The sequence below is a fragment of the Sorex fumeus genome, unplaced genomic scaffold (genome assembly GCF_029834395.1).
Source record: "Sorex fumeus unplaced genomic scaffold, SorFum_2.1 ptg000047l, whole genome shotgun sequence".
Taxonomy (NCBI): domain Eukaryota; kingdom Metazoa; phylum Chordata; class Mammalia; order Eulipotyphla; family Soricidae; genus Sorex; species Sorex fumeus.
In genome coordinates this window covers 44,771,746-44,824,934 of record NW_026606104.1, presented here as the reverse complement: position 1 = coordinate 44,824,934, position 53,189 = coordinate 44,771,746, and the positions used below count along the sequence as shown (strand labels likewise).

General features: G+C 44.4%; 1 protein-coding gene and 1 non-coding gene across 3 annotated transcripts; both read right to left on the bottom strand.

Moving 5' to 3' along the window:
* Window positions 1-21,488: 21,488 nt before the first annotated feature.
* On the bottom strand, window positions 21,489-50,180 carry YTHDF2 (YTH N6-methyladenosine RNA binding protein F2). Of its 2 annotated transcripts, XM_056123221.1 has the most exons (5): window positions 49,130-50,180; window positions 48,608-48,632; window positions 47,831-47,910; window positions 41,943-43,541; window positions 21,489-22,374 (listed from the first exon to the last, which is right to left on the bottom strand). In XM_056123221.1, the coding sequence occupies exons 1-5, from the start codon at window positions 49,154-49,156 to the stop codon at window positions 22,351-22,353; spliced, it is 1,755 nt and encodes a 584-aa protein (XP_055979196.1). In that variant the 5' UTR covers window positions 49,157-50,180; the 3' UTR covers window positions 21,489-22,350. The 2 variants fall into 2 exon arrangements, with proteins under 2 accessions (XP_055979196.1, XP_055979197.1); XM_056123222.1 differs by lacking the exon at window positions 48,608-48,632 and having other exon boundaries at window positions 49,130-49,364.
* A 1,115-nt stretch (window positions 50,181-51,295) lies between these two features.
* Window positions 51,296-51,402, bottom strand: LOC130032293 (U6 spliceosomal RNA). Its single transcript, XR_008793829.1, has one exon. It is a non-coding gene; the product is annotated as a U6 spliceosomal RNA (small nuclear RNA).
* Between the last annotated feature and the right edge of the window lie 1,787 nt (window positions 51,403-53,189).

Sequence of the window (53,189 nt, the reverse complement as noted above, 5' to 3'; positions counted from 1 at the left end):
CTGAGTCTCTGGGATCATGGCTATTAAGCAGTTCAATCAGGAACCAGACAGGCCTTGCCTCCAATTATATAGCTGAGTCAGAGGTGGCTTGTGGGTGTGTCTCCCACATACCTAACTTTCGGCCGTTTACTTTCTTGGTAAACTTTGCCCCAAGTTTTTGGGGTCTGGCCAAAGGCACAGCAGCAATTTTGGGGTATCTGGAAGTCTGAAGGCGCCATTAGGCTGCTGATGCACTCGCCTCACAGGTACAGATTGACCTTCTGGTGCCACCATACCCCCTCATAATATAGAATTGTATATGATGTAATCCTATAGATAATTCTATGCATAACATCGACTTTAGCAGAGCCAGAGCCATAGCACAGTGGGTAAGGTGTTTGCCTTGCATGCAGCTGACCTATGTTTGATCCCCAGCATCCTATATGGCCCCCTGAGCACCACCAGAAGTAATTCTTGAGTGCAGAGCCAGGAGTAACTCCTGAGCATTGTCGGGTGTGACCCAAAAAAGCCAAATAAATAAATAGAATTTAGCGTTTTGAATTTCTTTCTGAAATACTGTTTGTTTTTCTCATCCTGATTTCATTATAAAGAAAAGGGGCAAATGAAGTCTGACATGAATATGAAGGGCAGGATTCATGGAAGGGGGAACCCCTTTGCCAGGCAAGTGGCCCTGTGTCCAGTGAGTGGCTCGCGCGTCTTCCTAAAGCCCCGGGTTTCTGTTGTCCATCTGGAAACTCCTGCCAGGAAGGACCTAACTGAGGCTGCAAAGTGGGGCTGCAGCGCAGCTGTCCGGCCAAAGCGTCACTTCATTATCTTTGTGCTTCAAGCCTAATCCAAAAGAGCCTGGAGACCCTCAGAGGCTTGGTGGCTTGAGCCTGATCAGAGACACACTTTGCCAGGATCCACCTCATGTGGGGGAATAGCGAGGGCCAGTCCCGGGGAAGGAAGGTTCAGAGGTCACAGTTCGGTGGCAGCCAGGCTCAATTCTAATGAAGCCAGGCAAGGAGAATGATCTGAGGCCCTAGTGAAAGAGAAATGAAGACAAAACCTTCAGGGAGACAAGAGAACTTGCATTCTCAATCTCAGGGGGAGTCAGTGGGTGGGTGTTTGGAAGCTTAAGTTGGAAATTTGATTTTACTCCACTCACATGGTATTAAAACTCAACAAGCTGGCAGAGTCAGGAGTAAACCCTGAGTGCTGCCAGTGTGCTAGCACCCACCCCACCCCCCAAACAAAAAAATAGGAAACACACACACACACACACACACACACACACACACACACACACACTCAAGAGCTACTGTAACTTGAGTGCTTCCCCTCAGATCCTGCTCTGGAGAGACTTCCCCCATCCCTAGAAACCCCACCCGTACTAGCCAGGCCTGAGTGATTGGGGAAACACAGGTACTGGAAAGACTCTGGAGGGCTCTGCAAAAAACGAAAAGGTGATCAGGCTGGCCCAGCACCTCTTGTCTGAACCCATCCATCCTCATTTTAGTGGGCACATGCAGGGTCTTGTACTAATGAAGTGACTGCATTAGACACTTTAAAACCCATAGGTTGAAATCCTCCTTCCTGGATTCCTCTTCTCTGGTTCAAGTTCTGCAGCTTCCTTCGTATTCTATGAGCTTCTTAACAACCTCCCAGTGCTTTTCCTTTCCAGCTTGGGCAACCAAGAATTGGTTTCTGTTGCCTACGATCAATAACCATGACTGACGGCCTGCTCCCTCCTTGCCTGCGTTGGGTGATTCTGTACACACAGGTGCCCTGTGGGCAGAGAATCCCAGCAGAGATGCAATTTATCTTTCAACTCTGGACCCTGAATCCTTTACCCCTCCCCCCATCTTTGAGCCACTTCCCATGGCAGAGAAACAAGCCACTCACAATCACAACAGCCTGAGGGAATGAAGAGCCAGAGGCCCGGCAGTGAGGCCCCAAAATAGAACACTCATGTTATACTTAATAATTACCGCCCTGCCTATGACATCTGCAATTATATATTAATCCCGAGCTTTTTTTTTCTCCCCTTTGTTTTGTTTTGCATTGTAAACAGAAGGCAAATAATCTCCAGTGCCACTTTCTGATGACTCCTGCCTCCATTAAGGGAGGCTTAAGTGCTTTGTTTAGATTCTCTGTTACCAAGCCACCAAGAGGGAAAAAGTGGCCTTTCCGGGCGGCAGTCTCCTCTCCAAGCTTCATGCCGGCCCTGTCCACTTGATTAGAAGAAATTGCTTCCTTTGCTAAATTCCTCTGGTGCAACTTTTCTCAGCTGTAATTTCCATACATTAGCATGCACTCGAGGGGGCCCAGTAACGTCTCCATTGGAGACTTTGTTGTTACTGTGTTTGTCATATCGAATACTCTCTGTAGCTTGCCGGGCTCTCCGAGAGGGGCGGAGGAATCAAACTCGGGTCGTCCATGTTGGCCGCTTGTAAGGCGAACGCCCTACCGCTGTGCTATCGCTCCAGCCCACAACTCCCAAGTGTGCTTTACCTACACCCAGGAGTTCACCATCCAGATCACGACAGAACATTTCTGGGGGCAGAGAGATGGTACAGAGGGTAGGATGCCTGATCCTGTCACCACATGGTCCTTTGAGGCCTGCCAGGAGATATCCCGAGCACAGAGCCAGGAGCAGCCACTGAGCACCGCTGGGCTCAAAAAACAAAAACAAAAATCTAACTTCGGGGCTGGAGCAATAGCACAGCTGGTAGGGCGTTTGCTTTGCACACGGCTGACCCGGGTTCGATTCCCAGCATCCCATATGGTCCCCTGAGCACTACCAGGGGTGATTCCTGAGTGCAGAGCCAGGAATAACCCCTATGCATCGCTGGGTGTGACCCAAAAAGCAAAAAAAAAACAAAAAACTAACTTTGATTTTGAAGTCAAATGGGGAAAAAAACAGCATGAGATGGAACCTGAGAGATGGACAACAGCCTCGCCATGGAGGGTCTTAAAATCCAGGGTTAAAACACTTTCATTTAAGGGAAATTATGAGTATTTAAAGAATTGTTAGGGGGCTGGAGTGATAGTACAACGGGTAGGGCATTTGCTGCCTTGCACGCGGCCAAACTGAGTTTGATTCCCAGCATCCCATCTCGTCCCCTGAAGACCGCCAGAAGTAGTAAGTAATTAAGTGGAGAGCCAGGAGTAATCCCTGAGCCTTGCCAAGTGTGACCGCCCTCCCCCCCAAAAAATTGTGAGAAGTGGCATATCTAATTTGCATTTTTGGCCACATACAGGTGTTGAGCACTTACTCCTGGCTCCTGTGCTCAGGAGTCACCTCTGGTGGTGCTCAGGGGACACATGCAGTGTCGGGGACTGAACTGGGTGGGGTTGAATTCAATATGCAAGGGACAGTATTGAAACCCTTGTTTCATCTCTCTATCCCCTAATTTTCATTAAGAATGTTTATTTATTTTTATTTTGTCAGGAGGAGGGGGATACTGAGGGGTATTCGGGAGGCTCAGGGGTGGGACCATATGGGATGCTGGGGATTGAACCTGGGTTGGCTGCGTGCAAGGCAAACTCCCTAACCACTATACTACCGTTCAAACCTCCCTTACTTGCATTTTTAAAGCCATTCTGGGTACTGAGGAGCAACATGGACCGAAGCAGGGACTGTGGGAGGTGGTGGAAGTGGCATGGAGGAAAAACAGAGGGAAGATGCAGGCACTATTACATAGGCCAAAGGATCAGAATCTCAGATCAAGGGTGGCTTAGACTCTGGCTAAGGCAGCAGGCGGGGTCATACTGCCACTCACCACAACAGGGACATTGGAAGGGGAACAGATTCTGTGAAAACTACGAGGAGTTTTTATACACGTTGAGACAAAGATGCCTAAGGAGCATCCAAATGAAAAGGTCAAGCAGGCCGCTAGATGTGTGGGCTGGGCCTTGAAGAGCTCTGAGGATGGCATCCAGACGGTAATTTAAACCATGGGGAAGAATGAGATTATCTAGGGAGAGGATTGATGGAAAGATGTTAGAGCTCGTAAACGGACCTAGAGAGCAGTAAGGGAACCCTGGCAAAGGAAACTAAGGAGAGGAGAGAGGCTGATGGCGAACTGGAGAGTCAGCTCACACAGGCAAGAAGGAGAATGTTTAAGAAAGAAGCAAGCTGCTCAATTAAGTTTTCAAAAAAGAAAATCTTTCCAGGGATGGTGAGGTAGCTTATGGGGCTGGAGTGCATGCTTTACATGCAGGAGGCAGGGTTTAATCCCCAACACCATGTGATTCCCTGAATAAAGCCAGGAGTGACTCCTGAGCACAAAGCCAGGACTAGTCACTGAGCACTGTTGGGTATGGCCCCAAAATGAACAAAACTAAATCTTTCCAGTAGATTTATTAATATGGACGTGATGGCTGACATTATTTGCTCTAAGAATATTAGTGTTGATAATTATTTTTTTTATGTAGGATTATTGCTATTTATTCAGCCACTGATTAGCTGATTGAATTGGGCATGAACTCCACCTTATTTTTTTTTCATTTTTTATAATTTTATTTATTGAATCAGCGTGAGAGCAGTTACAAAGCTTTTGGGTTTGAGTCTCGGCCATATAATGAAACACCCATACCTTCACCAGTGCCCATTCTCCACCCCCAAAAGCCCCAGTATACCCCTATCCCACCCCCTCCTACCTGTGGGGCAGATGATTTCCATAGCGGTAGGGCGTTTGCCTTGCATGCAGCCAGCCCAGCCAAGCCGAGTTCGATTCCTCCACCCCTCTCGGAGAGCCCAGCAAGCTACCGAGAGTATCTCACCGGTCCAGCAAAGCCTGGCAAGCTACCCGTGATGTATTCAATATGCCAAACATAGTAACAACAAGTCTCAAAATGGAGACGTTACTAGGTCTGCTCGAGCAATATTCTGACACCAGACCCACCTTTATTATTTGGGATTTTACCCCAACACTCAGATCTGCTGAAAAGGCAACAGTAGACAATTTGTTTTCTATTGCTGGTTATGAATAACATATGATGTTGCGTGGCTGCAGTAGTGGCTGCGCGATTTTGGAATTCCGAAATTTTAACAATTAAATCTGGAGAGATTTCTGCCAAAACCTGCTGGGTTCCGAGATTTGTTCCTGAGTCTCTTGGATCATGGCCATTAAGCAGCTTGATCAGGAGCCAGAAAGGCCATTTGTGGGCAGCGACTCGGGGTTTCGTTGGGATGGGGAGGAAATGGCCGGCTTTACCCCCACCCCGTGAGGCCCCGCATGTCTTGTCACAGAGGGCCCAAAACTGACTGTCCAATGGCCTCTGGAGGATAGCGGCCACCAAGCCGCTAGGGGGAGCAGGCGGAGGGACAGCACCCTTTCCCTCCTGGGGTGGCCCGGCGACAGTAACCTACTGCAGGGACTGGACGCATCTCTGCCAAAAGCCACTGGGTTTCAAGATTTGTTTCTGAGTCTCTGGGATCATGGCCATTAAGCAGTTCGATCAGGAACCGGAGAGGCCATGCCTCCAATTATATAGCTGAGTCGGAGGTGGTTTGTGGGTGTGTCTCCCACATTCCTAACTTTTGGCCATTTACTTTCTTGGAAGATATTGCCCCAAGTTTTTGGCATCTGGCCAAAGCCACAGCAGCTATTTTGGGATATCTGGAAGTATGAAGGCGTCATGAGACTGCTGATGCACTCGCCTCACAGGTACAGATTGACCTGCTGGCGGCACCATACCCCCATAGTGTTGATAATTATTGTGACAACTCTGAGACTAGGAATCGGATTCAAGAATCCCCTAATGAGTCTTTAGATTACAGGGACCTTACAGATTATTGCAATTTTCCCTCTGGGAATCAGGATTTCTTGTCTTTTATGGAAAGAAAAGATATTCCTGAAGAGTTTCTAATGCAGAAAAAAATCTTAGATGATACACTCGAAGCATCAACAAGGACATATGATTTATCAAAAAAACCAACAAGAGTTACATGGTTTATTTATTCACTTGATGTGTTTATTGAGCTCTATATTTTCTTAATTTTTATTTATTTAGTTCTTTGGTCACATCCAGACATCAAACCCAAGTTTCTTACATACAAAGTGTATTCATTAGGTCGGTAAATTCTCTTCACAGACTGAGCCTCCACTATTTAATAGACACATAAATATCAACACAATGGATTATTTTTTTTGTTTTTGACTTTGTTTTTGAATATCAGCCAGTACTGCTGGGAACGACTTCTAGCTCTGTGCTCAGTAGTCACTCAGGCAGTGCTTGGACAACCACGTGGTGTCAGAGATTGAATACAGGCCTCTCACGTATGCATTCAGCCCAGGGAGCTATCTTTCTAGCTCCTCCATTGGGTTAATTTTGAGTTCCTATTGTGTGCATTGTGTTAGTCAATTTCATAAATTTGTTGTCCTTTTACCAAAAATGTAAACTCTCAAAAAGCAAAAAGCCTTCTTTTGATTCTTTGATCTCCCATCAAACTTCAATAATTCACCTTTGCAATTCAACGTTCTTTCAGTTTCCCAAAAGTCCATTCCATCTACTCTGAATGTTCACGACTGGATAAATTCTTCCAATTTTACTATTATTTTTCGTTTTTATTTATTTTTGGGTTTGGGATTACAGTTGGTAGTATTCGGGGCTTCCTCCTGGCTCTGTGCTCAGGTATTACTCCTAGTAGGACTCCTAGTAGGACAATTTGCAGTGCTAGGGATCCAAATTGGGTCAGCCACCTGCTAGGGAAGCACCTTAATCCCTAGACTATGTTTTTGAATATCAGCCAGTACTGCTGGGAACGACTTCTAGCTCTGTGTGGGTGTGTCTCCCACATTCCCACATTCCTAATGGCCAAAAGTTTCCTCCCTTTTTTAAATTTTTTTTTTTTTTTGCTTTTTGGGTCACACCCAGCGATGCACAGGGGTTATTCCTGGCTCATGCACTCAGGAATTACTCCTGGTGGTGCTCGGGGGACCATATGGGATGCTGGGAATCAAACCCCGGTCGGCTGCGTGCAAGGCAAATGCCATACACGCTGTGCTATCACTCCAGCCCCTTAAAATTTTTTTTAATATTTGGCCATATCTGACAGAGCTCAGAATTTATTCCTGCTCTGTGCTCAGGAAACACTCCTAGTGGTTTCAGGAATTAAATCAGATCACAGCAGGTAGGGCATTTGCTCTGCACATAGCCGACCCGGGTTTGATTCCTCCGTCCCTCTCGAAGAGCCTGGCAAGCTACAGAGAGTATCCCGCCCACACAGCAGAGCCTGCAAGCTCCCCGTGGTGTGTTCGATATGCCAAGAACAGTAACAACAAGTCTTACAATGGAGACGTTACTGGTGCCCCACTCGAGCAAATTGATTAACAATAGAAGGACAGTGCTACAATGTAGTGCTACAGTCACATGCAAGACAAGCTCCTAAACCCCCATATTATCTCTCCAACCTCTCTTTATCCTTTTAGTTTTTTTGGGGGGGAGTCGGGTGGGGTGGTGGCAGCACACCTGGTGGTGCTCAGGGTTTACTCCTGGCTCTCTGCTCAGGGATCTCTCCTGTGAGGCTCGAAAAACCATATGGAATGCTGGGGACTGCACCCAAGCGGGTTCCTCCACTTTTGTTTGGTTTTGGTTTTGGACCACATCCAGCAGCGCTCAGGGCTTTCTCTTGACTCTACTCATTCTGGCGCGGCTTGGGGAACCATATGGGATTCTGAGGATAGAACCTAGATTGGCCATGTGCAAGGCAAGCACCCTATCCACTATACTATTTTCCTGATCTTGGGGACCTCCACTTTTATAAGTTAAATATTTTGACTTTGTTTTGGGGCCACACTTGGTGGTGCTCAGAGATCACTCTTGGCAGTGTTTGGGGACTACATGAGGTGCCAGGGATTGAACCTGAATCTGTAGGGAGCCCCCTTTTATTTTCAAACACTGGGATCAAATCCATGGTGTCACACATGCAATGCACCCAATTTTCTCTTATTTAAGGCCCAATTCAGAGGTAACTTCTCCCAATATACCACAAACAGATTGATTCCTTTCTTCTCAGGGCTCATAAGGCCTGAGATTAGCACTGTCCTTCTATAGAGCTTTTTTTTCCCTCTTGGCTATGCACAGGGGTTACTCCTGGCTCATGCAATCAAGAATTACTCCTGGTGGTGCTCGGGGGACCACATGGGATGCTGGGAATCAAACCCAGGTCTGCTGCGTGCAAGGCAAATGCCCTACCCGCTGTGCTTTCGCTCCAGCCCCAATAGAGAGCTTTGATTTCTGAGTGGGGCTTCTCACTCTGTTCCCAACTATGCCTAGTACAGTGCTTTGTCAAAGATCATCTACTCCTCTCCTGGTCTAGGGGCCGGAGCAATAGTACAGCGGGTAGGGCGTTTGCCTTGCACGTGGCCAACCTGGGTTCGAGCCCCGGCATTCCATATGGTTCCCCAAGCACCGCCAGAAGTAATTCCTGAGTGCAGAGCCAGGAGTAACCGCTGTGCATTGCCGGGTGTGACCCGAAAAGCATAAAAGAATGACTGTCCAGATTCTAATGCTCAAACAGAGCTGAAAGTGCTCCTCTAGTGCCACCTCCTGGTTAAAGGGCATAACAGCTCCCAAAAGACCTTTCCTAGTGCTGCAGCACACACCTGGCCATGCTCAGAACTTGCTGGCTCTGCTCAGGGAATAGTTCAGGCGTGCTCAAGGCATAGGCAATGCTGGGGAGTAGAACTGGCATCACCTGCATACAAGGTAAACTCCTTAACTCCTGTAAATTCTTATTTCTTCATTCTTTTTGTTATCGGGCTCTGATTATACTGGTAACCAAGACAGACTCAGTTCCTGACTCAGTTTAGAATCAAGTGCAGAAGGCCATCTTCATAATGGGAATATGATATGTGCTGTAATCCATATTTTACTCCTGGACTCAGGATACTGGGGATTGTACCCAGGCTTGACGCGTGCAAGGCAAACAATCTACCCACTGTACTATCTCTCCGGTCCCTAATACATATTATTTTGAGGTGAAAGGGGACTGTTTTGCCTGTCCCTGCGGTTGCTGTACTCAGAGGATGAGGTTAGGAAGGGCCTCTGCATTCCTGAATCCCACACTTCCTGATACTTTTGACAGTTTGATTTAAACAAAAACTACTATAGATGGTGCCACTTTTCAGTAAGTCTCTCAGTGTCTATTTTTTTAAATTATTTTTTAATGGAATCACCATGATCTTGATCCTCTTACATTCTAATCATGTTAGAGCTAGAGAAGCCCATCATTTCTTCGTTCAATAAATACTAATTGTATGTTCAGATGCCAGAGAAAGTTTGTTTTGCCTTTCTTTTTTTTTTGGATTTGGGACCACACTAGGCAGTGCTCAGGGCTTACTCCTTGCTCTGTGCAAAAGGATGACTCCTGATAGTACTTATACCTCAACCCTCATATCTCCATATAGTTTGAGTGTTAAGAATATAATAGTTAAAAAAAAAAGAAAAAAAAGAATATAGTAGTAACCTTTCCCCAAAAAACATGATCTACAAACTGATGACAAACATAAAACTGATGACATTTATGTTCTTTGAATAGATAGAAAACAAAGCAGATACAAAACATTTAAATATTTTATTTTAATAAGTGATCCATTAGATAATTTGAAATTCAAAAAGGTGCAGTGAACAGTCTCCCACTAGTCACCTAATGCCTTCCATGGAGGCAAGCAGTGCCATCCACTTCTTCTGTATTCATCCAGAAAACATGCACATATACATGATCTATTTTCTTTCCCTCATTGGACACATATCATTATATACTACACATTCTGTACTGCACTTTCTTCACATTGATTCTAAGAAATGAATTTATATCAAAACATCTTTTACAGTTATCTGATATCCCATTGTGTAATTAATTCATGCTTTAAAATAACAATAACATTGTAATAATAATAATTGTGATAATGATGTAAACAGAAAAGAATAGGGAGCTGACTGGTAAAAATAACCAGGAAGGTTTGATTTTAGATAAGGTGGTCAGGAAAGAAAGCTTACTCTCAGGAAATGACATGTGATGTTGGGACTTAACTTTGGATGTAAAATTGGCAATATTGGGGATGGTTAACCATACATGCTCAGGCTTTATTCCTCAGTCTGTGCAAAGGGATGTCTCTTGGTAACGCTCAGGAAAACATTTGTGATCCTGGGGTTAGAATGGAGGTTGGCTACGTACAACCTTAACCCCTGTGCTATCTCTCCGGCCCCCAGCATTTAACTTTTAGCCCTTTTTCCTCACTACCAAAATGACCAAGCTTGATCATGAGTTCAAAAAGTGTGGTGTGTGACGCATGCATTTGGTGGCCGAGAACCACCTTACCAAGCCCACTGATGGTGGCAAACGGAGAACGAAGGAACAGGAGCCACAGGCTGGTTGGTAGTCAGAAACTGTTTATTTCTCTTATTTTTTTTTCTCTTACAGCATAGTTATATAAAAATTATGAAGGGTGAGGGTACACATAGATGGGATTAAACATTATCATTTCAATAAACAGATGTAAAGCCTTTCCTTCAGAGAAGTTCTCTTAGATTAACTCAAGGACAAAATCTCATCAGGGGTTAGTACCCTAGATTACTAGGAAATCCACTCAAGGGTGGGATTCCATCTAAAGGGTGTATAGCTTTCTCCTTTCCTTAGCTAGTAATTCACTTAAACAATCCTCTTAAATATTAATATTTCTATTCATTTTGTATGAACACAGCAAGAGATATACTAAGCTTAAAGAGTATCTCCTCCTGGGGACATCTTGCTATATATCCCAGACTACAGTTCTTGGGCCAGGTTAGTCTTTCCTAATCTCAGTAGGGTCCTTATTCAGCTTATGGTGCTTATCTTGTCTGTTTTCAATGCCAGCGTAGCTTACAGCTTGCCCTGGGTCCATCCTTGTCGCCCACTGGGACCCTCCTTTTGGGGTGTTAGGAAATAAAGGCAACTGAGGTTTGAGTCAAGTAAATATGATGGATGCCCAGGGGTAAATATTATTTGGAGTCAATTAACTCCCACGTTACAAAAGCATAGCATCAACTGTCTTCCTGTGTATATACAAAAAGGACATTGCTAAACCTCGCAAAGGATATAGCGGAAAGAGAAAGCAATATAGGATCATTACTGCCTGATGGAATTGGCTGTGCCTTAGGAGCACTGTTGCTGGGAGTAACTCAATAAACCTAAGCTCCCCTGTGGCAGGACCAAGGGAAAAACCGATGTTATTCAATACTTGATGACTTTCTTGCTATAGGTCATGGAGTTCCTGAGTGACAGATTTTAGGCTACATCCAATATTTCTGACTCCTGGGTTAGTGTCTAATAGAAAAACAGACAATCGTAAAACAGGGATTGAAATTTAAGAATAGAAACCATATTTTCAAAATTCTTGGCTGTGATTCAGAGAGAAAGGCCCAGGTTGGTTCTTGAGAGCAACTACTATGCTCTAAGCTGGGAGTAGCCTCTTGAGCACCACTGAATGAGGATCCCCAAAATAATTCTGGGTTGGGGTATGGTTCAGTGGTAGAAGTCATGTCTTATTAGGTGAGAGGCCTGGATTCAATCCCTAGCACCAAACACTTGTTGAGTGGTAATTACTGATACAGTCAAGGCTTTAAATTTTTTGTGGTAGCTTTTTTATTAGCTTTATAAATTTTCTTTCTTGTTTGGGCTGGAGCGATAGTAAGCAGGTAGGGCGTTTACCTTGCACACGGCCTACCTGGATTCGATTCCTCCGCCCCTCTCAGAGAGCCCGGCAAGCTACTGAGAGTATCCTGCCCGCATGGCAGAGCCTGGCAAGCTCCCAATGACGTATTCGATATGCTACTGTTTTTAGTAGCAACAAGTCTCAAAATGAAGACGTTACTGGTGTCCACTCGAGCAAATCGATGAACAACGGGAGGACAGTGCTGCAGTGCAGTGCTTTCTTGTTTCGCTTTTTTGATTCTCTACCTCAGAGCAGGAGACAGATACAGGATACCTGGTCTACCTAGCTCCTAGGGGAACAGGTAGTGTGAGAGAAATACCAAATGTAAATTGACCAAATTGGGTCATCAGGGGAAACCTGAAGGAAGAAGGGAGCCTTGCAGCCCACTGAAGGGTGAAAGATGCAGTTCTCAAGATGCTCACAGGAACCTGGCAGGTTTGATAAACAGTAGGGATGCAAGGTAGGTGGAGCAGATTTGAAGACTGGAGATGTGAGCAGGGACAACAGGAGGGAATAGGAAATAGATGGCTCTGAGACCGGAACCCTGAAACAGTGAGTGCTGAGAGATGATTTGTTCTGATATATGTATTCACAGGATCCCTTGTGCCTGTGGAGCTGACAAACTGCAGAAGCAACACTGAAAGCAGAAACCAGCTGGGAGATTGTTGCTGTCATTCTGCAGAGGACAGTGGCGTGGCTAATAGATATGGTAATGATCAGCCAATAAAATGTGATGATTAATATAATAAAAAGTAGTGGGAAAGAAACAAACACAAAAAAGTAGTGGGAAAGGGTGGCCCATAATTTGGCCTGGGAAACAGCAAAGAGTAATTTTTTATTAAATGATATAAGGTTTGGGTTTGAGGTGTTGGTGAGACGTCCAAGGGATGGGCTGAGTTGACAACTGAATATGCAGTTTAGGAGACAATTTGGGGCTACATTTGGAAGTTGACACATGAGTGGTGTTAAAAGACACAGAACTTAATAAAAGTTTGTTAGTATAGAGGGTCAAAGATAAGCTCTTGGTCACTTTGGCAGCAGGGGACAAAAAGTAAAGAAGGAAGTAGTCAAAAAGACTAAGCAGAAGTAACCAGTGAAATGGGCAGAAAATCTAGAGGTAGGCTGCATTAGAATTAAGAAAGCATACGAAGAAGGAAACAGCAGCATTGCCATACACTGTTTCTTGATAAGATGTGGTCCAAAAATTAACAAGAGGTCATTAGGGATACAAACAAGACCAGTTCCGTTGGAATGAAGAGAACAAAACCTACTTGGCCTGGCCAGAGTGATAGGACAGCAGATAGAGTGTTTGCCTTGCACAAAGTTGACCTGGATCCAATCCCCCAAGCCCCATCAGGGCCTTGAATGTGACCCCTCAAAATAAAAACAAAAACCTAATTGGGATGGTTTGGAGAGAATAGAATAAGAAATAAAGGGACTGGAGCAATAGCACAGCGGGTAGGGCATTTGCCTTGCACGCAGCCGACCCGAGTTCGATTCCCAGCATCCCATATGATCCCCTGAGCACCGCCAGGAGTAATTGCTGAGTGCAGAGCTAGGAGTAACCCCTGTGCATTGCCAGTTGTGACCCAAAAAAGAAAAAAAAAAAAGGCTCTGGGTAATAACTTTTCTAAGGTTTTTTTTTTCACCTAATCAATTTTTCTGAGGTTTTGCTGTCAAGAGGAATAGAGATATGAGTGGTAGCTGGTGGAATAAATGGGAGAAACAGCAACATATCTGTATGCCAATGGGAGAAACTGCAGTTAGAACAGAGACAGGACCATGATGACAATGACAGTTGGAAATGATCACTCTGAACAGGAACTGAGTGCTGAAAGGAGGTAAAGTCATATACATGATGACCTTTCAGTGCCTGTATTGAGGACACAGAGAGAGAGAGAGAGAGAGAGAGAGAATCTGCCATAAAAACAGACTAGAGTGTGACTCGGGAGGTGGTGAGATGGGGACATCCATGATGGGATATTACACTGATGAGGGGTTGGATGCTGAAACCCAATAACTGAAACACAATCATAAACAACTTTGTAACTTATTTAAAAAAAGAAACAGGGGCAAAGAAATTGAAGAAAACAAGGTAGCTGGTATGGATTTTTTTTTTTTTTGCTTTTTGGGTCACACCCGGCGATGCTCAGGGGTTACTCCTGGCTCATGCACTCAGGAATTGCTCCTGGCAGTGCTCGGGGGACCATATGGGATGCTGGGAATCGAACCTGTGTTGGCCATGTTGGCTGCGTGCAAGGCAAACACCTTACTCGCTGTGCTATCACTCCAGCCCCTGGTATGGAATTTAAGCTGGAAAAAAAGACATGAAACATGGTGAGGTAACAAGGAAAGTTTTTTTTTTTTCTGAATAGAAGATGCCTTCTTTTCAAAGCCTTTTGTAACTTGCTTTATTTCTCTCCTCTCTTCCACTCATTCTTTCTGAGTACTATTCTCTAATACTCAGCACCACCTGACAGCCTTGTCCATCCACAACTAAAGGTCACTAAAGAAAGGCAAGGGACTTTAGCATTGTTGTCACTCCAGCACCAAAAACTGCCCAGCACTAGACCACCCCCACACTATTTTGTCTGCCCAATCCTGACCAGTTTATCTTCAATCATGTACCCATTACTTTAGCTTCAAAATGCCTTGACAGTGGGACCAGAGTGATAGTACAGGAGGCAGGACATTTGCCTTGCATGCGGCTGATCCGATCCCTAGCATCTGACCTGATTCCCCCAAGCATTGCCAGAAATACTTTCTGAGTACAGAGCCAGGAGTAACTTCTGAGCATAATCAAGTGTGACTACAAAACAAATCAACAAAATTCTTCAACAGTATGGCATACATTAAAGAATGGAGTGCCAGGACTGGAAAGGTAGTATATAGCAGGTAAGGCACTTGCTTGCATGCAGTAGACCTGGGTTGGATCCCCAGCAGCCCATATGGTCCCTTGAGCGCCATCAAGGTGATTTCTGAGTGCAGAGTCAAGAGTAAGATTTGAGCAACGCCGGGTGTGGCCGAGAAACAAAACAAAAAAAAAGAGTGGTGGGTTGAAGCAATAGTACAGCAGGTAGGGCGTGTCTTGCAAGCGTCTGACCTGGGTTCAATCCCCGGCATCCCAGATGGTCCTCCAAGCACCACCAGGAGTAACTCCTGAGTGTAGAGCCAGGAGTACCCCTGAGCATCGCTGGGTGTGACCCTCCCCCCAAAAAAAGAGTGGATTACCTTAATCCTTCCCAAATTGAGAGGCCTTGGGAAAGCAGGAATCTGTGTCTTGATATTTGAGATTAAAATAGGCTACAATGCCCCCCCTTTTTTGTTCTTCATTTTAGGGTTTTTTTGGGGGGGGCAGGAATTATACCTAGTGGTTCTCAGGACATAATTTCACCTCAGTGCTTGGAAAACTTTGCATTACCAGGAATCAAACGCAGAGTTCCCACGTGTAAAGCACATGCACATGCTCTAGTCCTTTAATCTATCCCTCTAGCCTGCCAAGTTGCTTTTGATGAAACATGGGTCCTTGAATTTTGTTCACCTCTGGTCATCCTCATTAGGTTATTATAGAATATAAATAGAATATAAAGTTCCTTCCTTAGTTGAACACAATTAATTCATGGAACCACAACTAAAGGGATAGAGGGAATCTGCAGAGTTTGGTATTCCATATATTTAAAATAAAAATTTTATGTGTATATGTGTGTGTGCATATATAGAGGAACACACATGATTCCTATAGATTTTATGTATAGATTATAAAGCAGTTTTTCTTAAAGCATTAGAAGGGTATATATAACAAAATATTTTACCAAGGTGTAGATATGTTGTTACTCTATACTATATATGAAAGTAAACTGTTTTTTTTTTTTTTTTTTTGCTTTTTGGGTCACACCCGGCGATGCTCAGGGGTTACTCCTGGCTCATGCACTCAGGAATTGCTCCCAGCGGTGCTTGGGGGACCATTGGGGATGCTGGGAATCGAACCTGTGTTGGCCATGTTGGCTGCGTGCAAGGCAAACGCTCTACCCGCTGTGCTATCGCTCCAGCCCTAAACTAGTTTCTTTTCTTTTGGCTTCTTGAGCCACACCCGTGATGTCCAGGGGTTACTCCTGGCTCTGTACTCAGGAATTACTCCAGGTGGTGACTGGGGGACCATATGGGAGGTTGGGGACCAATCCCCAGTCAGATGCATGCAAAGCAAATACCCTACCTGCTGTAGCTAGACTATCACTATCACTCTGGCCCCTATGTTTCTTTTAATTACGAATGCGCTACCAGTTTAAATGAATTTAAATCCCTACAAAAATGTTAGGAGCCAGAGCGACAGTATAGCAGGTAGGGCGTTTGCCTTGCACGCGACCAACCCGGGTTAATTTCCAGGATCCTATATGGTCCCCCAAGTACCGCCAGGAATAATTCCTGAGTGCAGAGCCAGGAGGAACCCCTGAGCAACACCTGGTGTGACCCAAAAAAAGAAAAAAAAATTCATAATGTGGCCTTAGAGGACTTTGTTCTTTCCAGTGAGGAAATATGTGTAGAGTTGCCATGTTCAACTCATAGTTCATTAATGAAGGAGCAGAATGCACGGGATGGAGAGCCAATAGAAGTACATAAAGAAGTAACAGAATCATGTTTTTCACTCTAATAAGGAAAAGCTAGGAAAGTAAATCCAATCTACAAAAGGCAATACTCTTGGCGATGCCTCTCTTCTCTCAAAGTACCATATTTATCTCCCAATCTCTGAACTGAATCTTATTTCTTTTTTTCCCTTTGGGTTCATCAAATAGACTGCATCACTAAATACAGCAGCAAAATTGGTAGTTTTCTCAAAGAAATTTTCCCTGAAATGGCATTTTTTTTAACATGAACACTCTCTGGCCTGTAGATGGGGCCAGAGTAATAGCTTTCTAACCTTTAGTCAGCCATGTATTTGAGCATTAAAACACAAAAAGTTATGTACGACATTATCTCTGTACTGTATCAGAGCAGTGGTAAATCCAATGAGCCACCTACGGTACCTATGAAAGTCAGGGGTTTGGCAAAAGAGGTGGACTTTGCGCAGGTGCAATGGCAAAAGTCGGCACCATCTTGAACCTATAGTTCCTAACGGTTAAATAGCTACTCATTTAGGGTCACGGTCCTCACGATGTTCATCGATTTGCTCGAGCGGGCCCAGTAACGTCTCCATCGTGAGACTTGTTACTGTGTTTTGGCATATCAAGTACCTCACGGGTAGCTTCCAGAAAAGCATTTTTAAAAAAAGGGGGGGTGAAGAGCGGCCTCGAGAGCTTTAAAGGCCTGTAGTTGGCGGTGTCGGATGAACAGAATTTAATTAGGAAGGGCAGATCTCTGGCCTGTGAGCCAAGGTGCTGAGCCAAGCACGCGGTAACGGCCCCGCGCACGCGCACTTCAGTGGCCCGGCAGCGCGGAACCGGAATCTGGGCGTTACGGGGAGATCCTTCAACGCGGTTCCCCGGCCTTCCAACTAGCCCAGGAAACCTGATCACAGAGCCCGCAAGGCTAATGGGACCGACTTCAATTCGCACAACCTGTTGTGAGATTCCAGAGCCTAGTCAGCATTCCACCTACAAGCCCTACCAGCTGTTACTGCAGTTCCAAAGAAAGGGCTCCACGGGCAAGGAATTTCACCAGTTGCCCAAAAGCCACTTGTTAACAGTCTTAAAACGTGGCATTAGGGGCTAGAGCGGTAGTGCAGCGGGTAGGGCCCTGGCCTCGCTCACAGCCGATCAGGGTTCGATTTCAGGTATCCATATGGTCCCCCGAGCCCCAACAGGAGCACTGCAGAGTGGCCCACAAAAATATGTAAGTAAAAATTTAAAAAGACACATTCATTTTCAGAAGAGGGTTTGGCAGGTAACACATTTCAAAAAATTTTTCCAAATAGTTCAGTATTTTGGTGTTGTATTAGCTCCACTATGAAAAACATCACATCCTAATATATGACTATTTTCTCACAACAAGTTCTGATCCCCTAGAATAGTTTAGTTCGTGGGAGAGGGGGATATCCAGAATTTACAGAAACATTTTGAACTTCTACTTAAGGCTCAAGGTAGTCATTATGGAAGAGCACAACCCTACTCACACTTACTGGGTCTCATAGGTAAAACAGGATGCCAAGTCAAAGTCCTCTCCACTAACTTTAGAAGATTGCTGTATAGCGCAATGATAGTTATTATGTTCGATTAGGCTGAACAATTCCCCACATTGCTAATTTTTAAAAAATCTCCTGCAATAACTTGTTGCAATTTAAAGCATCAATTCATTTTTGAAAATTCAAGGAATGGTTTCTAAGCATTCTTTGATAAAAGGAACATTCAGTTGTCCCTTAGAAAGATGGATCTGGAGCAGCGAAAATAAAAGACCAGGGGCTAGAGATAACACAGCGGGTGGGACACCTACTTTGCACAGGGACAACCTGGGTTTGATCCCAACACCCCACATAGTCCACCAAGTCGAGCAGGAGTGATCTCTGAGCACCAGCACCAGGATTAAGTTCTGAGAACCACCAGGTTTGGCCTAGAAAGCAAAGAGAAAATACACGACTGGCCCGGAACATTTTATAAAATCCAGAAGTGCACCAAAACCAAAAACACTTAAAGGGGTGGCGTGATGATAAATACAAAGGCTAGGGTGCTTGCCTTGCACATGCTGACACAAGTTCAATCCCGGAATCCCAAGCGATCTCCTGAGCAGGAGTGATCCCTGAACAGAGAGCCAGAAGCAAGCCCTGAGCACCACCAGGTATGTCCCCCCCCACACACACAAAAAAAAAAACCCACCACATTGAAGGCTTGTCAAAGAGACACAGGAGTCAACTAAATGAAGGTCTGAAAGATCAAATCTAGAACAAATAAAACAGGCCCACAGAACAAAATATCCAAGTCCAAGACAATATAAGCAAAGTAGAAGAGTTCCCTGGTACAGATTTCTTGGTAACTGTAAAGAAATATACATGGTATTTAACATTAATTGGGGGTTAGCAATACAGCAGCTGCCTTGTATGTGTAAAGGCCTAGGTTTTATTTGAAGCATCATCTTTATATATAGCCACTATACTAATTGAGAAGTTACAATGCAAGAATTAAGTTTTGAAGTGTATCCCTCCATGAGTTAATAATTATGAAGGAGAGAAAAAAAAAATTGAGGCCAGAGCAATAGTACAGTGGTTAAGAGCACCTGTCTTACATGCAGCTGACCTGGGTTCAATTCCCACACCATTGTCTCCCAAGGCCCAGGAGTAATCCCTGAGCCTGAGTCAGGAACAAATCGTAACCACCACACCACCAGACATAGCCCAAAACAAATCATAGAAAGACTGAAGAAATGACAGATAAAAAGACAACTAAATGGAAATGCAATGTGGGATCCCCAAACTGGATGCTGAACAATAAAATAAACGGCTTTCATTATGCGACTGGCAGAACCTATATTAAGGTTCACTTTTAAGTACTATGGTGATGTAAAAGTTAACACTGGGAGGGAAGCTAAGTTACATGAGAACCTCCATGTTTTTAATCAGTCTAATATTACTCCAGGGACTGAGGTGGTAACTCTGAAGACTGAGTGCACACCTTGCTTGTGGAGACCAAGTTTCATACCTGGCACCACATGGTCCCCTCTGAAAACCACCAGGTGTGGCACTGATGGCCCCAAAACCCCTGGTTCTAAACCAATCAAGTACCACCTGGTATGTAGCGCATCTCAAAATTGCCCCAGCCCCTCACTCCCCCAGACCAACTTAACACTGCTGGGAAGAAACTGCACCACCCCCAAACACTTCAAAATAACTTTTTCTTCCAAAAGAGGCAACATGTTGAGGAATTAATATATTGTGCTTACAGGTGGAGGGAAGGAGACACGGTGGCGGGTGTGGTGTCAGTGCATTGTACACAAGAAACCCTATCATTAGCAGCATTTCACATCAAGGTGCTACAAATGAAATGTAAAGAAAACTGTGCATATAAAGCTGTATTTGGAATATTGAACGTGAATATAATTTTTCTAGTACACAGTAAATTTATTTATATATAGGAAGTATGTCTAAACATTTTTAATACAAATTCAGAATCCTGACCCAGGGCACTCCAAGTATTTTTGCATGTGTTCCCCCAATTTTTTTCTGTATTTCTGTAACATTCTATCAGTATTTTCTCTGATGTGAAAAGGCTGGAAAGCACTGGCTCAAATGACTGAAAGTGCTAACATTTCAAATTGCAAAGAAGTTACCCGTTTTGGTTCGTTTGGGGTTGTTCTGTTTTTTGGCCACATCAGCAGTGTTCAGGGGGTGCTCCTAGCTTTGCTCTCAGCAATCACTCCTTGAGTTTCAGAGCCAATATAAGGTGCCAAGGATTGTCTGCCACAAAGGGATACCCTACACACTTCACTATCACTCTGGCTCCCCCCAAAACTTACCTTTTTGAGGGAAAGAATGAGGTAGGCCTCATCCTGTAGGGAGAGGTTATGTCTATGCAGTGCTAGGAATCCAACTGAGGTTAGCAGTATGCAAGGCAAGCACCTTAATCCTGGTATGATCTCCCAGGCCAACCCCAAAAGCATCTTGAATAAATAATCTCATCCAACTTCAATATAAGACAGAAAAATAACTAAATAAAATATTGCTTTTGAATCTGTTATTCAGGTGAGGCATTTTAAGGACAGAGATAAAATGGGTAGGACAGGTAGGATAAATTTAAAGTGTGAAAACTTCTATAAAGTTTGAAAGACCACGTTTGAGCACAGGCACCACATATCTCAGCACCTCCAGGAATGAGTGCAGACCAAAAACCAGGGGTGTGTCTGGGGTGGAGGGGGGCAGAGAAGAGGAGGGGGATGGGGGATAAATACTGCCTTTTGGTAGTGACATGTTTATTTTAGTCCAGAGGAAGTCCTTTACAAGTTATGGAAGTTGGAGCTAAAACTGAAAAAGTTGCATTTTCTAATTGGGAACTAATCAAACTGATTAAACAAAAACTCTCCAATTTGGGGGGAATGTATTTCACAGAGTTTGACAAACAGGAACTTAGGCAGGTAGTTAGGTATATATTGTACTAGTGTGTCTTGGACAAGTTCTCAACTGAAAGCATTTTTTATGCTAATTACTAACCAAAACTTTTTTGGCACCCTTGGACTTAATACAGGGGACTCATAAAGGAAACTGTAGAACAAGGAGTTATTTGGGGGCCAAGTGATAGAACAGTGGGTACGGCGCTTCCTTTTCATGTGGCTGACCCAACACTCAAATGATCCCCTAAGTCCCATTAGGAGTGATCCCTAAGCACCAATGGGTATGATGGCCCCTCCCTGCAGCAAAAAATTTTATTTGGGGGACAGTCAGCTTACATCCTTAATAAGGGACTCTACCAACTTTGCACAAAAATTGTCATGTCATGAGCTGGTAGGATACTACAAAGGGGTAAAGGGACTTGCTCTGGATACATCCAACACTGCAGAGTCCGGGGCACTGAGTCAGGAATGATCCTTGAACACCACATGGTATGCCAAAACCCACCCCATCACTTGCAGAATTTGTTTATATAGGTTTCTATATAGTTATGTTTGTTGAATGACTTAACCAAAGGCTATTTGGGGGAAACTGAGAAATACATCATTATGAATACTAGCCCTCCTAGCTTTCTTTGCAGAGGTTGGTCATGGCTATCTGGCCCCATTCAAAAGCAAACAAATTATTTTGTCTTAGTAATCTTTCTAAAAACAGTTGTCATCAAACCTCTTTAATAAAATATAGCAGATTCAGGTAATACTAAAAAATGGTACTAGAAATGATGCTCAACAGTATCTCACGTTTATTGAGAAGTGATTAATGGTAAAAAGAAAGGCAATGCCCTTTCCTCATTGGCTGAACAAGAAACTGAAGAAACATTCACTACACATTTTACAATATTTTCTCTTCCAAAATGCATTTCTGTAAACAAGTTTTTACCACTGTTCTTAGCTTTGAATCAAATTAATCCTGACTTAATCAGTATAATGTACAAGAACAGAACATTTCTTAGGACTCCTAGTACTTTACTTTGAGTAACAAAGGGTCATAGAAAATGAACCACCCTCAAAGACACACCTTGGGTAACACTGTCAAAATTCTCCAAGACAAAAATTCTTCATAAAAATGTTCTTCCAGTTCGGAAGGGAAAAACCAAATTGCCACTTTCTGGGGTGGAGGCCCAAAACCTTTGAAACTCAAGTGTTCTCCAAGTGCAACTGTCAAAATGGGGGAGGAAAGGGTTTAAAAATTAGAGAAAACTGTATGCACTTACGGACTTTAAAATCCGAAACATAGTAAAAAGACAAAAAAAAAAACAAAAACAAAAACAAAAAAAAAAACCAAACAAACAAAAAAACCCAAAGCATTATGCTCTGAAATCACAACCAAAGCCAAAATAAAAGGGACATTTTTCATCTAAACTACCTAGAGGGTTTTTTTTAGTTTTTTTCTTTTTCTCTTTTTTTTCATTTTCCAGTTAAGTCCTATGTCTTTGTGAAATCCCAATACTTAAACTGCAAGTCTGCAATTGTCTCTGAAGTCAATGAAATTATGAAAAAAGTCCTAATTCTCTTGAAGGTCATTTTTTTTCCTCTTAGGATACGCAGATGCAACCGTTGCTGCAGTCTGTGAAGAACTGCTTTATTTCCCACGACCTTGACGTTCCTAGAAGTTTAAAAACAAAAAATGATTAGTTATCTGAACACGCTTAAGAATTAAACTTCAGAGTTTAATAATTTTAAATAAAATTAAATTAAATTATTGGTGCTATATAGACTATTCTTCACAGTAAAAACAGATCTTTATTTCCATAGCACAGCGGGTAGGGCGTTCGCCTTACAAGCGGCTAACATGGCCGACCCGAGTTCGATTTCTCCGCCCCTCTCGGAGAGCCCGGCAAGCTACTGAGAGTATTCAATATGCCAGACACAGTAACAACAAAGTCTCCAATGGAGACGTTACTGGGCCCGCTTGAGCAAATCGACGATCAGCGGGAGGGCCTTTATCTTATCTTTATCTTTATTTCCATTTTAAACCAAAGTACTAAGTATCACGTTATTTTCCTTTTGACTTTTTTACACACACACACACACACACACACGCAGTGGGGTGCAGGGGAAGGGCTGAAGCCATCGTACAGCAGGTAGGGTGCTGCCTATGCTCGATCCCTGGCACCTCATATGGCCACCCGAATCTGCCAGGAGTGATTCCTGAGTGCAGAGCTAGGAATAACCCCTCAGCATCACTGGGTATGGCCCAAGGGGGGGGGGGGGGGGGGAGTGCATTAAGTATAGGGGGAGGGGGCTGGAGCAACAGCACAGCGGGTAGGGCGTTTGCCTTGCATGCGGCCAACCGGGGTTCGATTCCCAGCATCCCATATGGTCCCCTGAGCACCGCCAGGAGTAATTCCTGAGTGCAGAGCCAGGAGTAACCCCCGTGCATCGCCGGGTGTGACCCAAAAAGCAAAAAAAAAAAAAAAAAGTATAGGGGGAGGCTGGAGAGAGGAGGACTGCTTGCCTCGAAAGCAGTTGACTCAAGGGATCAATCCATGGCATCACATATAGTCCCCTCCCCTCCAACAATACCAGGAGTGATTCCAGAGCCCAGTGCCAGAAATAAGACCCAAGCATAGTCAGGTATGTCTTAAGTTTTCATTATCAAAAAGTAAAAATTTTCATTATGTATTTGTTTTCCTATTATAGTTTAGACTAATACTAACAGTCAATATGGGTCTAGTGGAAGTACCTCAAACATGTACCAAAGGCTCAGAAAGAAAGTTTGCAATCAATTCCTTACATATGAGAAATCCCAAACATTGCTAGGTGTGAGTCAAAAATCACACATCAAGGGCCTGAGAAAATGCATTAATCCTAGACCTTGGAGCAGGGTGTAGAGCTTCTCTGCCCAACAAGGCTAGGGTGTTGGGAAAGGGGAAAAATACTTGGAAATGGCCAGATAATATAGACAGCAGAGTGCTGACATCATGCACAGAACTCTCAGCATCCCATCTGGCTCCCCGAAAGCACTGCCAGGAGTAATTCCTGAGTGCAAAGCCTAGAGTAACTAACTCTGAGCATCACCAGGTGTGCCACCCCTCCAATCCATTTAAGAATTTGAAAGCGGAACAGTTTTCCCTATCTAAAGCCCATTTCTTTTTCTCTCTCTCTACCACTGACTACATCTCCAGCCCTAAATGTTCGTTTCTAGTAAAGATTATGAATCTTTTAAATAATCTACTCATCACATATACTTACTTCCATAATTGAAGAGGAGGGGGACAAATCAGCCTATTGCCCACCCAGAGCCCAGCAACCAGAAATGTCTACAATCCCCAATCATCACCACACCCCCCCACCTCAGACTTCACTGCCTCAAGACAAGCTTAATCCAGATATTAATCTGCTGAAAAATTCAGGTACATGGGTTGTGTAATTGAAATCTCCAGACTTTATCAGAGTTGGGATGGGCTACCTCCCCCATCTTCCTCTACTTCCTGAAGCCCCGGCAGTCACACACAAACCCCAAAGTCACCACATAATTAAAAATGTAACTCCAGTTGTACCACTCTACAACACTGATAAATCAGTAACACACCAGATTGTATGGGATGTAATATTGAAGGCAACCACTCTCAGCTAACAAAACAAAAGCAGAAGGCTTCATTCACCTGTAAATAATCTCTTACACAAGGATTTAATGGCTCCATGGCGAGATACAATAATTTTCACTGACTTTTCCGTAAGGAAACACTTTTGGATCCTTCTATTAGCAAATTATTGTAACAATAAAAATAAACTGAGGGCCTGCAGTGGGGGCAAGCTTAAGGGGTGGTTGGAAAAACTGGAGACAATGGAGGAAGGAAGGCATAATGGTGGTAGGATTGGTGCTGGAATAGTGAATGTCTGCAACAAATCATCACGAACAACTTTGTAAAACAGTGTTTATATAAAGTGTAAGAGGGGGGAATAAAAAACACCTTTAAGAAAAACTACCATTAATAGGCTTGTAAGGGCTGGAGCAATAGCACAGCGGTAGGGCGTTTGCCTTGCACGCAGCCAACATGGCCGACCCGAGTTCGATTCCTCCGCCCCTCTCGGAGAGCCCGGCAAGCTACTGAGAGTATCTCACCCGCACGGCAGAGCCTGGCAAGCTCCCCGTGACGTATTCGATATGCCAAACACAGTAACAACAAAGTCTCCAATGGAGACGTTACTGGGCCCACTCGAGCAAATCGATGATCAACAGGAGGGCTTTTACTTTACCTTTTAATAGGCTTGTAAGTTTCAAGCACTGTACATTTATAATGACCTTCATAACCACCCTGCAAGGACTAGGCTATTTCAGTCTAGGGGAAGAAAACTAAAGCTGTGAAAAGTTTCTTGACCAAGTTTACATAGCAAAGAACCAACATTTAAATCTAAAAATATGTTCCTTTTACTACACCATACTATTATAAATACATAAAAGTCAATAAACTTAAGTGAAAATTAGTGATGAAATAACTACCCTACCATTAAAAATACACTATGGCACTGTCCTCCCGTTTATCAATTTGCTGGAGCGCGCACCAGTAACATCTCCATTGTGAGACTTGTTTCTGTTTTTTGGCCACGGGGAGCTTGCCAGGCTCTGCGGTGCAGGCGGGACACTCTCGGTAGCTTGCTAGGCTCTCGAAGAGGGGTGGAGGAATTGAACCCGGGTCAGTCACATGCAAGGCAAACACCCTGCCTGTTGTGCTATCACACCAGCCCAATAACAGCAATAACAGCAATAACAGCAATAATAATAATAATAATAAACTTTCTGGAGCTAGGGCCAAGTGCAGTGCGGCTGAGGGGGCTTCTACAGTGGACAGTGGTCGATCCTGGGTTGGAGTGAGTCCAGCCCGACGCCGCTGGCCTGTACGTGGCCGAGAAGCATGAAGTACTGTGGGGTGGGAACCTTTTTGGAATAGAGCAGGTGTCAGAATCACAGATAGAAATACACATAGATAGAAATAAGAGGTTAAGTAAATGTTTGGTTCAGTAAGTGTTGGTTTTTGCTGCCCCACTTCACATTTCTGGAATTCAGTTATAAACTCACCAATATACCAAAGATCTGGATTGTTGGGGGTGGGGGGGATAGTCACACCTGTCATTGATGCTAAAGGATTTGAATGTGTGCACACACAAGTGCATGTCAGGATTCAAACCACAGTTGTGGTGCCCACAGCTACATGTAATGTAAAACAAGCACCCTACTTCCTATAACCTCTCTCCAGTCTCTGATTTTTTCCAAATTACTCTTGAAATTGAAAAGATAATGTATCCACATTATCTCTGGGAGAAAAAACTCTGGGGGACCAGCAAGATGACTTAAAGGGCTGGAGCCAAGTCTGATGTCCAACCATGAGTACTGCTAAGTGTGGCCCCAAAACATAAATAAGGGGGAAAAAATACATTCATTCAAATAGAATATTAAGCAAATGTAGCAAAATACTACATAGCTAAACTTGGTGAGGAATATGTGGGAGATTTATTACTAGCACTGAAATTACTCTAATTATTTGAGAGAAAAGATAAAATAGTTTGTAAAAAGAACATGGGTTTTCATTTACTTTTAGAAGGGGAAGAGCCTACATTAAAAAATTATCTGGTGGGGCTGGAGCAATAGTACAGGGGATAGGGCATTTGCCTTGCATGTGGCCGACCTGGGTTCGATTCCCAGCATCCTGTATGGTCCCCTGAGCACCGCCAGGGGTAGTAATTCCTGAGTGCAGAGTCAGGAGTAATCCCTGTGCATCACAAGGTGTGACCCAAAAAGCAAAATAAATAAAATAAAAAAATAAGATTTTAATTAAGAAAGTGAAAAACAGAGGAAGTAATTTCTCGCTCTCAGTATCTGGTCTAGTTATCTAAAGGTAATAATCACAGTTCAGCACATGATTCTCCAAACATAGCAGGGAGTAACCATTTAGAACAAGGTGGGAGTAGTCCCTGAGCACTGCTGGATAAAATTCCCAAGAAAAAAAATTAATGAACCAGGGAAGTGACTAAACTGGAAAGCATGTTTTGCATGAAAGAATCCCATGTTCAATCTATGGCAGCATGCGGTCCCCTAAACATCAATAGAAGTTAACTCCTGAGCATCATCAATTATGGTTCTCTCCCCACCTGTTCTATCCAAAGAAACAACCAGCTTTTAGGACCAGGATGATGGCTTACAGGACTAGAGGACATGATTTGTATGTGAAAGCCCCAGGTTTTATACTGATATAAGCATATCACTTTGGGAAACTGCAAACGGTCGGTAGCACTAATCTTACAGCTTTGAACTCTCTAAAAAGTTAGTGTGTGAGGCTGAAGATAGTATAGCAGATAAGGCCAGCTTGCCTAGTACATAGTCTATGGGGGTTCGATTCCCAGCATCCCATTGTGTTGCACCCCAAAGGTACCTTGAGCACTACCAGGAATGACTCCTGAGTGTTGCTGGTGTGGCCCAAAACCAAAACTTTTTTTATTAAAGTTAAGCTGTTCACAAAAAAAAGACCAAAAAAAAGCACTGAATGTTCAAACCAAAACAATATCTTACAAATACTCATGCTAGGGCTGGAGAGATAGCAAAGTCACTGGAGAGATAACAAGGGTCACTGCCTTGCACATGGTCTAGGGGAGTTAAATGGGTAATCTCTAAGCACTCCTAGGTATAGTCCGAAACACACACCCTTCATGAGTCCTAATGAAGGATAGAGATATTACAGCACACAGGGTGCTTGCCTTGCAAGCAGAGGACTAGCTTTGATGCCCAGCATCCCATATGGTCCTCAAACTTACCCATTAGAGATTCCTAAACACAAGTCTAGGAATAACCCATGAGCACCACTGGGTGTAGCCCACAAACAAAAAGTTCTAAAGAGAACAATATGATCAACACTTGCTCTTGGACTACAAAACTGACATTACTATGAGAGTTGAGGGTGAGAGAAAGTGGGGGGAGGGAATGTTTGAGGATAACCTGTTACCTAAACTACAATAAATTAGATAAATATAAAACAGGGGTCAGAGAGATATCTTAAAGGGCTACTACCAAGAGTGGTTACTGAGTGCAGAGCCAGAAGTAACCATAGAGCATCTCCGGGTGTGGCTCCAAAAAACAAAAACCAAAGGCCAAGATTCCTCAGGATTTCTAGTTATAGCCTCCCTATGGTAAACTGGAATAAAATCAGTCAACTGGGAATTAATCTGTTTACTCACCAATGAATGGAAAGCATTAATGAACCTTTTACTGAACTAGCTGTTCCAACCCTAACAATTTGATAAGGAGGTGAGAGCAACATACAATCTTTTAAATTTTTTGCTTTGGGGCCACACCCGGTAATGCTCAGGAGCTACTCATGGCTCTGTACTCAGGAATCACTCCTGGTGGTGTTCAGGGGATCATAAGGGATGCCGGAGATCTGACCAGGGTCAGGTGTCTGCAAGGTAAATACCTTATTCACTGTGATATCTCTCACAACCATTTTTTAATGCAAGGGAACAAACCCAGAGCCTCAATCATGAGACTTATTTTCTACACTTAACTATGCTTTTGGTACAGCATGATATAAATTTAATCTTAAGGAAAGGCCAAAGTGATAATTTCGCTACCTCAATCTTTCTGCTTGATAATGTTCAGGCTATAGGATTCAACTGTGAAGAATGATCCTTATTTGCCTTAATTCAAAGTGTTTTTAGCAGTTAATTCAAAATTTTGTTGGTTGTTTCTTGAATTTGTTTGGGGGCCACCTTCAGTGCTGCTTGGGCTTATTCCTGGCTCTGTGCCTAGGAAATCACTCTTGGCAGGTTCCAGGATCAATATGTGGTGCAAGGATTGAACCCAGGTCAACTATGTGCAAGGTATGGTGCCCTATCCCCTGTACTATCGCACCCATAACAATAGATTTTAAGTGAAGCAAAATACAAAGGAATTTACTTCGATGTGAAGGGAAAGAAGAAAAACATGCCCCCCCCAAAAAAGGGAAAGCTGGTGAAATTGTATCGTGGGCAGGGCACGTGCCTTGTATGCAGCCAACCCGGATTCTATTAATGGCATCCCATATGGTTTCCTGAACTTGCCAGAAGTGATCCCTGAGAGCACAGCCTGGAGTAAACCCTGAGCACAGTTGGGTGTGACCCACCACCCCCACCAAAAAAAGAATGAGGATGTGGCCCAAAAACAAACACAAAAAGAACAGTATCTTAATTTATTGTTTATTTATTGCCCTCATTATTTCTCAGACAACTGTTATGACCTTTCATTTGGTATAAAGTCACCTACACATCACATCCTCTCCCAACTTAAAGATGTGTACATTTCCATTTAACCGTAAAATGGGTTATTGCTCCCCCACCCCCACTACTGTGAGGATTTCAAAATTATGAAAGTGTCTAAGAAAGTAAATGCTCACTAGTATTTCAGACCCCCATTTTTTGCAGACACAATACCTGGAGGTGCTGGGGAACCCTGTAGTTCTTGGGATTGAATTTGGGATCCCCACAGACAAAGCACAGGCTACAGCCCTTTTTGAGTTATCTACCCAGCCCTGTATTTCACATGTTAACCCTTTAAACTCACTTCACAATAACTATGCTCATTATAATTCAACTAAATAAAATATAGAATATCCAGAATCTTTCCAATTAGAACAATGTAGAGAGAACACACAAAACTGTACATATAAAGAACCCAACCAACATCTTTATGTTTATCACTTATCATTCTTTTCCACAATATTCTAAAAGCATACTCGGGGGTTGGCAGGATAGTACAACTGATAGGGTGCTTGGCTTCCATCCAGCCAACCTGAGTTCAATCCCCGACGCCCATATGGTTCTGAGCCCACCAAGAGTGCAGAGCCAGGAATGAGCCCTGAGTACTGTCAGAGGTGGCCAAAAACAACAACAACAAAAAACCCTTAAAAAAAATACCCTTAACATTCCTAAGACCACACTTTTGAACATGCTCTTCCTAGAGCATGATTCCCTGCCCTTCTCCCCACTTTTCTATCTGGCATACACCTTTATTTCTCAAAGTAATAAAAAAGCTTTGAAGATTCTAGATTCAGAACTCTTTGATTATAGTTCCTATGTTTTTATTTTCTTCAGGAGCCAGTGTTTAAGGTCACACCCAATAGAGCTCAGGAGCTATTCCTGGCTCTGTGCTAAGGAGTGACACATGGCAGACACATGGGAAACTGGGGGTAGGTGGTGCCAGGAATTCAAACCGGGGTCAGTCATGTGCAAGGAAAGCACCTTACCTCTTGTACTATCTCTCCAGCTCTAAACTGTCCTTTTTGTTTTTTTTTGGGCCACACCTGGTGGTGGTGAGGGCTTACTCCTGGCTCTGCACTCATGGATCACACTGCTGGTGGGGTGATTCAGTCCCACACTTAGCATTTTTCCATCGAGACACATCTGTTGATGGACTAGAGATAAATGTAGAGCGAAGAGGACACATACATTACACATGTCCGACGGGGGTTAAATACCTGGCATACCATATGGTTCCCCCAACCCCCCACCCCAAGCCCACCAGGAATAGCCCCAGAGCATCACCAGGTGCAGCCAAAGAAAAAAAAGTCATCTGTTGATTCACCAAAGACATCATCTTTACAGGTTAAATACAATTTGAGAAATTTCTTTCCTAAACTGTTAATACCAGAAAGAGGGAAGCTGAAGAGATAGGTAGTACAGAAGGTGGGGCACTTGCCTGGCACATAGCTGACCTAGGTTCACACTAGTATGTCTCCTGAGCTCTACCAGGAATGATCTGAGCACAGAGCTAGGAGTAAATCCTGAGCACTGCTGGGTGTGGCCAAGAAATTTTTAAATTAAGAATACTAGAATCTGGGCTGGAGCAGGAGTACAGCAGGTAGGGCGTTTGCCTTGCACACACCTGACCTTGGTTCAATCCCTGGCATCCCATATGGTCCCAAGCACCACAAGGAGTAATTCCTGAGCGTAGAGCCAGGAGTAACCCGAGTATGAACCAAAAACCAAAAACAAAACCAAACAAACAACAACAAAAAAAAACCCCCACCACCAACTAGAATCTCCAAAATTTTGTTATTTGGAGTATCAGAGCTGTGAGCTGTAAACTGTCACTGTCACTGTTGTTCATCGATTTGCTAGAATGGGTCCAATAACGTCTCCATTGTCACACTTGTTACTGTTTTTGGCATATCGAATATGTCAGGGGTAGCTTGCCAGGCTTTGCCGTGCGGGTGAGATACTCTCGGTAGCTTGCCCAGCTCTCTGAGAGGGGCAGAGAAATCGAACCTGTGTCGGCCAGGTTGGCTGCATACAAGGCAAACGCCCTACCCGCTGTGCTATCACTTTCCAGCCTGTAAACAACACAAAATTTAGTCTGCGGTGGTTTTTTGGGGGGTTATTTGTGGAGGGGAGGTACTCCTAGCTCTGTACTCAGGGATCACCCCTGGCAGGCTTGCAAACCAAACCATGGTCACATACAAGGACAGTGCCCTGTCTGCTGTACTATCATTCTAGTCCCTGCAGTAATATTTTCATCATCAGTAAATATTTCTTTTTGTGTCACACCCGGTGATATATTTTTTGTGTGTATGTCACACCCAACGATGCTCAGAGGATACTCCTGGCTCTGCGCTCAGAAATTACTCCTGGTGGCAATATGCTGGAAATCGAAGCTGGGTTGGCCACGTGCAAGGCAAACACCCTACCCGCTGTGCTATTGCTCCAGCCCCATCATCAGTAAATAGGGTAAATAAAAAAAAGAGAGAGAAAGAAATCAACAAAAATCAAGCCCTGATTTATATGCATAAATAACACTACTGATTATAAACACCAATGCACTGAATGTGGGGTTAAGAAGCGATATATGGGGCTGAAGCCATAGTACAGCGGGTAAGGTGTTTGCCGTGCACGTGGCAGACCCGGGTTTAATTCCCAGGATCCCATATGGTCACCCAGCACCTCCAGGAGTGATTCCTGAGTGCAGAGTCAGGAGTAACCCCTGAGCGCAGCTGGGTGTGACCCCAAAAAGCCAAATATATGTGTGTGTGTGTGTGTGTGTATACACACACACATGGGCTGGAGCAATAGCACAGTGGGTAGGACATTTGCCTTGCACTCAGCCAACCCAAGTTCGATTCTTCAGTCCCTCTCGGAGAGCCCAGCAAGCTACTGAGAGTATCTCGCCCACCTGGCAGAGCCTGGTAAGCTCCCCATGGTGTATTCTATATACCAAAATCAGTAACACAAGTCTCACAATGGAGATGTTACTAGTGCCCGCTCGAGCAAATTGATGAGCAACGGGAGGACAGTGCCACAGTGCTCTGTGTGTGTGTGTGTGTGTATAAAAAGAAGTGATATATAGGGGCTGGAGCAATTGTATACCAGGCATTTGCCTTGCACGTAGCCAACCAGGTTCAATTCCCAGCATCCAGTATGGTCCCCTGAGCACCGCCAGGAGTTAATTCCTGAATGCAAAGCCAAAAGTAACCCCTGTGCATTGCCGGGTGTGACCCCAAAAAAGCAAAAAAAAAAAAAGTGATGTACAGGATAATACAGGAACCTGGATTCAATTCCTATCACCTCAAATGGTTTCCCCAAGACCCACCAGGAGTGATCTCTGTGTGCAGATAACAGAAACCCTGAGCACAATCGGATGTGCTCCACCAAAACAAAGAGACACCAAACTACATTTTATATTATATATACACAAATGTCTGAAAGTGATCACTTCAGTAGCCAAAGAGAACAGAGGAACAGAGCATATAATTTTCATGGAGGCTGAGTTTGATCCCTGACACCACGCTGTCCTACGCACCAACCAGAGCAATCCTTAACTGACTCACAAGTCAGAGTAACCCTTGACCACTGTTGTCAGGCACAACCCAAAAACAAGTATTAAATAAAAATGCTATTTAATGCTAAGTCCAAATGAAATTATTTTTGTTGTTGCTTTTTCAGGGTTTAGGGTCAATGCAGCGCTGGCTCGGGAGCTATATTCCTGGCTGTGCTCAGGAGCAATGTCCTAACTGCTCAGAGAGACATAAGCAGCTGGGAGTTGAACCAAAGTCATAAACCTTATTCTCTCTCTCTGGCCTCTTGACTCTTTTTAGCTATTACAAACTACATTTTACAGTTTGTATTTTAATTAAGTATAACAAGAAAGGGTTTTAAGAGGTCAGAAAGATAGTAATAGCAAGGAAAGATGCTTGCCTTACATGTGTCCATTAAGTCCAACAACGGTTTGATTCCCCAGCAACACGTATGTTCCCCATTCCTGACAAGTGTGATCCCTGAGCATAGATGGGTGTGACTCAAAAACAAAAATATGTATAAAAAAAAACACAACCCAAAATATGTGTGTGTGTATACAACAAACTTGCTAAAAGGCTCAAACAGGGGCTGGAGCAATAGCACAGAGGGTAGGGCCTTCGCTTTGCACACAGCGGACCCGGATTCGATCCTCAACATCCCATATGGTTCCCAGAGCACCGCCAGGAGTGATTCCTGAGTGCAGAGCCAGGAGTAACCCCTAAGCATCACCGAGTGTGACCCAAAAAGCAGAAAAAATAAATAAAAAAATTTAAAATTTGAAAATAAGAAAACACATCTGGCTAAAGAACAGTTCCTTCCTGACTTCTATATCACTAAAATTTGGATACTATAGTGACTAAATGCCCAAATTAAAAGTATAGTTGGGAGAAGACGGCACTTTGAAAAAAGTACTCCTGGCAGGAGCAACAGTACAGCATTGCTTTGCACATGGCCAACCTGGGTTTGATCCCCAGTATTCCATATGGTCCCCTGAGTGCAGAGGCAGGAATAACTCCTGAGCATCGCCAGGCATGACCCAAATTCCATCCCCACCCCTACCAGATACTTACTCCTTACAATATGAAATATTACTTGCAGGCTAGAGTACACTTGGAGTGACCCAAGTGCAGAGTCAGCAGTAAGGTCTGAGCACTGCTAAATGAAGTTCAAAAAACTTTACCCCTTTTACCACTGTTGATCACTTTTTTAAAATTGTTTTTTTCCCTCTTTTTGGGTCACACCCAGCGGTGCTCAGGGGTTACTCCTGGATCTGCACTCAGGAATTACTCCTAGCAGTGCTCGGGGGACCATATGGGATGCCGGGGATTGGACCCAGGTGGGCTGTGTGCAAGGCAAATGCCCTACCTGCTGTACTATTGCTTCGACCCCTCCTGACCACTTTTAAGTAGTTATGAGTTCTTTAAAGAGCCTAAACCTTCAGATTAGGTGGCAAGGGGTGGAGGGGTAGAGATGACTGGGCCACACCTGGTATACTCCTGTTCATTCCTGCCAGGTATCAAGGGAACATATGTGGTGGACTCTGGGTCAACCACAGGCAAGCACCCTATTCATTTCAAATAGATCCTAATTTGATCCTCAGGGCTGGAGATGTGGCTCAGAGATGGTGCACAAGCCTTGTAAGTGAGGACCTAGGTTCAATCCCCAGCACCATACATGCGAAAATAAAACAGGGATGCACACAGCAGGTAAGGCGCTTGCCTTGCACAAGGCCAACCCAGGATCAATCCTTAGTTTCCCGAAACCCTACCAAGAATGAATGATCCCTGAGTGCAGAGCTAGAAGTAAGCACTACCAGAGTGCCCACACCCAAAATAAATAAACACACTAAAATAAAAATAGGCTTTGCCTGTCCATTTTTTTTTTTTTTGCCTTTTGGGTCACACCCAGCGATGCTCAGGGCTGACTCCTGGCTCTTCACTCAGGAATTACTCCTGGCAGTGCTCAGCGGACCATATGGGATGCTGTGAATTGAACCCAGGTCAGCTGCATGCAAGGCAAATGCCCCATCCGCTGTCTATCACTCTAGCCCCTGCCTGTCCATTCTTTTAAAACTCTAGTCTTGTGCTGGAGATACACACCATGTAAGGTGCTTGCTTTGCATAAGGCCTCCCAGCACTACATATGGTCCCAAGCAGAGTAGACCCCTTAGAGACAGGAATAGCCCATGACCCTTACAAAGTATGGCCCAAAATCCCCCCAAAACAAAACTATAAAACTGTAATCTTGGATCACAGAGGGAAAAAGGCTAGAGCACAAGCTTTGCATGATGGTATCGCCAGTATCTGAATGTCCTCCTGAGCACCAAAAAGAAATAGCCCAAAAAGCAACACCTCCCGTGGTCAGTGTGATAATAACCACATCATAAAAAACTATAAGCAAGACTTGAGAGTAGAAGAAACAAGACACTAACTTTGAATATGGTGACAATGGCCATAACTATGGTCCAAATCTCCCAGACTAGATACGGTTCCCCAAACATTGACAGGAGTCAATGGTTCAAGTCTCCCATACTATATATGGTTCCCCAAATACCACTTCTAAGTGCTGCCAGGTGTGGCCCAAACACCTTCATCTTAAATTTTTCAAACTGTACAATTCACAGATAAGGATGCTGGGCCATTAATGGTTCAAGACTGCACTTTACTCCAGCATGATTACACAAGAAAGGCCCAAAAAAGAAAAGATCAGCATAAATCCATTACCATACTCCATCAAATTTAAACAACTGTAAATACATCCAAACACACTATAAGCCGTGATTTATTGGCCTTCTGCTAAAAAAAAAAAAAATATATATATATATATACATATATATAGGGGCTGGAGAGATAGCATAGCAGGTAGGGCGTTTGCCTTGCACACGGCCGACCCGGGTTCGATTCCCAGCATCCCATATGGTTCCCTGAGCACCACCAGGAGTGACCCCTGAGTGCAGAGCCAGGAGTAACCTCTGTGCATCACCAGGTGTGACCCAAAAAGTAAAATATATATATATATATGTAGTAGTGTTTATAAAATCCTGCTTTTCTCAATTATAATGAAATTTTTTTATTTCCTTTTTTTTGGGGGGGGCCAGGGGGCCACACCCAGTAGTGCTTAGTGTTTACTTCTGGCTCTGTGTTGTACTCAAGAATTATTCCTGGCAAGACTCAGGAAGACCATAGGATATATTCCAGGGACCAAATCTGGGCTAGTCATATACAAGGCAAACCACTCTACCTGATGTACTATCACTCTGGCCCGGAATTTCAAAAAATATAAAGTGGGGTGTGGGAGATGGGGAAGCTACAGAGGGAGGTTGTTTCGAGGCCAAATAATACAGCAAGAAAGGCACTTGCCTTAGGGGCTGACACCAGGTTCAATGTCCAGTACCACATATGGTCTCCTGAGCCCCATTATCAGTGATCTCTGAGCAGAGAGCCAAGAGTAGGTGTGGCAAATAAATAAGCAGCTTGCCTTCCATGTGGCTAAGTCTGGTTTGAACCATAGTGTTGCATATGGATTCCATGACATTTGAGCAATAAACTGAGGCCCATGGGGTAAGATTTTCCCCAGCACTATGTGGTTGAGAGAGTACAGAGTTTAAGGGGCAACCCTGGTTTGACACATCATCTGATCTTCCTGATCATCTCTGGGATGGCCCAATTAATCCCAGCACCACTGCAGGTACTCAGGGTCTCACATTGTCATTCCAGTATGCTGAGAATCACAAGGAGAATCCCCTAAACCCCCTGATTTAGAACTCCCCCTCCAATACATAAACCCTAAACTATTATCACTATAATTACATTTTCTCTAGCGAAAGCACAGCAGGTAAGGTGTTTGCCTTGCAAGCGGCCAATATGGCCGACCCGAGTTCGATTCCTCTGCCCCTCTCGCAGAGCCCAGCAAGCTACCGAGAGTATCTCACCTGCATGGCAGAGCCTGGCAAGCTACCCGTGACGTATTCGATATGCCAAACACAGTAACAACAAGTCTCATGATGGAGATGTTACTGGGCCCGCTCGAGCGAATCGATAAATAACGGGAGGACCGTGTGAGAAAAAAGTGTGACCGGTCTACCCACTCTCCATTAGCTTTCAAATTCTTCAGAATAAGAGCCTGAGTCTCACTGACTAGGCTTTAAGAGAATCAGTCCTCAATCATATTTTACTATAAATTATCATCTAAATGGGGGTGGAGAGAATAGTAGCACTGTAGCACTGTCCTGTTCATCAATTTCCTCAAGTGGGAACCAATAATGTCTCACAACAAATTATGAGACCTCTTGTTACTGTTTTTGGCATATCGAATACGTCACGGGTAGCTTGCCAGGCTTTGCCATGCAGGCGATATACTCTCGCAAAGAATAGTATGGCAGATAAAGTACCTTTACCACTTTAACCAGTAATTAACCATTTTGAAAGCACAATAACCATAGCATTCAAACCCTGGCACCATAAGATCCCCAAGTCACACCCAGAGAGATCCCCAAGTTCAGCATCACGAATCAGGCCTGAGAAAACCTAAGAGTAGCTCAAAAACTAAAAAAAATGAAAGGTTAAATAAAAGATTAAGGATGTGCCTCAGTGGTACAGCACATATATTGCACGTGAAGCTCTAAGTGTGATCCCCAGATACAGGGCAGAAAAAAAAATTAGTTATGTGAATGTATATAACTATTTTGTGAAGTTTACAAAGACCACTAATGCACAAAGTTACTCCTATTATGCCAGACTATTTCAAAGTAGAGACAGGGCCAGGACATGGCTGTTCAATTAGCACTTGCCTTCCATGTGTGAGGACCCAGGTTCACTGCTAAGCATAATCCCCATGCCACCCAACCCTCCTAACACACAAACAAAAAGAATGTAGAACAATTCACGAAAGGGGCTGGACAGTACAGCAGTCTGGGCACTCACCTTACACACGGGTGACCGAGTAAAATCCCTGTAGCACCAAACGGTCTCCCCGGGAATAACCATAGTGCAGAACCCGTACTAAAACCTCAGCAACACTGGATGTGACACACACACACATAATACCAACAAAGTAGACAGAAGATATAGTACAGCAGGTAAGGCATTTTGCCTTCCACAAAGACAAAACAGGTTCCATCCCAGCAATATATATTCCTCAAGCCCTGCCCACAGTGATGCCTGAGTACAAAGTCATGGGTAAATCCTGGACCTTGCTGCATATGGCCCAAAAGCAAAAAATCAAAAACATACAAAAAAGTTACAGAAAAATTAAAAAATGCAGACTACAAAATATTTTCTGAAGAATACAACATAGCAAACCACTCATGGAGGAAATCACTGTTGCTTTCTGGAAGTTTCAAGTCACTTATTGCCTGTTCAATTACATTAAATCACATGACAGAACAAGTCAATAAATGTAGCAGGCCAAAAATCACTGTCGTCCTGCTTCAGTATGTTTTGTCAAGAAACAAGTAGCACTGTAGCACTGTCCTCCCGTTGTTCATTGATTTGCTCGAGCGAGTCCAGTAATGTCTCCACTGTGAGACTTGTTACTGTGTTTGGCATATCGAATACGTCACGGATAGCTTGCCAGGCTATGCCGTGCGGGCAAGATGCTCTCAGTAGCTTGCCGGGCTCTCCAAGAGGAACGGAGAAACTGATCCTGTGTCAGACAGGTTGACCGCGCACAAGGCAAACGCCTTACCACTGTGCTATCTCTCCAGCCCAAGAAACAAGAAACAAGTATAATCAGAATTTTTAAACAGCTGTGACATCAGTTTCAGAATAAAGTTTACGTATTTTCCTACTTGCTGAATTACCATGCCAATCTGGCATGAAGGTGTTCCTGCAAACTTGTACATAATACAAAAGCATACACACACAAGAATCATGAGGCGAGGGGCTGGAGTGATGGCACAGCAGGTAGGGCATTTGCCTCACACGTGGCCAACCCGCGTTCGATTCCCAGCATCCCATATGGTCCCCCGGGCACCGCCAGGGGTAATTCCTGAGTGCATGAGCCAGGGGTAACCCCTGTGCATTGCCAGGTGTGACCCAAAAAGCAAAAAAAAAAAAAAAAATCATGGGGCCAGAAATAAAATGCAATGAATAAGGCACTTGCTTTGCATGCCACAGACCAGAATTTGATCCCTGGTATCTCATATGGCCTCCTGAGCACCACCAGGAATGATTCCTGAGTAACCCATGAGCACCTCTGGGTGTAGCCCATCCTCCCCAAATAAAGGAACCAATCAAAGAGGTCTATTGCCTCAAAGAATTATCAATCCCATTACATGAAACTTACTTTGTCTTGAAAGCCTGGAAGAACAATTTAATCAGTTATGTAAGAATATTAAGGATAATAGTGGGCAACAAGAGGAGAAAGGCAATACTGTGAAATGGTAACTGGGTTTAAAAGTAATCCTAGGGACCTTGAAAACCCAGCAAGCTCTTCTTACAGAAAGTAAACTAAATAGTAATTTGATTATACTAAAAGTATAATCAAAGCTTTTATTTCTTACTCTTAACTTTGGTGGTTTACCAGTTTGAGAACAATTAAGATACTTATTTATCCAAAGTCTTTATGGGACAGTTCTAAGATCCATTAGCTTTAACAAAGACTCTAAACCTTGATTACTAATTATTACATTCTGAAAACATCCCAAGGCTGGTCAATTCCCACAAGCTGTATATCTATAAAACTATATACTTAAAAAAGAAGTTCAACCACTGGGACCACAGCAGTAGGGCACTTGCCTTGCACGTGGCCAATCCAGTTGACCCCCAGAACCCCATATGGTCTCTTGAGCCCACCAAGAAAGTCCATGTGCACAGAGCCAGAATTAAGCCCTGAGCACCACCAGGTGTGACCCAAAAAAAAATACATATAAATGTTGAACTATTTCCTGAACCACTCGTGTGAATTTAATACAAATAAATATGATTAACACACATAAATTCCTCAAATGTGCTACTCTTCCCTATTGATTCTAACACATACGAGTTTATATTAGCATCTTCCTAAAATTACTGCCTGATCTTTATTGTTTGGGACCACAATCCACTGCGCTCAGGTCTTATACCTAGCTCTGCATTCAGGAATCATATATGGTGCCAGGGATCAAGCCAGGACACTGCTTGCAAAGCATGCGCCTTACCTGCTTATTTTCGAGGTTCAAGTTCAAGAATATTTATTGACATTCTCAGTAATCTACCTTCCATCATTGACAAGCACAGATCCATTTCTTATTCATCAGCAACATACTACAAAAGGTGGTGACCATCCTGCTTTAGTTGAACTAAGCAGCTAACTGTGTCACCAAGGAAGAAATATATCAAGAAGCCCTCTCTCCCTCCCCCACCTCCCATTGCTGAGTAAATGGGGTCGTCTTCTTTTTTGGAGGGGAGTGGGAGCATTATAAGGTCTCTGCTGGGCTTAAGAAAGGAAAGGAATCGGGACTGGAGTGATAGAACAGTGGGTAGGGCATTTGCCTTGCACATAGCCGGCCTGGGTTCGATTCCCAGCATCCCTATGGTCCCCTGAGCACCACCAGGAGTAATTCCTGAGTGCAGAGTCAGGAGTAACCCAGGTGCATTGCCAGGTGTGACCGAAAAAGAAAAAAAAAAGCAAGAAAAGGAATCATTCTAGGTGGCATGCGATGTACATGCTCCAGCCCACTGTGTTATCTTACACAAGACTTCTTGAGGGGAGGGGGGAGAATTGGGTCACAACTTGCAGTGCTCAGGACTTATTTCTGATGGGGCTGGGGAACTATATGGGGTGCTGAGAATCGAACTGCAGTCAGCGTTGTGCAAGGCAAGATCCCGACATGCTGTGCTATTGCTCCAACCACCACACCCCCAAAAACATGTGTGTGATCCTAGGTCACACACTTATGATCCCAATGAATTCACAGAAATGAAAGACAACTTTAAGATTCTTCCCTCCCATTTTGTCAATTACAGATATTTTAAGAAAATGTTTTCTTAATATGTTAAATGTTAAGACATGTTAAGGTTCAATTTCTGGTACCAGCACCTCTAGGAGCAACCCTGAGCTCAGTGAAAGAAGTAGCTCATGAGCAATGGCAGGCGTGCCCCCCCAACTCCCCAAAATAAAACCTAGCAGTGTACAAGGTGTGAGAGTACTGGGATTAAGACACTTTGCATATGACTGACCCCAGTTTGATCTCTGGCACCACTTAAGGACCTAAGCACCACCTGGAGCGACGACAGGTGCCAGCAATAAGAGATGAGTACTACCAAGTACAACCCAAAACTGTGGAGTCGCCCCTTAAAAAAAAAAAAAAAAAAAACACTAAATAAAATTTTAGGTAGCACTAGGCTGGAGTGATACCAAGAGAATAGGTCATTTATCTTGCACAGGGCCAAGCAAGGTTGGATCCCTGGCATCCTATAAGGCTCTCTAGGCCCCACTAGGAGTGATCCCTTAGAACCACTGGTGTAAAAAAAAAAAAAAAAAAAAAAAAAAAGAACCACTGGTGTAGCCCAAAAATAACAAACTGGGATGGCTCAGGGGCTTGGCCAGAGCACTTCATATGCAGGGTGTCCCAGGTGTATTCTTTTCACTTCTTGGTGCCCTGGCATTATGCCAAGAACAGCCCCACCACCACTGGGTGTAGTTCAAAAATGCAAAAAAGAAATAATCTCCTTGCCCTTCTTTTCACCTAATTCCTACATCTACATTCTAGATAATCTGAAGATATGCCCTAAATAGTCTACTGATTGTTTAGGATCATTAATATTCACATTTACTCTCAATACATATGAACCCAAGTATTACCAACTCTCAAATATATTCAACTCTGTACTTTGACCCTATTCTCTAAAACTGCTCAAGATTCTCACACTTGTTAAAGAAATAAAGTGACTACACTGAAACAGAAAAAAATACCAAGAGCAAAATATCACCTTTTCTGATTATACTTTACGAATTTTATTTAACATTTTCTACTAGTAGAAAGTTCTGAAAACACGAGGAAAGACAGAAGTTCTGAAATACAGCCTCTTAAAACTGTGAATTGTCAGAAAGTGGGACATGGGAATACACCAACTCTCAAATACATAAATAACCATAGTACCAAAACCATTTTCTCCTGTCACACTACAGTCACAATCTTTTCATACCTCGAATTAAGTTCACGGTTCAATTATCCCCTATGCTTTTCTTTCATTTATTCTTCACTTGATTCTGCATCACATAAATTCATTTTCTCTGTATCGTTTCCTTTAAACCCACATTTCTGTCATTCACTCATGTTCCCATATTCCATCACACTAACGTTTAATTAGCAGAACCAAGTATAAAGAACTTAAAGTGTTAATTATCTTATTTATAGAGCTTATATTAATAGTATACTTCTGTTCCCCAGTTCTTTTCCCCTTAAAGTTTTTATAATGGTAAACTGATTACCTTTTTAACACTTTCTTCTTCCTCTTGGCGTTTCTCATAGTGTGAGAAGTCATCAAAAATGGAAGTGGTGTGCTTGTAGCTGGCTATGATTTTCAACACCTGCTTAGCCTTTTCCAGAGGCACCTCCTGAGTGTCCCTGGAGTTGGTCACTGGTTTATTCTCGTTGTTCTCTAGGCGAATGTGTCGCAGTTGGCTATTGGGAACGTCCTTCACAAAAATCCACCTGACATCAAAACGACCCTTCCATTTGTCCTGGGACCACACACCTGCACATGTGTTGTAGTCCACAGCAGATTTCATTTCTGCAACGCCACAAAAGTGTCCACTGCCGTTGACACTGAAAAGTAAGTAAACAGGGCCTTTCCCATTCATGGAGCGATAAGCAGCATCCAGTCTCTTGTTACCATGCTCTGTGCTGCACCAGATGTTGTATTTAATGGAACGGTGGATATCGTCCTCAGAGTAGCTCTTAATGATGAAAACCCGGCCATGTTTCAGATTCCAGTCAAAATCCTTGGGGTTATAGTTATTAATGGACCGCAGCTTCTCCAACACTGGGTGAGGTTCTGAAGGAGTAGATCCAGATCCAGCCTGAGACTGTCCTACTCCATTACCATCCACCCCATTATGACCGAACCCACTGCCACGGTTCCGAGGCGCTACCCAGCGGGTTGGCTGAGCTGCCTGTTGCTGGACTGAGAGCTGGGCAGGCTGTGGCGGAGGTGGGGGCAATGGCTGTGTCTGCTGCCCTGTTTGTTGCCCTACTGATGCCTGAGCCACTGGCGGGCTATTGTTAGCCTGCTGACCCACAGTCTGGGGAGACCCTTGGGATGACTGCTGACTTATATTCTGAACCAAAGCCTGTGTGGGGTTTTTTGCCACAGGACCCTTGTTATCCCAAGTTCCAATATCCATGTTATGTTTTATTGGGGGTGGTGGAAGACTTGACCCTGCAATGCCATTCTTGGTCTTCAACTTAGGTTGCTGTTTTGCAGGCTTGCTAGCAATATCAGCCCAAGATGCTGGTTTTGGAGGAGCAATGGTTGCTGGAGGCAAATTATTGGAAGCCACGATGTTACTAGTAATGGACCCACTACCAACCGCTGAACCTACAACTTTTGGAACATTGCTTGCAACTTCGGTGCTACCCAACTTCAATGCAGCCATCCCTTGGTCTATGGTATTCATACCAGGAGCCTTATTGAGGGTCTCACTGGCAAAAGCTGACTGTCCATCAATCATGGCTCCACCTAAGGAGCTAGGTGCATAAGCATAATTACTACTGTATCCAGAGCTCTGAGTAGACTGTCCCTGAGAACTGTTATTTCCCCAAGCTGAAAAGTCAATCCCACTGGGAAAGAAATTAAAACCATGCTGCCCAAGAAATGGAGTGCTACCTAGGGCTCCTGGTTGTCCAAACATTGCATCTGGTAGGAAGTGAGGCTCACCGTTGCTCAGCTGTCCATAAGAAGTTAAGTAGGGCATGGCTGTGTCACCCCCAGTAGACCAAGCAGCTTCACCCAAAGAATAGGAGAAGCCAATGGAGGGACTGTAATAATTGGGTAAGTAGGAATCAGACATGGCAGTATATGCATTATTCTGTAGGAAAAAAAGGAAAAGAAAAGGCAAATAAATAAAAAATAAAACACAAAAACAAAATAATCACATTTCCTCTTGCAATTATTCACACAAAATACTTCAGTCATTTCTACCTAAAAGGTAACCATATGATTTTTCTTATTTTTTTTTAAAGGCCACACCTGGCTATGCACAGGGATCACTCCTTTTGGGACTCAGGGGATCGTATGTGGTACCAAAAACTGAACTCAGATCAGCATGGGCAAGGCAAGTATCTCACCCACTGTACTGCTTCTTCTGGTCCTGACCAAATGATTTCTTCCTATAAACCTGCTGCGTTGTAAAAATACTTGGAATATTTTAAGAGATTCTGGCTTAATAACTAAATGCCTAAACATTTAAACTGGGAACAACAACAAAACCTGGTGGTTGAGTACAGGACTCACATGTGAGACCCTGAGATCATGATACCTGGCTCCACACATATACACACAAAAAAACCTAAACTAGTGTGTGTGTGTGTATATATATATATATATATATGTGTGTGTGTGTGTGTGTATGTATGTATAGGCCAAACCAATCTTTAAAAAAAATAAGGAAAATCAAGAATTTCACCAGCAGTGGTAAGTCTTGCTCTGTAGAAGTGCTATGGAAACATACTTTTTTTGGGGGATTGGACCTAAGTTCTCACACTACAAAGTTAATGCTCTACTTCTATGCTATATTCCTAGTCAAAAGAGCAGGAATTTTAGCAGAACAAATGTTCAGTGCTAAAAGGGCTTTTCTATTAAAGTACAAAACATGGGCTAGAGCAATAATACAGTGGGTAGGGCATGCAACCGACCTGGATTCAATCCCTGGCATCTCATAGTTCCCCACCAAGAGTGATTCTTAAGATCCCTGAACATCACCGGGTATGACCCCAAAACCAAAAATTTAAAAAATTAAAATTAAAGTACAAAAATTGCTTGATAAATCAAGAATTGGAAAATTCAAGTCCTAAATCAAAAGTCTATACTGCATAAACCAAAGAACAACTGGAGACTCACTAAATCAAGTTTACAGTGCTGGTTTCTGGCAAATTATTTAAGAACATTCATATTGCCACTATTTATAACTCTGAAAGGAACTGCGCTTAAGCTTCCAGAGAAATTAAAACTAGAAAAATCATCTATAAAGTGGCTAGAAGCTGAAATTTAACTTTTCCATTAAAAAAAAAAAAACAGGAGAATGGGGGTAGAGAGCTCAAGTGTATGGGAGGTCCATGTTTAATCCCTGGCACGGGGGGGGGGGGTCCCCAATACTGCCAAGAGTAACCGTTTGGCAATAAGCAAAGTGTGGCCCAAAATCAAGCACCAAGGTGGGGAAAAAGGCACTTGCCTTGCACACGGCCGACCCGGGTTCGATCCCCAGCATCCCACATGGTCTCCCAAGCACTGCCAGGGAGTTAATTCTTGAACACAGAGCCAGGAGTAACCCCTGAGCATTGCTGGGAATGGCCCAAAAAACAACAAACGGAGGAAGGAAAAAAAGGAATCATGCTAGAAAAAAACACCTGATAAATTTAAATGCAACAAACTATAAAGCAAAAATCTCACTCATTCTGAGTCTATTTAGACTGTATGTAGAACAGTACTAATGTTTTTCCAATAAATCCAATAGTTCCATCACTGTAGCACTGTCCTCCCATTGTTCATCGATTTGCTCAAGCGGGCACCAGTAACGTCTCACAACAAATTGTGAGACTTGTTGTTACTGTTTTTGGCATATCAAATACACCACGAGTAGCTTGCCAGGCTCTGCTGTGCGGGCAAGATACTCTCGGTAGCTTGCTGAGCTCTCTGAGAGGGGCGGAAAAATCGAAAAAGTTCTCATCATACTAAGAAAAAAAAATACTTCTGATCTATCTATATTATGTATCTTCACATAGGTACAGCTAACTGAAAATAAAGAGCACCTCACCAAAAGTCCAAAACAGCTCTGGTATCGTAGAATCTGTTACCTTGACAAAAGAGCTTTGTTCTTAAAAGTAGATGACCGTTAACTATGTTAGGCCTTAAGTCTGTTTACCAAAGCAAATAGTGCTTTTCTCTGCCAATTTAAAATTTTCCTTTCAAAAAAATTACAGTCTTGGGCTGGAACAATAATGGTACAGCAGGTAGGTTGTTTGCCTTGCACGTGGCCAACCCAGGTTCGTTTCCTGACATTCCATATGGTCCCCCAAGCACTGCCAGGAGTGATTCCTGAGTGCGGAGATAGGAGTAAACCCTGTGGATCGCCAGATAAAGTTTTACATGCTGCTGATCCAGTGGCTTGATCACCAGCACTACAGGATTCCTAGAGCATCTCTAAGAGTGATCCCTGAGAACAGAGCCCTCAGCACCATCAGGTATAGTCTAAAAATATTCGAAATAAATTTTAAAAAGACCTTTCACATATACACTCAGTTAAGATCAGTATAGTTGAGGCCAGAGATAATATAGTAATAGGTTTTTTGCCTCGAATGCAGACCACCCAGGTATGATGCCCCAGGTCCTAAATGATCCCTCAAGCACCTCCAGAAGCAATTCTCGAGTGCTGAGCCTAAAGTAGCCCCTGAGCATTGCCGAGTGTGACCCAAAAAGAAAAAAGCAAAAAGCAGTATAGTTCTTGATGAGAACACTAAAATTTTAACAGATTAAAACCCCAATGTATAATAAGTTCAGCCTATTATTACAGATTAAGCCTAAAGCATTATTCCATTGGAGGCAATAAACAATATTGTTTAAAAGTAGAATGAATTACTCAACAGATCATGAAAGACAAAATTCCATGCTGAAAGGAATACAGAATAAGAAACAAAATTTCCCATGCTACCCATCTATTCAAAATTTTATTCCTTCCCCCCCAATTTTTGTTGCTGTTTTGGTTTTGGGCCACACCTGGCAATGCTCAAGTTATTCCAGGCTCTGCAAAGGGGACCATATAGGATGCTTGGGATTGCACAGGGTCAGCTGTGTGAAAGTGCCTTACCACTGATACTCTCTGATAGTATACTCTCTGATCCATCACCTCCAATTTTTTTTAGACTTGCTTACTCAAAAAAGAACAAATGCACTAATATCACAGACTATGCTATTATATAGTTGAATGCTTACACCTTAAACTGGCAGGTTCCCACATGCCCCAAGCTTAAAAATGTGAATTACACAATGTTTCACAAGAACTGCCTAGAATTATGTTTCCAAATGCTCCCACACTCTAGGTTATAATGATTATGTAAGCAAACTACTTCAATAGCAGGAACCTATAAATAGTTCATTCCTCTACTTCCTTTCCTACTTTACCTGATTAACTGGTTGTCTTTTATAAAACTTTTCCCCAATACTTAGTTTCCAAACTTTCAAATCAGAAAAATTTACCTAAGCAATCCAAAATTTCCATGGAAAAATTAGATCCAAATATGGGCATGCAGTAAAGTCAATTTATTCGAGGATGTTATACATACCACATAACATATTTTCGGAATTTATATAAATGCTCCATAAAAATCTTTTAGATGAATTACTATCAACTTTCTTTTGGCTTTTATTCTAGGGAGTTAGAGCTATTAGCTACAAGTTTAAGAACTATTTCTTTGGGATCTGTTAATACAAAAAAAAACCCACAATGAACAAAAGAAGTTTCCACGTGCACAAAATATGTTACTAAGTACAACTAATCTTCACAGTACAAACTGTCAACTCATTCTTGATCTTAGCTTCTCCTAACACACCTCCTTTTAAAAACCTTCTTTTTACTCAATTTTGCAAATCCTGTCTCCTCAGAGAAGCCAGTGGTACTGTAAAGTTCGTTTCTATGTTACCACTCAACTAAACAAGTGAGCACCTAACTCCGAAATAGACGACTAACCAGTGACCAGAAGGATAACCAAGTTCAGCAACACTGAATGAAGCTCAGGCAAATTTATTAGTTTTTTCACAGCAAGTGAATTCTATTTTCCTAAAAGAGCTTGGTTTGGGCGATACAAGTCCAAGAGTTTTAACATGCACAGTATTTGAAAGTAACTTTGCACTGTTATACTCCTGTTTCGGAAGAACTAGTTAAACAGATGCCACTATTAGGACGTGGGAAATGTCACCAGCAGTACTGAGTTCAGCGTCTGTTGACATTAGAGATGAGAATCTTGGCGGTACCGTCGACTCTGTAATACCTATCGTTAGAACACGGACACGGATAGTCTTCAAGACAGAGTTGCTGGGTCAGAGAAAACACAGACACACACACGCACACCGTCTGATTGGGCACGTAAACGGTTAACTACTCACGGGCCTCGCCTGTGGGCTCAAGTACGGTTCAAAATCGTCATCATTCAATCCATCCTTCTGGTGCACAGATCCATTTTGTACTGAAGGGAAAATTTTCAAATTAGGAGTGCCTCGATCCCTCCCTCCCCCGCCCGCACGCACGCTCGCACGCTCGCTCTCTCGCTCGCATCCACGCGGTCCGGAGCGGAGACACCTCGCGGCAAGGGAGGAAGTTTCCATTCGCAGAGGACCAACGCGGGGCCAGAGCGCGCGCGGGGCAGCACTCGGCAGGGGCCGGAAAACGCCTCCTTCCACCGAGAGAGCAAGTGGATCCAAGAAGGTCATTTTATTGGCTCCCGGCGATCGCGCCCGCCGCCCGCCGCCCCTCCCCCCGCGCCGGCGAGCACTTCCAGAGTGCGGTCCACGCGGAGGAAAAACAAAGGCCTCCTAAGACCTACAGGAAACTCCGGACCTGGGACGCCTCGAAGCCGTAGCCACCCCCGCCCGCGATGAATTACTCCTTGTTCCCGAAAGAAAAAAAAAAAAAAGAGGCGAGAAAGAGAAAAAAAAAAAAACAAGCTGGGCGCCAGCTGCACGCACCCCAGCGAGCGAGCGAGCGGGTCCAAGGCGCGCGCGAGCGAGCGAGCGAGCGAGCCAGCGCGCGGCACCTGCGAACCCCGGCGGCTCCCGAGAGCGCGTCTCCCCGGGGCGCCGCCCGCAGACCCCGCCCCCCACCCCGCCGCCGCGGCCCCCCGCACCCCCCGCGCCGCCCCGGGCCGCCGGCGGGGCCGGCCTCACCTTTGTTTCCTTGACCTTTGGGTCTCTGCGGGCGGAGGAGACGTGGCCGAGGCGCGAGCGGTCCGCGGGAGGCCCGGGAGGAGGAAAGACAAATTAAAGCCGGGCCCGAGGCGAGGCGGGCGGAGAGGCGCGGGCCCGAGGGGAGGCGTCGGGCGCGGGGCTGAGGGGGAGGCAGCGAGCGGGAGGCGGGGGAGACGCGGGGGCCGCGCCCGCCGCGCCGCGAGGACACCCGGGGGCTCCCGGGGAGGCGAGAGGGCGGCGGCGGGAGAGCGCCGCGGCGCCCTGAGGCGAGGGAGCGCGGCGCGGCCGCCGGGCGCCGAGGCCCGCGGGGCGAGGGGCGAGCGGGCGGGAGGGCGAGGCGCGGGGCGCGGCCGGGCGGAGAGGCCCGGAACCGAGCCCGCGAGGGGCGCCGGCGCGGCGCGGAGCGGCGCGGCGCGGCCCGGCCGGGGGCGGCGGGCCCGGGCCTAGTCCGACTCCCTCTCGCCTCACACAATGGCCGAGGCATGCGGGCCGGGCCTGTACCTGCTCCAGGAGGCTGCTGGCCGACATGGCTCTCGGATCCTCGCGAGGGGCGACGGCGGCGGACTCTGCTCGGCGGGGCGGCGGCGGCAGATGAGCCCCGGCGGCGGGAGCTGGCGGCGCGGCGGCGGCTTTTGTCCCTGACACTCGGGGGCCTCGGCGGACGCAGCGGAGACTCAAGCGCGCGGCTCGGGCTCCGGCTCCGACTCGGCGACGCTCTAGCCCCTCGGCTCAACGCTCGTCTCTATGCCTGTGCGCGCGCGCCCGCCCCTCGCAGCCAAAATAAGGGCGCCGAGCGGCGGAGGCGGACGGCGCGCGCGGCGCGACGCTGACTCTCACATTCACTCACCCACGCGGAAGGCGCCCGGCGCGGTGCACCCCGGGAAGGGAGAGGCGGGGCCGCAGCGCCTCCTGGCGGGCTGGAGGAGCGGAAGCGGCGCGTGCGGCCTCCCCGCCCCCACCGCGTCGCGATTGGGGCCTAGGAGGAGGGGGGTGGGGGGGAATCGGACCACGAGGTTTTCGCTGTCCTGGAGCGCGGAGGGTCGGCTTGAGAAAACTCACAGAAAAACGGTTTCCCAGCGAGGAGGCGACCCTCGAAACCTGAGCGACCTTAAGATGAACCTGCTTCCCAGCTGCAAATGGCATCCGCCCGGCTCTGGGAGCGCCCCGAGAGGGCTCATAGACCCCGCAGGAAAACTTGGGGCGGGGGAGGGTCGTGCCTCGAGAAACCCCTTCCCCAGGGCATGGCCTAATTATTTACCTTTATCAGACTGCAAAAATAGAGGTCCCGGAGATAGAAATTAAAAGAATAACACACAAAAATCTAGTTTCCTGCAAAAAGACTTTCTCTGGCACTGCGGGAGGCAGGAGAGTCTGCGAGTCTTTTACGGTAAAGTCGCCTGCCCCCCACCCCCTCCCGCCCGATAATCCGTTGAACTTTATTTCTAAGAAAAAACACATCTGGGGATCCAGAGCGGTAGTAAAGCGATTGACTTGCACGTGGCCGACCCGGGTCCCAATCCCTGTATTCCATATGGTCCCCCAAACCCCGCGGGGAGTGGTTCCTGAGCACCGGGTGTGCTTTGCCCCCGCCTCTTAAAAAAAAAAAAAAAGCCTCTCACACATGTAAGCAAAATTTTCCAAGTACTTTCAACAAATCCAGAATAGCTGTAAATGTAAGGAAGGAGAATTTTTTTTCAAACCGAAACCATTCAGACTGCATCCTCTTCCTCTCAGTCTTTCAAAGAAATATTTTAATACCTGCTGTGGGTTATGCTTTTGCTTTTAGGCGTTTTCAAAGCCATTGAAGGCTTTAAAATAGCTCTGTCTCCCGACTTACAACAGAAGAAACATAATAAGGAATGTGCCCGATATCACAAAAGTATTAAATAGCAAAAAATTTTCCCACCCACTATGAGAAAATTCCTGTGTTCAGGAACCAGAATCCTGAGACAAACCAAAGAATGTACAGGGACTTGGGGAAGTAGATCGGGTTTAAGCTCAGCAGTCAACCCGTTTGGTCTCTGCACAGCATATGGTCCTCCAAGGAGTGATTCCTCCTGGGATCATCACTGGGTGAGGGGGGAAAAATGGACAAAAGCATTTTTCATTTGAACAACCCCAATTCACACAGGAATATTTGGTCCTAAAACAGAGCATTTTCTCAGAGCTTAGTTATTGTAAATAGTAGTAAACAGATAAATAATGCGCTACTGGGTGTCAACTTTCTGGGTCCAGGTGACTTTGCTGGACTCTGTAGTACAATAAACTTTGGCATAACATAATGAATTTTATATTTTAATTTTGTTCTAAGCATTTGTTTCTATCCTTAGCAAAAGTTGTGGTTGAAGGGAATGACATCAGGCAGCATTAAAGGATGAACTCTGGCAGAGACAGTCAACTGTCAAGTTCCAAACTTAGAACCCTATCAGGAAAATAAAAGAAATGTAGTAACACTCTTTTTGATACTGAACCATTTAACCCCATGGCCCAGATTTATGTATAAACTTCATTTCCTGCACTTATCCTTGAAAGCAGTAAGCTGTGTGGTATGGTGAAAGGTCTAAAAGTGGGAGTCATATCTAGGGAGGTGAAAGGACTAACTACTGGTTCCTCTACCAAATTGCAACATTTGGTAAACTAAACCTTTCTGAGATTCTTTATTTTTTTTAAAATATGGAATGCTTCATGAATTTGCGTGTCATCCTTGCGCAGGGGCCATGCTAATCTTCTCTGTATCGTTCCAATTTTAGTATATGTGTTGCCGAAGCGAGCCCTGAGATTCTTTCATTTGATGAAGGGAATAATAATATTTGTCTAAAAGATTGGTTGTGTGGATAAAGCAAAAATAAAAACAAATTAAATGTGGCATTTTGTAGACTCATTTTTGTTTTGTTTTGCTTTTTTGGATCACACCCGGTCATGCTCAAGGCTTACTTCTACCTCTGCACTCAGGAATTACTCCTGGCAGTGCACGGGAGACCATATGGGGTGCAGGGGATGGAGCATGGGTGGGCAGCATGCAAGACAAATGTCCTACTTGCTATACTATCGCTCAGGCACCATGTTGCTGTAGGCTTATTTTTGTAGGTTTCCCAAGTTAGGGGAATCTTAAGGAGACTTAACCCCATTATTTGGAGTTACCCAGCATTCTTTTTGTTGTTATTTTTGTGTTGGGTTGGGTTTTTTATTTATTTTTGAGGAGAGTAGGAGGGCAAACCTGGTAGTGCTCAGGCCTTTGTACTCAGAGATCACTCCAAGAGGTGTTTGGGGACTGTATGGGAAGAGGGGATTAAACCCAGATCAGACCAGTATAATCTAGCACTTTAGCCCTGCATCTTTCTGGCCCCCCCCATATGCCTTTTCTTTTCTCCCCCCTTCTTTTAAATAAAATCTTTTCTGAATTCAACCATTTCAATAATAATTATTCCGTCTTGCCTGATGGCTTGACCCTGGCTAGCCAGCTCAATAAACTACCTGCTTGCTGAAAATAATAATAATAATAATTATTATTATTATTATTCCATTAACGATGATGGTAAAATTGCCTTCTCCCAATATCTCTTTATAGTGCCTAATTTTATTAGTTTTTGTGATTATTTTTTTGTCCTCCTGGAGTCGGCAGTTAAAACCCAAATATTATTGGGAGAAGGATAGTCTCTAAACATGAATTAGTTCACTCGATTGCCTTTGACAGGCCTCTGTAGAAACACAACACCCAAGACTGATATTTTTAAATTCTAAGAAGAGAAGGAAGAAGTCTATAATGTAAAAAAATATTTTTTATGTCATAGGGAAAGCTTAGTGGGCTGGAGCACAAGCTTTATAAGCAGGACACCTGGGTACCATTCCTGGCACTGCATACCCTGAGTTATGATTATTACGGGCAGTGACCCCTGAGCATTGAGCCCATGAGCACCACCATATGTGGCCAAAACAAAATCAAAAAAGAGTCATTCTCTGGGGCCAGAACCCTCAGGGTTTGGAGAAAAGAACATTTTAGTAGAAAAGAGATTGAGTTAGTTTCATCTCTGCAACCTGGTATATTAAGAAGTAAATCCCTTTTATTTATTTTGTTTGTTTTTGAGTCATTGTTACTGTTTTTGGCATATCGAATACACCTGGGAGCTTGCCAGGCTCTGCCTTGCGGGCAGGATACTCTCAGTAGCTTGCAGGGTTTTCTGAGAAGGAGAACTAGAATATAAGAGGTTCCACGGCCGCATATGCGGCCACGCACTTCCAGGAGCTTTGTATTATAGTCTCTGGATCTTGGCTGTTGATGGGATTTCATGGGGGGGGGGAGGGGGGGGGAGGGCGGGAATTTGTGTGTGTAACTGCATAGCTACTGGAAAATGGGGGATCTGGGTGGAGGAGGCCCAGTCCTGATCAGAGCAGGCTTAGAGATCTCAGCCCTGGGACCCATGCACCTGGATTCCTCTGCCAGTTTCTTCATGCGTGAGGCTCCTCGAGTGTGTGGAGTGTGGCCTTGAGCATGGCTGTGGCTGGATACCAGAGGTCTGCGGCTCCAGAGCTCTGCTCGGGGCAGGGAGGGACACTCAACCCG

Coding starts and splice junctions, on each gene's coding strand:
- YTHDF2 (XM_056123221.1), bottom strand. CDS start 49,156: ATGTCGGCCAGCAGCCTCCTGGAGCAG. Junction 48,633..49,129: donor CCAGCAGCCTCCTGGAGCAG/GTACAGGCCCGG, acceptor CTCCGCCCGCAG/AGACCCAAAGGTCAAGGAAA. Junction 47,911..48,607: donor CAAAGGTCAAGGAAACAAAG/GTGAGGCCGGCC, acceptor TTTTCCCTTCAG/TACAAAATGGATCTGTGCAC.